This window comes from Phaseolus vulgaris, chromosome 5, assembly GCF_000499845.2.
Source record: "Phaseolus vulgaris cultivar G19833 chromosome 5, P. vulgaris v2.0, whole genome shotgun sequence".
Taxonomy (NCBI): domain Eukaryota; kingdom Viridiplantae; phylum Streptophyta; class Magnoliopsida; order Fabales; family Fabaceae; genus Phaseolus; species Phaseolus vulgaris.
In genome coordinates, this window is record NC_023755.2 from 4,907,239 (window position 1) to 4,979,327 (window position 72,089).

The 72,089-nt window shown below is 32.5% G+C and overlaps 4 protein-coding genes across 9 annotated transcripts in view; 2 read left to right on the plus strand and 2 right to left on the minus strand.

Moving 5' to 3' along the window:
- LOC137834955 (YTH domain-containing protein ECT2-like) overlaps positions 1-744 on the plus strand; it is a 4,762-nt gene extending 4,018 nt beyond the window's left edge. For all 4 annotated transcript variants that reach the window (XM_068643222.1, XM_068643220.1, XM_068643223.1 and 1 more), the window contains exon 9: positions 296-744. In XM_068643222.1, the coding sequence (XP_068499323.1) occupies positions 296-391 (96 nt within the window). In that variant the 3' untranslated portion in view covers positions 392-744. The remainder of the gene's footprint in view (positions 1-295) is intronic.
- A 4,774-nt stretch (positions 745-5,518) lies between these two features.
- Positions 5,519-36,393, minus strand: LOC137834956 (nuclear-pore anchor). 3 transcript variants are annotated; one of them, XM_068643225.1, is made up of 48 exons: positions 35,969-36,393; positions 35,715-35,861; positions 35,366-35,464; positions 34,901-35,029; positions 34,701-34,793; positions 34,547-34,612; positions 32,448-32,537; positions 32,273-32,350; positions 31,884-31,993; positions 30,691-30,811; positions 30,500-30,592; positions 29,934-29,982; positions 29,302-29,405; positions 29,154-29,222; positions 27,818-27,958; positions 27,630-27,734; positions 27,434-27,547; positions 26,997-27,075; positions 21,342-21,394; positions 21,078-21,151; positions 20,402-20,504; positions 20,182-20,316; positions 19,978-20,076; positions 19,873-19,914; positions 19,735-19,788; positions 19,465-19,644; positions 19,330-19,377; positions 18,849-18,899; positions 18,419-18,502; positions 18,269-18,343; positions 17,993-18,177; positions 17,813-17,915; positions 17,098-17,214; positions 14,127-14,219; positions 13,381-13,539; positions 13,247-13,300; positions 12,720-12,833; positions 12,505-12,582; positions 12,143-12,292; positions 11,974-12,045; positions 9,597-9,752; positions 9,464-9,517; positions 9,277-9,361; positions 9,099-9,166; positions 8,865-8,993; positions 7,649-7,753; positions 7,285-7,459; positions 5,519-7,138 (listed from the first exon to the last, which is right to left on the minus strand). In XM_068643225.1, the coding sequence occupies exons 1-48, from the start codon at positions 36,272-36,274 to the stop codon at positions 5,775-5,777; spliced, it is 6,252 nt and encodes a 2,083-aa protein (XP_068499326.1). In that variant the 5' UTR covers positions 36,275-36,393; the 3' UTR covers positions 5,519-5,774. The 3 variants fall into 3 exon arrangements, with proteins under 3 accessions (XP_068499326.1, XP_068499325.1, XP_068499327.1); XM_068643224.1 differs by having other exon boundaries at positions 9,277-9,364; XM_068643226.1 differs by having other exon boundaries at positions 9,277-9,364; positions 21,342-21,385; positions 35,969-36,392.
- Positions 36,394-39,861: 3,468 nt separating this feature from the next.
- Positions 39,862-41,464, plus strand: LOC137834957 (aspartic proteinase CDR1-like). The gene has a single exon (XM_068643227.1). The coding sequence runs from the start codon at positions 39,934-39,936 to the stop codon at positions 41,314-41,316; it is 1,383 nt and encodes a 460-aa protein (XP_068499328.1). The 5' UTR covers positions 39,862-39,933; the 3' UTR covers positions 41,317-41,464.
- A 21,010-nt stretch (positions 41,465-62,474) lies between these two features.
- Positions 62,475-65,415, minus strand: LOC137834958 (uncharacterized). The gene is made up of 5 exons (XM_068643228.1): positions 64,506-65,415; positions 64,203-64,260; positions 64,009-64,092; positions 63,786-63,921; positions 62,475-63,348 (listed from the first exon to the last, which is right to left on the minus strand). The coding sequence occupies exons 1-5, from the start codon at positions 65,155-65,157 to the stop codon at positions 63,061-63,063; spliced, it is 1,218 nt and encodes a 405-aa protein (XP_068499329.1). The 5' UTR covers positions 65,158-65,415; the 3' UTR covers positions 62,475-63,060.
- Positions 65,416-72,089: the final 6,674 nt, after the last annotated feature.

Below are 72,089 nucleotides of genomic sequence, written 5' to 3' on the forward strand. Positions count from 1 at the left end.
AATGATGATTTCTGACAATACAAAAACTCTTACATTGGCACAATACAGATAAGTTTGTTCATTTTTATAATAACCATCTTAAAAGTCAATTAAGATATACAGATTAGTTGACAGTATAAAATCTTTCACACTGAGTAATGTCTGTTAAAAGTTTTATTTTATTGAACTGATAAATTTGTTGACTTCTGTATTACTATTTAGAAAGTCATTTTAACAATGATTTGTGATTGATTGAAAGGCTAAAAACATATATTTGAGTGCATGTTTATTGAAGTATTTGTTATATATTTGGCAGCATGTAGATGAATTAACCACAACACTAGGGTCAGTAGAGCTATCATCATATGTGAAGAACAATGATCCCAAGGTGGTTGAGAAAGTGAAGGACTGAAGAACACATAGGCTGAGACTATTCCCGGGGACCTGCCATGTCAGCATGGTGCATTGTGGGACTGCCACGTGGGCCACAGAGTAAGAAAAGCTAATGAGTTCAAAGTTGAAGTTCTAAACAAAAAAAAGTTCTTGCTGATGATGCTTTAGAAAGGGAAAAAAGAAAAGAAAAAAAATAAATTTTGTCGGGCAAATGTTGACTTGATTCCTAATTGTACAAAACTACAAAGGAAGAAAGTCTTGGAAGATGATGGACCCGGTGATATAGGTGTTACAGGGTGCTTTGAAAAGCACTTTTCATTTACTCTTTTTTATCTTTGTTTGCACATAATAAGCTGAGTTTGGTTCTTCTTTGTTCTTGGTGTTTTCACATTTTATTCCTTCTACTTCTAGTTGCCGATTTTAACAACATAACAAATGCCACGATTGGGACATGTCACCAGCAATAATGTGTTGAAAATAATGATGCTAATTATTGGACTTGGGAACTTTCTCACACCATTCATTCTTTCCTTCTTTCAATTCTCAATATATTATTACATTCCCTCGGAATTCGCGCATTACTTTGTCATCAAATTCACTCTTCATCTCTCTTTGCACCATCAAGAATTGAGATTAAAAAAAATATGTATATCATGTTAAGAGAAGGTTTCACACAAGATAAATAATATAAAGTTTTATAAATTTATCATTTTATAATGTTGGGTTAGAGATAGTGTTTTATATTTTATATATTTAATAATAAAAACCACATTATTAATAATCTTTTAATTTTTAAATTAATATTTAATTTAATCAATATATTAATTAATTATTTTTTATTTCTAAATTTGATTACTATTTAATAATTTTATTATAGTATTGTTTATTAAATAACCATTGTGACTGACTTTTCTTATGACATAATTGCTTTTTTTTCTTAAATAAGATTTTGGTCGATTTTTTTTAATAAATCTGAATAAATTTTCTTTCAAGTAAATTAGATAGATAATTGTCAAATTATATTATACCCTAGATTTTAAAAAAATAGTCACCTAATCAATTGATGTGGAATCAACAGTCCAAAAACAGGAATCAATAACATTGAATGTACTCTTACTTTCATGGTAAAGTATACAATACACAAAACTTAGTCATTGATTCAATTATTGTTCTCAAGTAATTAAGTCCTCCTTAAAAGCTTTTAAACAAGGCATCAAAAAATACAAAATAAACAAATAATAAAACTTTAGTCTTCATCCTTTAAATTTAATTTTAATAACAATGAGAGCTACTAACAATGACAATTCTTATCAAGATAACAAAAATAAAACTCTCAATAACTATGACAGATACTAACAATCACATTGATAACATTCTTATCATCTATATATATAATAAAAAATCTATAAAAAAATAAAAATGCATTAAAATGAATAAAATAAATTTGAAGATACCCCGAAAGCATTCAATCTATATTTATAAAAAAAAAACTATAGAAAAATAAAAATATATTAAAATGAATAAAAAAATTAAAGATACTTTTTAACTACTATGAAAATATTAAGAATATGTTTTATTCTAGTAGTATATATACTATTTATAACATCACCTCTGGTACAATATGCAAGGAACTAAGCATATTCTGCATTTATGCTTTTAAAAAATATTATAGGCAAATTTTTTTTATTAATCCAGTATCATATTAAATGAAGTTTATCTTTTAGTGTTATTTGTTTGAATTTCTTTAAACTAGATTTATAACACGTGTAGGAACGGAACAATTGCATTACAAAGTTGTATGCCATCTATGCTTTCATTTTCAATAAAAATATTAATGTTTATATTTTTTTTTATTGAAACTTATGATAGGGGTCACTATAAATTTTAATATTTTAGTTAGACTAACAACTCAACCTCCACCAATCATATTATTTTACATGTCATAACAAATTTTAAAAAAAAAGAAAAAAAAATACAAAACATGGAAGGGGAGGACCAAATCAAAGTTCTGGTAAAAAAACACAACTTAAACATGAAATAATGGACAAAATTCAAATTAAGACAAGAAGACATATTAAAGTATTGAAATAAATGTATTTATTACTAACTCTCAGTTAATTTATTCACATAATTTTTATCCTCATAAAAATATAAAAAACTTTGAAACTTATATTAACATATCGAGGCATACACTGTTTTCACCTCTCTCTAAGAGTTCAAGAAATCACATTAATAAAATAACTTTATGAACCTGGGAGTGTAAGCATGTTCAATGAAGGAACAAACTCATAATCTCAACCTACAAGACATTCTAATTCTCCAGAAAAGAAAAAAAAATCACTAATATTTTTCATAATTCCCTCTGAAGATACTTGTATAAGCGATAGAGTCTGAATCCTGGAGCAATACTATCAATGTTTACTTTAATCCAACTTACAAAAGAGAAGTCTCAATACACTTGTATAAAAATAAAGATCTTATCAAACTTGGTGCTATCACAAAAAAATTTCAAGAAAGAAAAATCAACAATCTGATTATATATTTAATTTTAGACATATTAAATGCAATCCTTAACCATGTGAATGACATATACCATATTGATGCACGATTAAAATCTAATATGATTTTTTGTAATTTGTATAAGAGAGAAAAGATCATAGAAACAAGTTTAATGTGTTTAATAATAAAACTACTAAAAAACTTGAAAAAATAATCAAACTAAAACATGAAAAATTATTAATTTTAGAAAAAATATTCTAAAATCAAGATCAAATAAAATAAACAAAAGAACAATTGAAAAATAAATGGTCAATACTCTCCTTTTACTCAATGCACAAAGAGCACACAGATGATAAACCAATATCTCTTTTCTGAATCTCATTATCAATAAAAAGCCTTTTATTAAGGACCTTCAAAAGCACTAAAGATTTAATAAGAAAAATGAAACTAACCAATTTAACTTCCCCAGTCACAAGAGAAAGAAGAAAAGAAAAAAAATCGTAACAGTTTTTTTTAATAAAAACCACATTATCCTCCTTCCTTCAATTGGGAACATCGACCAAATTCGAGAGTATCAAATGATTAATAAAATGAAATTACAAATATCTAAAAAAAAAATACCAACAGAGTTATTTCAATCATCAACAATAATAGAAACAAGACTAATTCTTTCAACACCACACTAATAAAGTAATGATTTAGAAAAATATCATAAATCATTTAAAAATTAATTTGATCACCCCTCCTAGTAGTGCAGAAAGTGTTATCTAAAATAATATTATAATATTCATTGATGTTAGGCCAACTAGAAGAAGAATGATAATAAGGATATTTCAGATACCTAAATTTTAGAAATTTGGCATACATGATAATAGACCAAGACATAATACTGCAGGTAAAATCCCAAGCTAAACCAAGGGAGACAAACTTACTCAGAACTGCAAACAAATGTAAGATTAACCAAACTATCCTTATTAACATCCCTAGTCTAAAAGAAATTTCTAATCCACCTATTAACCTCTTTTAAAAGAATAAAAGATCATTTACAATATAAGCCATAATACTAGAAATAACAGAGTTAACTAGTGGGATCATTCTTATTATATTTAAACATTTTATCTTCCTAAGTGACTAATTTATTTTTAACCTTATCAACTAAAGGTTGAAAATAACAAAACTTAGGAGCATCAAAAAAATGGGAACACCATTAAAAAGAAATAAAGCTCCTATTACACCCAAAATATTTTTTATTTTATCATTGAAAGATGAGAGTTATCAGTAGTGAAGAAAAGACTTTTAGAAACATTCATGCATTGGTCAAAAGAGGAACTATATGTTTGTAAAACATATGTACGTTTGGTCAAAAAAAATTTGTTAGCCCTGCATAAAAAATATCATATGCATAAATAACAGTGAAGGAAAAAAAAACAACTTTAGGACTAGCCATAACAAGAATCTAATGCTTAAGAACAATTGAGATAAACTTTTGCTACCTCTTCAACCAAACAAAAGAGCAGAAGAGATAAAGTATCACCCTACCTAACACCCCAGCTACAAGAAACAAATTGTCATGATTTTTATAGAAAGAAAAGAAAATTTAAGAATGATATGAATTTATTTGATAAAGACAGGGTGAAATCCAACTGCTGAAGAACCTGCAACAAGAAACTCCAGCTAAGAGTATCAAAAGTTTTGAAAATATCAATTTTAATAGCAGCATTACCTTCCTTTACTTTTTTTTAACAAATTAATGACTTTAGAAGTAATAAAATATAATCTTCAATATTCAACCCTTTAAAGAAACCATTTTGGTTAGGAGACATGATCCTACTACAAACATTGACAAGTTTTCTAGTGAGGATTTCAGAAATCATTTTAAATATGAAATAGCAATAGCAATAGGCTTGAAATCTTTTATAGAATCAACCCTGAACCTTGGTAATAAGGGAAGCAATATTGAAATTCATCTTAGGAAGGATCCAACTTTGAATAAAAGATTCTTAACAACAGCACAACCATCAACATCAATAATATCCAAACAACCTTGAAGGAGATATTATGAGAAGGATTACCCTCTTTAAATTCCTCAGCAGAAAGGACGGCACTGAAGTCTCCAATTTTGGATAATGCAAACCAAATGACTCGCCTCCTAATATAATAAGTGGGTGCATATATACCAACTAAATTCAAGGATATATCTTGCAAGATAACATATATAGCAATACAATGGGTAACACGGTCATGTTTCAAGTAAGCATTATCAAAACACCAAAGCTTAGCGACTGACAGAATTAGCGAAAAAATATCACTCCAAATTAACCGAAAAATATAGTGTAAGCATAATATTTTACATTCTTTATAATTTGAAAATGTCAATGTTAATCTTTTATATTCCTCCCAGTTTTAATACTAGTCTTTCAAGTAAGCAGGTCTATCAATACGACAATCAGTATTATCCATGCTTTCATGAAACAAAATAAGTCATTATTCCCCAACTATATATTATATAACTCTAATATGTGTATATATGTGTGTAGAAAATCTATTGAACTCAACGACATCTTGTAGATTAATTATTTCTTTGAAAGACATATTCCATGCTCATTCACGATTCTATGAGATGAGTTAAGGCAACACCATTATTCAATTTATTCCTAACATGAGATCTGATGAAATGAATATTATAATAAGATCACCATTCTCGAATAACAAAGTCATTAGAGGCAAAATTAGATAGAAAGGAGTGAAACCAGTTAAGCAAAATTGTATTTACATGACAAGAACAAATCGCCAATTTACACCTAATAAGTGGTCTATAATGTAATTGTCGGACTAGGGGAGAAGTTTACAACCCCAAGTCAAAAATTTGATAAGCCGTCAATCCCAGACAGTGGATTTGCTGTTCATGGGTCACCACCGGATGATGGAGGAGGTCGGCGTACTACTGTCCGACCGCGAGCCCGCCCTCGGGGAGCACCTCTTCCACGACCTCTAGTAACATTAGGGGTAGAAACCAAACCAGCTTGTCTCATTTGAGCCCTTTCTCGTGCTCGCTCTGACAAATTTATGGTAGTTGAGGTACTACCAATAGGTGATGCCTGCTTTGTTGTCTCTTCTGTTTCGGAGGGGGCGGGGGCACTGGGGGTTCCTTGCCTTGGAACAGGTAAGTTCACCTTAGAGGAACTACTTTCTGTAACACTACTTGTCAAAGTAGCACCATCACTCACAACAGGTGTCGGGTCAGCTACCTGATCACTCTCAACTGATATTGGCTCATTAACATCAATTAACTTGTCAGAACCATCAGCAGCCTCCTCAACCAAGTCAATCTCATCATTCTTATCATCGCTTGAAAGCTCAGGAGAGTTAATCTCACCAGCCTCTAGAGCATCATCATCCCCTCGTGCTGGGGAACGTTCAGGGGTTGCAGCAGACTCAGATTGACCTTCCCGAGATTCTTGATTTTCGACAATATTAGACAAATCACTACCACCCTCAATATCTCCAGCATCTGGCAACAATTCTCCCTCTTCTCTCTCACCACTGGTTGCCAATGTTGAGTGCTGGTTGTCTGGGTCAGTGTGATCCCTCTGCATCTCATCAGGTTGATCCGGATTCTCTTCTAAAATTCCAGTTTTGTCCCCTTGTAATTCCTCTTGACTTGTACCATCTAAGTGTTGAGGGTCTTTGGATTCCTCGTCATTCCCAACAGCAATTTCACCATCTTCATTTTGGGCTTCACCTTCCTCATTTTGGCCTTGTGGCAACTCACTGCTATCAAATAATTCTTCACTTGCTGGTTGACTGCCAGTAAATTCCAGATTAGCAGCAGGTTGTTCTTCTGTACTCTCTTCTGGGGACTCCGACCCTTTTGACTTCTTCAACGCAGGTGCAACTACATCAGAGCTCTTCTCTCCAGATGCAACTGATTCTTCACGTAATTCAGAATTGGACGTAGGAGCAACACGTTTACGAGCCAATGGTTGAGATGATTGAGCAAAATTACTTGTTTCTGTGTCACTAGACGGCCCAGGCTTGCCCACTGGTCCTTCGGCATCAGACATTTCTGTGTCACCTTGTGGCTCATCAGGTCTTACGAGTCTAGGCCTGACCAATTTTCTACCTGTTCGACGAGTCTCAACACTAGCTTTGGGTAATGTTAATGCAAGTCTTTTCTCACTTTCTCCAGTGGCTTTAGGTGGTAAACTGCTAGCTCCAGGAACAGCCAGAGATGGGATGCTTTGGGATTGAACTTGGACAAGAGAACCTGCCATACATATAGTATATCCATTAATATAGCTACAGGTACAAGGTTAACTACAACCAACAAGAGTAATAACTGAAAACTGCATTCTTTCTAAAATAAAATCATTATTCAAAAAACTTGATCTGGCACATTATAAATGAAACAACCTGTAGCAGCTGTTGAACCATCTGTAATTGTAGCTGCATCTCCAAGATTACCGCGACCTCCAAGCTCACGAAATATTGAATGAGCTTCCTTTTCAAAACTTTCAACAGCAGATATGTAAGAAGCAGCAAAGTCGTCAACATTGGATCCAGATAGAAGTTGAACCACATTCAAACCCTAAAAAAAATATACAAAAAGAAGATTAAGTTCTGCTTAAAAACAATTGACTCAAATATAATAAAAGCAAGTAATGAGGGATCAGAGTATAGTCACAAAATTAACATAAAAACTTTACGAAGGCTAAATCATGTCTACGTGTTCAACATTAGTTAGATTTCACAATAAACCACTGTTTTAAAATATTACCTCGGGAAGATTGCCAATAACTATCTTAAGCTTTTCGACCTCATCAGATAACTTTTTCAGAGACTCCTTGTGCTTCTCAATTTGATTGACAAATTTTGTTTTCTCCTGAAAGTAAATAAATCATAAAAAGACTGACCAAAATACCAACATATTATGGTGGAAGAACTGGACAGTAAACTACAGAAAAATGAGATTTCTAACATTTACTCAACCAAAGTAATATCGGTACATTATCACCAACAGTGAGCCAGAAATATATATTTCTGTAAGTATGCAGGTCTGTGTGTGCATTGACAAATACAAAACCTCCTACTTTGATGGACTAGTACTTTAAACCAGAACTTAACAGAAACTTCGTCACTCCTTTCAGCTTTTATATCAAGTCTCTCAACTCACAATGATAACGTAACTAAAAGGAAATCCTCGAAGAGCATAGTAACAAGCAAAAAAACAAAAGCTGCATTCTTCAAATGCTATTTTAAAGAACATTGAAGGTGCTTAAACATGAATAACACTATATATATATATATATATATATGACAATTTAAGGTTTGAGACGAGTATAAAAAGGAAAAAAAAACACCATTGAATTAACCTCACTTTACAAGCTGGTTATGAAATTGAATTAGGTTTAAAAAATACTTTTTAAGATGATATCAAAGCAAGCCCTGCAGTACCATCCGATATCCAGCTGGTGTTGAACCACTCAAATATCTATGCTTCTATTACTATTAAACCACACATAAATCTATTCAGAGTCAAGATGTCAAGTCCTTTGACACGAGGGAGTGTGTTAAAGATCCCTCATATACTAGAAATATGACTAAATTATAAGTGCGTGTAAATCTCATCTTATAAATAAGTTTTGTAGGGTTATGTAAGACCTAAATCCACTTTTAAAAAAAGTGAATGCTAGTCAGACCTCTAGATGTTTCGTCCTTGGCACAAGGTGGTATGATCGAGATCTAACTTCATTTAAAGATATGGTTAACCATATTTTTAAATGAAGTGAGCGCAAATTTCACCTTACAAGGAAGTTTTGTACGGATGATTTGTAAGGATGAGTTTTTCCACATATTAATATGTACAGGAAAGTGAGGGTATAAATTTTTCACTAATTATATGAGCATATTAATATGTACAGGAAACTAAAGCAAACAAGTTACTGAAATGTACTAGACGCAAAAGACAATTGGAGGTGGTTGAGGGGAGGAACCTGCTCAACATTGTTGTAAGAGTCCTTTATGGCCTTTTCAGTCTTTAGTCGTCTTCCTCTCTCTAGGCGACTTTCTTCCTTCTCCTTCTTTAATTCATCTCTAAGTCTCTCCAGATGTTTCTCCAGAATCTAGCAATCAGAAATAACAAGTAAAATTAAGAGAAATTGGGTTGCTCAACACAAAAAGGTAAAATACAGCAATGAGGAAAAACAAAACTACTGTTCCAAATGAACCTGTATTCTTGTGTCCTTTTCTTCCTTCATCGCTTGTTCACCAGTTGTATCAGAAGTTGACCTTTTCCCTAATATACACCATGAAATTTTAAAACAAATTCCAACAGTAATAGCAGTTTAGAAACAAATATAAACACAGACAGCAAGGGAATAGAGATTGGAAAAATAATTTTATCACCTTGTTTAATTTCATCTAGTTGCCTAGAAAGTTGCTGGTTCTCTTTACCTATGTCTTCCTTTTCCCTTAACAAAATATCAATCCTCTTCTGGAAAAGGATGGCAAAAAAAAAGTAAAGTGAAAATATTAAAAATTGGAACATCCAAAGAGAACACTATCCACTTATTAAAATAAGAACTTTCCCCACCTTAAACTGAGCCAGCAGTTTCCTATGCTTCTCCGAATCAACTTTTAGGTTAGCCTGGTAAAATTATAACACAACAAATGTTAATAAAGAAAACAAATCTCCAAACATCAAATATAGAGAATATCCCACAGACCTCATTATGCAGAATGTCATTAATTCTCTTTTCTCTCTCTACAAGCTCCATTCGGCAGTTTGCAAGATCTTTCTCTAGACGTGAAATAGAATCCTGCTTCTCTGATAGACTTTTACTCATTTCCTCAATCCGAGCATCCCTATCTCTTAGTTTATCCTGATGAGATAAAATAAAAGATAATGATATCTCCCTTAAAATAGAGAAAACTACATATAAATCTAACAATAGCCTGTGTGTGTACCTAGACGTATAAACAAAAACTAGAAGTTTCTTGCTCACTTTAAAACTGCTCTATCTGGTATTTTGGAATTTTAAGTTCTCTTCCAATGTTGTCAAACTCAAGGCTCATAAGAGGTTTGGAAAGGGGATAAAAAATCGTAACTTGAGGATCATAACCCAATTGGTAAGAGTTACGAGTATATAAAATTTATATTCACAGACATGTGCATGCATTAAAATAATATAGATAATAAAAGTAACTCATAATAATAAGTATTAAGAAAGCTCATGTATAAGGAACACAAATATGTATGAAATAATCATTTGTGCTAGACAACTATAAGGTTGAATGATGCCTAATGGAGTCATGCTACAGTGATGGAAGTGAGATCTACTGCTAAGATTTCTTTATTGCTAAGGCAAGGGGGGTATAGGAGGAGATTTTTTTCGGTTGAGGTGTGAAGATTTCCAAATTCAATATCCAATATTCATTAAAGAATCTATATGAGATATTGAGTCCAAAAATTAAAGGAAACTTTCCAAATGTAAATATGCCAGAGATGTTATTGCTTTATCCAATTTGTAGAGAAATGATCTCATTTTCTCTATTTCATCTTTATTGAATTGAATCAATTCCCCTTTGTTTTCTTCATTAGTGTCAGCAGCTATGTGTTTCTGTCATCCCTTCCTTGTCGTGTCTCCTTTTTTCTCCCACTCCTTGTCATGGTCCAGGGGACCCAATCATTGCTACGTGGCTTACCATACAACTTCTAGAATTTTTCACAAGTGGCACAAGGCTTGTTGCAGTAGGTAGACCACACTCTTTCATCTTTGTTCTCAACGTTGGTTATTTCCACCTTTTTCTAGTTTACCATCTTGGTCGAGGCCTCACAGGCTATCATGGCTAAGTTTTCTACAAATGAAGTTTCTAGAATTAATCCCCTTCTACTTTCTTCGCTTCTGACAATAGCCACTACATTAAATCCTAGAACTTACTTTTCCAAGGATCTAAACTCTCACCTAATCAAAATTAGAGTTAAGCCCAACCAAAAAATCGTAAACTCTATCTTGCTCAATATATTGCATTGCTGAATGTGCTAAGCACTTGGCTTTTATAACCCTATAATGGTCTAACTCCATCCACACAATGATTTCAGTAGATTAGCATACTTTGCAACAGTCCTGTTTCCTTGTTTGGCTGCCTCAGTCTTCACGGTCACCTCATATTTGGGCAAGCATCTTTAGCTTTGGAGTATGCCTCCTATATACCATATCTTCATTGCAGAATTAAGAAACATGCAAATATCACTAATTTCTGAGACCATTGAGTTCCAAAGCCATGACATGATCATAGAGTCCTTTTCTTCGCATTTTGTAAATTTGGGATCTTCCTCATCAAGGGCATCATCACTCAAGTGGCTAGCTTTCCCTTCAATCTGTATGCAGTGTTAAGATTGTGAAGTTCTCCATGAGTTTTAGATTTATTATCCCCTATTTCAGTTATTGTGCCAACATCCACCATGTTGCATTGCAGCAAGACGAAGTGCAAGAATGAAAAGATAAATCACGTTAGGCTGCATCTAAAGAAATGATCGACAACAATGAAAGTTGTCATCTAGGGTTTTGGATTATTGACAGGAATGAAAGTTGACCTCTAGCATTTTTGGGATGCACAGTCAGAGGCTGCTCTCATACCATCTCAAATATTAGGCTACAATAGAATGATTTTATAGCTAAGTACTAAGAATACATCAGACATATGTACAGGAGTGGAAGACTAATTTGGCAAATACAATAACAGCACTTATAGAATCAGGTCCCTTTGATTCAGCACTTGTATAATTAGATCCCTGTGATTCAGGGATATAAACGCTAGATTCAGGGATATTTTCCCTTATACATTTCAATTATAATTTGATAAAAACAGAAGTAAAAAAAATGTGATTGCTGACAAAACAGATTTCATATCAGTTTTTAAATAGGCAGACCAAGCTTGACCCCCAGTTATCCAAAATTATTAAAAGCACCAACTTTAGATAACAGTATTCATATATAAGGAACACAAAACATGTATCAAATAATCAAGTGTCATACAACTGCAAGGTTGAAAGGTGCCTGAATACTCATTTAAATGAACAATTTATGCTAATAAAACAACCTGAAGTTCTCTAGCAAGTTTCTTCACTCGATCATAATCCTCAACATCAACATGTTTACTCCTTTCAAGCAACTGAAGAAAAAACGGAAAAAGAAATTAGAAAAAAACTGTAGAACAAGGACAGTAATACATAGTACTAATTTATTTTCAATGTTTCAAAAGGATATACCTCCAAAACCTTGTTATTGAGATTATCTTTTTCCAATTTTAGCGTTTCAATTTCCTTTTTACAGCCTTCAAGCTCAATTTCTCTTTCCCTAAGGACATTCTCAAGGTTATCTGTCTCGGTTCTAGCCTTTTGTGCTACTTCGCGCAATTTCTAAGAAACCGAAAGCAGCAAGTGTCAGTAAGAGGAAAACACTACACAGTACAACAGATATTACCAAAATACATTTCAACTAACATAAACTGCATTTTGCTATTACGACAATGGACAGAACTTTTTTTCCTAGCCTCTCAGAAAGCATAGAATTACGAACTTCATGAGTTGGAGTAACAAAATAAGACAATGTAATTGACGTAGCTGCATACCTGACACTCCTCAAAATTGTGTTTATTTTCTTCCCTTAGCTGCATGTTACTCTCACGAAGTAAGTTCATTTCTCTGACCTGCAAGAACAATTATTTGATTGATTGAACAATAACACCATTAGGAAACACTTAAGTTGAAACTATAAACATATTATGTCATCAAGAAACAAGCCAAAGATAATAGAAAAGTAGATTTTGATGATAGGATCCTCAACCTGAAGCTGCAGCGATTTGAACTCTTCTTCGGAAAACAAAAATGATTTTGATTTTGCACGCTCAGATTCTAGTGTTGCATGTGCAGACTCCGCTGCCTTCAAGGCACTCTCAAGCTACACAGAACCATGAGATGCCAGAAGATTATATCATTAATTACACAAAATATCAATAACAAAATCCCCAACCCCATCCCAAATCCTTACAAAACCAAGCACGATTATCACCAGTTCAAATTAGCAAGAAGTGTTTGGATGATAATTAATTGAGTTGCAGATATCAATAGAGATAATTATATGAAGATTGAAAGATAGAAGGTATTGCTGGTGTTAAACAATTGATGCAATTTTGAATAATATTAGGTAACAACCAATAATATGAATATAAGAATAGTGAAGTACTATTTTGATTACTTGATGAATAATTTGTGCTTCATCTTGTAATATGAAGTTAAGATGAGTATTTACTCAAATAACCCTGATGACCACACATCATGCAAGAAACATAAGAAATAAGAACATAATTTTACCTGTGACTGTAACCGCAGCTTCTCTTGTTTTAACAATGAAACTTCTGTTTCTGCCTGTAAAAGTTCAAAAACATTATTAAATACCAGGAAATGAACATACAAATGAAAATATTTAGCAAAGCACGGATATTTACTATTTCTTTTGATCGTCTGAGATAATTAATGACATTTTGAAGGCCACCGTCACCAAAGGCATCTGCAGTACTACTTCCAGATGAAATACCAGCAGCATTACGCTCCTTCTCAGCCCACCGAATATGAAAAGCCTCAAGTTGACTGTGTAATATTTTATTCTGAAAAATGTAAAAAGATTGTGTGGTGAGAATGATGACATTAGTATGTAAAATATAAGTAGAAAATCACTGTAAGCAAACACTATGTTATACAGAGTTCAGACTTCTACACAATAAAAATCCTCAATGCATTTCCCACCATGGAAAATAGAATAAAATTATGTACCTACTTCACCGAAACAAATGCAATTGAAAAGATTTATAAAAGTATAATTGGGTCAAGGGAAATCAAGAAATTGATAAGAAATCATACTTACATAAAAAAGGGTGGGGTGAATTAAAAAGAAGACAAAAAGGGAGAAACACTGTCCAATCCCAGAGAAACTGAAACAATATTTATACTAGTTGCTTATTAAGAATAACATAACAATATTAATAACCCATTTTCCAGATGAATCAAATTAGATACCAAAAGAATTAGACAGTAAGGAAACAATCATGCACCATCATTCAATACTTTAGTAACATAATAAAGCTATGCATATAAATTTGATATGTAAGCATCTAAAAATCACGATCAACAGTTTGCTGCAAATGGTTTCCTTTTGTACTGAAGCACAAAATAGTCCAGAAATATTCTCAATCACCTGTTCATTGATTTCATTGTATTTCTTTTCAGCATCATTCCTAGACTTCTCTAATTGTGCCTTGTCCTCTTCCCACCTAGCCTTCAGTTCATTCTGCCCAACATAGGAATTAATTTAAGAGTTGCCAGATTTATATTCATAATATGAAAAGCAACCATAAAAAATTATACAGAGACAAAATAATCGGTAAAAATCCCAAAGTATAACATAAAGAACTAGGGAAAACAGGTAAAATAGCAAGTACTCAACGTTGAAGGGGGAAGTAACATGGAGCAACTATGGCATCTTTCCAACACTCCCCTTCACACCTAGGCGAAAACAACTGCCAAACAATAGATGATCTAGGGGATAGGGTCTATTATCTTAGAATTTGTGCCGTGATCTAATTCAACAGAAAAATAGTGGGATGTGTGTGTGGTGAGGACTAACCTACCCAAGCATCCAAAGCTCTATTAAACCATATATCAAGTTGATGCAGAACTAAACTACCACCCTGAGAAAAGGAAGCTACAAAATATGCAAGCTACAAGTGACTGCAATTAATGCAACTTTCCAATAACATTGATTACAACTTATCATTTGAATCATTTTTCCATCAGTATGTAAAACTAGAAAAACTCAGGAAAGGATCATAGTGACACACCGTTCTCCATAAGATGTGCTTTAAATTTCATTGTCATGTTTGTTAAAATATGGACTTGTTATGTTTTCTGTGTATTTTCCCGTTGATACCAAGTTCTCAATTATGTTTAGATCTCTAACATCTCTTAGAATTTGGGCATAGGGTTTAATGCAATTGTACAAATCCAATTAGTCAAGTGTGGACTACCCAAGCTTAAGTTCTTGTTATAATTATAGAAATAAGGAATAACTCATACAATGAGGAATGTCTAAATTTTGTATGCAATATTAGGAATTTTTTTATTTATTCTTGTATCATACCTTTATTATCAGAGGATATCAAATCTCCTTTATTCATTGTATTGATTCTGTTTTCTTAATAGAGGATATCAAATCTCCTTTACATATTATACTTATTCTGTTTTCTCATTACAAATAAAGCATTTGTACTGTATCAGAAACACTAGTTTGAGCTCAGGATCTCTCTCTTTCCAATAGTTTAACTGTTTTATTCAAGTCATATCCCCAATCCACATGTAACTACAACCATCCTTGAGGCTACAACTAATGCAGTCCCCGAAGAGGCCACAACTAATACAAGCTAGGGGTGACTGCAATTATGTAGGCTTTTCCAACACTCTTCTTTGCTCTTGCAGCAACTAGCCTGAAGCATAGCAAATAAAACTATCCCCAATTTGATCTAGGAAGAGCTCTAATACAATCTTAGAATGAGTAACTCTAATGCAAAAGTGAGACTAGCCAAGCATTATAGTCTTTAGTCATTAATTCAAGGCTGCCATTATTCCAGACCATAGAGAGGCCACAACAAAGGTCGGCTAGGGGTAACCTCAATTAATGTAGATTTAACAATATCAGTTTAGTAATTATTTATTTAGTCGTTTTTGTCCCTGGTATGACTTTGACAATGTATCACAGCAACACCATTCTCCATGACCTGAGGTATATTTCATTGCCACAATCCTAATAATATGAAGTTCTGCTTTCAGTAATTATTCCCCTAATTACAAGATGGCCCCGTTGTGATGTATCCCGATTCCACCAGTTTAGATCTCCCTTTTTTGTCAGGACTGTTGATACTCAGTCTCTTTGCTGCACATATGCCTATCTTTGTCTAGATCTGTGCTGAAACCCCAATTTCTGACATTTTGTTGATTCCTCCAGCAATTTAGTCTTTGTTTCACTCTAAAACATCCACTGCCTCACACATTTTTTTATGTTCGCCATGTTAAACTTTACTATTTTTTGGTTATCAGTGATCAGTGTTGACCTATTTTCCCCTTTGAACTTCTCTTTCAAAATTTGTGACAGCTGCCTCATATCATGCGTCACTGTAGCAACTACCCTTGCTTTCCTGTGCCTCTCAAATTACCTGGTAGTTGTGCTCAATTAAATTGTTCTCACCCTTACATATGCATAAGGTTTTTTTATTAATATATAAGAAAAACGTTTATTTGTAATAAACTTAAAGCTTGGTAAGTTTAACTTAAAGGAGTGTTAGAATATATGAAAATATATTATCTTATCTTAGGGATTAATTTTCCTATTTCCTCTTTATCTTATCATGATTTGTTTCCCTAATTATCTAGGACTATTAGTACAGATAAGGGTTAGTACAACAGGTTACACACATATAGCAAATGAAACAATAAATTTTAATGTCTTAGTCAATATCAATTCAGTGTTTCGCTATCTTTTATCTCTTTCTCCACCAATATCTAAAACAAGATAATTTCAACGATAAGAAATACATAAGAACATCAAACCATTTGTTTCATACAGTTGCACCATAATACTAATTCCGTAGTGCTTCATTTTAGAACATGGTCACTCCTTATGAAATAACCAACTAATCTTCCATTTTTGGGTACATGTCTGCTACCTCAAATAACAATGAATAAACAACTCATGGGAAAAATCACTAAGATAAAAGATACTGAATCCTTTTAAGACTTCATGACAGTCAAAAAACAAAGCAGCAGCATAAACCAACAAAGTTATTATATGTTAATCTGATGACAATCCATAAATCAAACAAACAAAGGTTTCATAGGTCTACATACACCTTAGTAACGAAAACTATAAGCAGAAAGAAAAAATGAAACGTATTGTAGCTTAAGTATATTGTATCTTTTTTTTTCTGTTTTATGTTATCTTTCATGTGATGGCATATGATAGTTGGAACCTACTAGAGTGTCAGCCTAGAGGAGATGTCATTGTGATGCCTAACATGAGTTTTATAAAAGAAAAGTATATTATGGATTGAATATGAAGTATTGAAAAAGAAATATATGATAAAACTAAATTGTGGATTGAATAGGAAGAAGTTTACATTTTCAACTTTCTGAGTATTGGTTAGTTTCCGTAATTCAGATGCCTCCTCCTGCAGCAAGGATAGTGCTTCAGATGTTTTAGTCAACTCCTGAATCGTTTCAGACTGGAGAACAACCTGAAATATAAGAAACATCTATAGATTAAAACCAATGAAATGAAATAAAAATAGTGTTCTCTCCAACAGTTTCTAAAATTGTTTAGAATATATATACTCACATCCTCAAAGATTAACAATTCTAGCAAAAAAGAAAAACATTCAGAATAAGACTTGCACTTCCATAAGCACAATAAGCAGAGAGTTTATTTGAAAGAAGAAAATTTAGCTGAGAAAGAAAAGGTGATAGGAAGAGAAAAGGTCCAAGGATATGCTTAACAAAGACAAAACAATAAGATTTAATGCCAGATCAGAGAGGAAATCGACCAATCCCGAAAATGGAATGACAGAACGGCCACTACTTTAATTTTATTATAAATAAAATAAATTTTATATTCTTTCTTATTATTATTATATATTTCATTTCAACTAAAACAATTGGTGGTCAATGCACATTAAAGAAAACAACACTAAAAACCAACATCAACATAAATATTTTGCAGCTAGTTGAGTCTAAAATTGCAATATCAATGAAATTAAAATGGTGCAATCAAATTGCTCAAAAATCAGACAGACTGGCGAAATCATCAAGCAAACCAAGTAAACATTTTTAATGTACCTGTCTTTCATAATTAGTTTGAGCAGCCCGCCACTTCTGATGCTCCATGTCCAGGTTTTCCTTTAAACCCGATAGCTGAATTTCCAATGCTGAAATTTGAGAACTACACAGGAAAAAAGTAAGGAATGTGAAACCAAACTAACATTATATTAAACAATGCTGCATTATGATATAACTTACGATTTGGTTAAAATTTCTTCTTTAAGATTTGTGATTTCAGCCATAGCAGATGTAAGAGCCTCTTCCTTTCCCACAGTTTCAGAAGCAACTTCTTCATACTTCAAACTAGATTCATTTTCAATCTCTAACATCTTCTCTCTAAGTGAATTAAGTTCAGATTCTAGAACTTTCTTTGAATCTTCAGCCTATTTGTTATCAAGAAGACAAACAATATACAGTAAGTACAATATCTAATTGACTGGAAAAAATATGTCAAGATTTAATATGCATAATTACCTCTGTTTTAAACTTCTCATGTGCCATTTCTATCTGTTTCAATGCATCTTCATTCACCTCCGCAATGCTCTTATACTTCAGGTATAGTATAAACACAGGTCTTAGTTTAATTACAAATTAAATATAATTTGTTCAGAAAATAATAATAACCTGAAGCATGTGAACTTTGTTGGCATGTGCTTCCTCTTTAAACTTTTCTATTTCCTCCTTTGCCTTTTCCAATTCAGTAACAACCTAGATTAAGTACGGGGTAGATTTGTCAAGCACAATCACAAGAACAGTTAGAAAAAAATATAATTATTGCAGAATAAATGAAACAAAAAACAAAGTAGATTTTCTTGCACAACTTGTTGAGGCTGTTAGTTGTAGCTAAGAACATTGTTTAGGTTCTTTCTCTCGTAAATAGTGATCACCATTGCACAGTCCCCACACAAGGTCTTGCTTTACCCATACTGTGATTACTGAACTGAATACTATGCACTATACACTATTCAATAATCTTAATCATATTTTTCATAACATATTGCGCAAGAAATGCCTACAAATATGGTGAAATTGATGTATATTAAACTGTGCCCACCTCATCACTTGACAAAGTGGAAGGTCCACTCTCTCCACCCATTGAGACAAGCTACATCAAATAATACAATAAGTTAGAATTAAAAGATTAATATTGTGATTGCACGACTTTTGAATGACAAACAATTTAAAATCCCAGAGGTTATATGATACATCATGAATCCATAAGTAATTAACAAGATTCTTGGCCAAGAAGAGTGGCATGCATATACTTTTGCTACAGTGTAAACTTTCCTCTAATTTTGCTCCTGCACCTCCCATATTCTTAGTCATTCATCATTTCTATCACATCTAAGAAATTTCTTCTTTCAAGAAGAAAAAGCCCTTAAAAACTTACAGTGCCGAAAAAAAAATTTAATTTGGAAGTTAGAAACGATCTTCATTGAAAAATTCTATAAACTAAACCATAAGGAGGGTAAACCATAAAACAAACCATCAGCAACACAATTCATAAATTAATAAAACAAATCAAAGAAACAAACCTTGTCATCTGTGGAACCCAGTTTTCTTTGCAGACTGGAGAGTTTTGCCTGTGCATAAAACTTGAAGTTAATCTCTACAATTTGTGAAGACTTTAAGAATAAAGTGTATAAAAGAGAGCAGAGAAAAACTCATACCTCAGCAACAGCAGCCCTCGATTCAGCAGATGCAACTGCACGCAATGCATTAGCTAACTCTTTGTTCATATCCTCAACCTGTCTCAGAGAATTTTTTATGGTCTGGTCCCGATCTAGTGTGAATCTCCGCACACTTTCTCGCTCTTCATTTAGCTCTTGCTTGGCTTCAGCCCATTCCTTCTGAAGTGTGAACATTTTGAAAAATCACCAAACATGCATTTTTTAAGGTTATAATTAACCAATTAATATGAAGGAAACAAGAGAACAAACCTCCAATTTCCTTATATATTCTTCTTGCTTAACCCTCTCTGCAGCCCTTGCTTCCTATGTTTTACAAATAGAAAAGATCATATTGATAGAAAGTTTATAGAAACATGAAAGTAACACTTGTCGATGATTATAACCTACCTCTCGAACTTCCTCGGTACTTTGTATGGTACCCAAACTAGCCTGCAAAAGCAAGTGTAAGAATATGCAGATTTAAGAAATATAAGAAATAAAAACTATGCATACCTGCAGACGCTGCACTCTTTCAGACAAGCTGCGAACCTCATCAGAAGCTCTTTTTTCAGCATTTGATATTATTTCCTTTTCTTGTTTTAAAACTGACATCTAAAATGATGTTATAGAATGTATCCACGAAACAAAGGTAAATCTCAGTTCAAAAGTTCATAAATTTTAAAATAGCCCAATATTTAGTCTGAATAAGATATTGACCTCCATAGTAAGTTTCCTGGCAAGCTCCTCAGCAGCAATCAATGACTCAGAGCTTTCACGCAACTTTCGTTGGTAGTCAACAACCAGCTGAGAAAACTCTATGTTTCTTTCTAAAATGGCTTTTGCTTCAGCTTTCTAAAGTGTCATTCAAAAATCCATTAATAAGTAACAACACATACATTCAAGAACAATATGCTTAACATTATGGACAAGTACATGCCTGATGCTCAAATTCTTTCATAAAGCTATCAAGTCTTTCTCTAGAAAAATTCGCTTCAAGTGCCATCTTTTCACGTTCTGATTGTAATAAAATAATCTTACTCCTGAAAGACACAATTTCAGATTTTGAAACCATACATACGATATAAAGAAAACACATAGGAATCTGTATGCAAAACATGTACTTATCTATATACTGTTTCTCTAATCAGCATTAAGATTACTTGGTTATAATTGCTTTAAAATAAAACTAAAAAATTAAAAAGGCAACTATAGTTGTGACTAAGCAAAAACGTTAATTGTTACAAAAATTGAGAATAAATATCCTGAAATTAGAAAAATCATTATTGCATAAATTTAAACTTTTGAGAGAGTTCCGAGAACTAAATTTAAATAGGACCCTTTCTAGACCCTGTATACCATGCTGCATTTTAGTGGTCTACAAACCCTTTACTGCTATAGTCAGTAGCATATAATTAGGTAGACCATTCTAATCTTCTCATTTCAGCCAATTAGACATACTAAATTAATACAAAGGCAGATTAGAAAAGGCAGAGTAGTACTATTTAACCAGAAATCCAGAACCACTGAAAGCAATCATGTTTTTCAAAAAAAAAATTATGATTTTCTATGCCATATTTTCTGGAAATAATGCTATAGCAAATTTGCAACCTTACCTTGACTTTGCTAAATCATCCTCAAGGCATCTCACACGCTCAGCAGATTTTTCCAAGGACTTCTTTGCAGCCTCCTGTGATAATGCAAACACCCCAAAATACAAGTGTTAATTTTAGAACTTTTCATGACAATTCACCAAATAACTAATGCGTATTGAAGAATTAGTTATTTACATGATGTCAGAGCAGATAAAAAATAATGGGCCACAACTCAACAATATCAAGTAGATCCTTAAGAGGATGTATGAGATTAGAGCTAATCACCTGAGAACTTTCAATTGAAGTCTTGAGGGTGTTTCTTCCAACTTCTGCAAAAGCTGAAAAATCACAATCAATAAAATACAAGAGGCCACCACTATATAGGCAGACATGTACCTGACAATAATCAAACAACGACCAAAAGCAAAGCTAGAATAGCTTATAAAGATACAAAAGTTTCATTAAGAAATCCTTATTTTAAGGCTTTTTTACAATTAAACAAAAATACTTACACAAGTACAACCACTGAACAACAATACCCTTGTCCCATTGGGTAAGTTCCTACATGAACTACACAACCCACTTAGCATTAGACTCAGTTAAAAAAAATTCTAACCCCATCAGCAGTCCATAGTAAATAGTGCACATTCGAAAATGGGGTAACACCCCCTGCACCAAAAGGTTGTGTTGAGTCACACCTTGGGTTGCAGCCATTCGTGACAAAATCTCAACAGAATTGTGGGATCCAGACAAGGAGAATTTGATGGTGTCCAAGGAAAATCTATACAGATACAAGATTGGGTTGTGGGTTATTTTTAGGTTGGGTTTGGGAATTTTTGGACAGATTGGGGATTTTTGGGCAGATTGGAGATTTTTGGCAGATTGATTTTTTTTTTGGCATATTGATTAGTTTTTATTAGATTTTTGGCAAATTGTAATATTTTTTTTGTTAAATTTTTTACATGAAGTAGACTCTTACGAGTTTACAAGTCGGGTTTACGAGCCTCCCACGAGTCTAATAACCTTGGTTGTAATATCCCTTTACTATATATAAATGCCCATGTATCCTTTCACTAAAACATTATTACTACATCAGGTAGGAGATCTTCAGGACCGGACAACTTTTACAAGACATCTTTTTCTCTTGTTCTGTTGTATGTGTATTCCCTTCATTTCATGGACCTTCATAAGTATTCAATACCTATGGTGAATTTAAGCTAGTATCCTCTATATAACATGATCTGCCAATATTTTTTCTGCTTAAGAATTCTATCTATCCTCTGATCTTGTATCTACTAATATCCTCAAATACTTTTTTTTTAATTATTTAAATAAAAATACTTACAGAAAGTGTCCATACCATATCCATGATAGAGTGATCACAAGGTAGTTTTTCTTTTTTTTTATTTGTATTCTTTTATACCCTACAAATCTAAATTCCGGATGTATGTTTTCTCATGCCTTACAAGGAAAAGGAATTCATTGAACTGTTTTATGATTGCATAAGGTAGAGCGGCACTACGCTCCTTTCTCAAACTCTTATACTAATTAAACACATGTTTAACGTCTAAGGAACCTCAAGTGGGATGACCAAGCAATTTGTCACTATTTCTTAATTTACAACATACTTTTACCAAGATTTTCTATGCTGCCCAAATCTAACTTCTACCAGAGACAAGATAAAAAATAACCAACACTCAAAGCCTTGCCGATCCTTTTCTTCTACCAACTTTCCTTAAAACACATCAAACACAAAACCCTAGGTACATTCACAGACTAAAAACACAAGCAATTGACCACTTAAGCTTTCTGCTAACCCTGCAAAGGCAGCTGCATTTTCCCATTGAACACCTGTATTGTTTGCTTCATTCTATTCATAATAAAACCCTAGTCCTTACCCATTAAAATTTGTAACATTTTGTTCCACATCACAATGCCTTCACCCGAGAATGGAAGTACGAAAAAATTTCTAGTTCAGCTTGATTATCTTAGTAAATTCATTTATATGTGGTTTTTGTATTTTACTCATGCGTTAGTAGTTAGTATCTTACGATTCACGATACGTATCGTACGAAACGATACGGTTTCACCCTCCCACGATACGAATCGTGTGAAGAATCTTTTTCGTCCCTGAATCTTAGTTGTATCATGCGATTCGCACAAAGAATCGCTGAATCGTGAAACAAAACGATTCAGTATTGTGTGAATCAGTGTGGATTTTAAAAAATGAGTAAGTAAAAAAAGATAGACATAATTTGTTTAATAACATGTATGCACCATAGAGGTTGTTTTGGTGAAATTGTGTGGTATATATATACATATATATAATTTATTGTATCTTGCATGTCTACATATCTTATATATTTAAGTATATATTAAATTTTTTAATGTTTATGAATCTTACGATTCACGATACGAAACGATTTACAATTCATAATATCAGCTCTCCGATGCACTACTTGTATCTCGATTCTACTACCATACGTTAATATACTCTAACAAGTTAACACCTTCCCATAAGTTAAGCAATTCTTATACTCCCCCCAAGTTGTAGCATATACCGAGTATGTACCAAGCTTGGAACCAATAAATTGAATTGGACGTCCTCCCAAAGACTTGTCAAAATATTTGCCAGTTGATCATTAGAGTTGACATATTTCATACAAATTTACTTGGACAACAACTTCTCCCAAACAAAATAACAGTCAATCTCTACATGTTTGGTTCTCTCATGAAATACAAGATTGGAAGAGATGTGAATAGTTGTTTGGTTGTCATGGTACATGCACATTTGTTTTATCCACAAAAGTGAGCAATGCAATTGCTTTATACTTAGCTTCGACACTAGATCGAGCAATCACATTGTTTTTCTTGCATTTCAAAGAAATAAAATTCTCCAATGAAGACACAAATTTACATTGTCGATCATCATTCTATAAGACATCCTACCCAATTAGCATCACAATACCAAATTATTTAATTATTTCCATTATCATCATAGAGCAATACTTGTCCTAAAGCCTCTTGAAGTATCTAAGAATGTGAATGACAGCAGTCCAATGATAAAGACAAGGAACCTCCATAAATTAAGTAACCACTCCAACAACAAAAGATAAGTCAAGTCTAGTAATAGTAAGATAAATAAGTTTCCCATCAAGTTTTTATATCTTTTTGGGTCTAAGAATGACTTACTCATGTAGTGTCAATTGAATATCCATAGGTCAACAACCAACCATAAATGTTTCTTTTAGATTATCTAAGGCATATTTTCTCTCAAAAGACAACAATAACTTTTTTTACTGCGCTATTTCAACCTAGAAAATATTTATGACATCCAAGATCTTTAATTCGAAAATGATTGCACAAATGCTTCTTCAATTCAAAAAATTTAGCAATACCATTCCTTGTAATGATTATATCATCAACATACATAATTAAGTAAACACATTTCTCTAAAGAGGTATGACGATAAAAGGTTGCATGATTTGCTTTACTACATTTCAACCACTAGTCCATACAATGTGGCTGAATTTTCCAAACCAAGCATGTGGAGATTGTTTAAGACAACGGGTAGATGGATACATTTTACAAGAGTCTACATTTCAACAACCATGAGTTGTAGCCATCCAAGATAATCAAGGGTTTCTCAGACATTTTTAGGAATAGTAATAGATGAAACAAATTGGACAAAGAAGATAAAAGGAGACAACTTATGATAAGTACAAAAATTGTAAATAGGATGAGGATTTTGTGTAGAGTGAGTACCTTTCGAAAATGATATGAGCCAACCGAGATCATCATTATCGAGATATGGTATGGGTCGATAATGGTAAAGGAATAGAAGAAAGGATCAATTACTATAAAGGAAAAGAAGAAAAGGACTCATTAATGGATTAGTCTTTTAAGTTCTTAAGTGATTAGAGGAGGTGAAGGCTCAAGTAGAGTTGGAGGAGTTAAGGGACTTCAAAGAAGTGGTTTGATTTGAAGTGGAATGAGTAGAGGATGATAGTGATCCAACAAATGGATCCGGCAAGACTTGTACAAAACTGAAATTGTGATTAAAGAAGGAAAGAAAAAGGTCTCCTAAAGAAGGAGACACTAGGAGACATGTAGAGTACTTTTTGGAGAATAACATCAATACCTTTCAAGGAAATCAGAATATTCATCAATAAATGTAACAAAATACTTAAACCCAAAAGATGTGACTCGATTAACTCTACCCGAATGTCAAAATGAATTATAAAAAAGATAGTTACATTTTGTTACAAATCTTTTTGTAAAGAAAGATCTAACATGTTTCCATAGTTGACATGACTCACTCTATGAATTATAAAAAAGATAGTTACATTTTGTTACAAATCTTTTTGTAAAGAAAGATCTAACATGTTTCCATAGTTGACATGACTCACTCTAGGACTTGATGTTAGTCACAAGCACTAAGTATCATTTGCAAAAAATAATTTTAATCTTCTTCCAAAAGGAGTTACCATTTTTAAATGCTCTATGAATTCCCCAAAATATTGAGCTCCATAGATTACAACAAGGCACAAAGCTGAAAATCCATCTCCCATTGTTCAAGTGAGCATGGAAGCTTTGGCCAAGAAACCAAAACTCAATTAACGCAGACCAAGATAAGTAATTTTAGTCATTAAGCTTCTCTTAAGTAATCATGGGACCCAAAATAAGAGTGGAAAGGTTTAGAAGCAGTCATTTAGACCTGGAAAAAAAAAAAGCAAACAAGGGTAGAAAAGGAAACCCGCAAGGTGTTAAAGGACAATTGTACTCAAACCAATTGTGCAATAAGGAAAAGAGGGTTGGAACATGGACAAGAAGAGGTCAATGACAGCAACAAAGGTGGTGCAAAGTCGTTCTGATGGCCAAAAGGCAGCACATTGACAGTACATGTCTAGGTGTGTTGACTTCAAAAGTTCCATATGGTGGCAGGTAGAGAGCAGTCAGACTCTAAGAACTCTTGGGTTCTTCGTCGCCTAGAAGACATTGTAGATCTAATGCTTTCCAGAGAAAACTATGATGGGAAAGGATGATTGTATTGATGATTAGGTTCAGCATTGTTTGACGAGATGAATGCAACCAAGTGTTCGTTAAGACTTAAAGACAACAATGACTGACAACCAGTTATAGTGGACAGTAGTGGATGACAGTGAATGTAGGTGAACGCACCCAAAAATGACAAACAACATGATCGCCCCACTTTGACACTAACTTAAGAATGGAAATAAGAAAACATGAGAGCTTAGTTATCTCTTAACATATCCATTCATTTATATGGGTTCTTAAAACCGTAAAATACAAAAGATCTTATGATCTAAACATTCATGTCAAATAGGTAAGATAGAAGATGAGTTAATGTATTCTAACAAGGTAGCCCCTTCACACAAGTTATGCTAAATCGATACCTTCAAAAAACAAACAAGTTACACTCCAAGATAGGTCAACCAAGGACCCATGTGCAAAACCTTAGACAATAGAATACTAATTGATATTTAAGACGGTTAATGTGCATGCATACGACAACTTTAGCAAAGACTAGTGGATCACAAGAGCAACCAATATTAATTAAGTACAATTAGGGAAGAGTGGAATATATCAAAAAGGATCACCCTTTCAAAATAGCAAAGCAAACAAAATGCATTTTTTATTAAGTTTGGTTTTCATTAAGATATTATGCTTGTTCAAACATTGAGGACTATGAAAAAGCCTCAACCGCTGAAATCTGTAAACAGATCAGGTAAAATAATTCTATCTTTTCCCAGCACTTTTATGCCCAGTTCAGCTTTGATTTGTAGCTTATGATGATACACCTAAATACATAGATGTGGCCTGTCTCAACCTCATAAAGCAGCTGTTTTCATTCAAAACTGATTGCACAAAAAGGGGAAACATTAAAAGGAAATGCCAACAAATAAATATTTATGAAACCTGCACGTGTTTCTGAAGAATGGCTTTGAGATAAATGAAGATTATGCTCCTCCTCATACAACCTTTTGTACATGGAGACCTACAAGAAGTAGACATCACAGGTATAAACTTAAGAGGCCTGAATAGTGTAGTAACAAGGTATTAACTGTTAGAAATTTTCAACACATAAAATTAAACAAAGAATACAACTTCTCATAAGAACAAAAATCAAGGTAAAAAGTATGACAATTATCGAAGAGCTGGAACATTACAAGTGAGCAATCTGACCAACAGTTATAACTTCAGCCATTACAGTTAGCATTCTATTTATAGTGGTTTAATCCCACTGGGAACTATAAGGCTACTTCCTCATATCTAAAACAAAACATTCCATCCCCATCCCCTCCTCCCCAGGTCACAGATTATGAACTATAAAAGTAAACATAATATAGCCTTACAGATGCATGAAGCGCCTCAATCATTTGCCCTTGCTCCTCTGCTCTCTGCAGAACAGCTGCAACTTTAGAAGCAGCTTCTTCAGTATGTTTTTTGAGTTCCATTTCAAGCTTCTCCTACAAGAACAACCAAATATTGTGGTTGAGGGCCTTTGCAGGAACAGTATAAGGATAGCAAAAGATTTATTTTTCAACTAACCTTGAATTCCACCTCCTGATTTTCAATCTGGCCAGAAAGACTACGTACAAGGCTTCTAAGTTGGACATTCTGCTCAACTAGTCCATTAATGTCCTTAAAAGTCAACTGCATCCCAAATTTCAGTTGAACAAGTGTAACAATGAAACAGACAAGTTCAAGAAGAGACATTAAATCCAAAGGCAGCTTACGAGGTGCTCTGATATGACATGCTCAGCTTCAGTCTCTGTACTTGTCCTTGAAGCAATATTTGAAGAATCATCCACATTATCATACCCCATTGAGCCACAACGAAGTTGAATGTCTCGACATTCCTTTAAAAGTACTGTCACCTGCAAAGAATCAATTATCAAATTATAATCTATAATGCAAGGAACCATGATCAAGGCCATGAAAAAACAATCATGACTTGATGATTATAATGAAGTAAGACAAAATAGGTCCAAATGAGATGTTTTTGCAAAAACTATTGCTTCTTAACAACCTAAAAGGTGTGAGCTTCAAAGCCCAAAAATATCACTTGCTTGAGGCATTTTAGAGTTATAAACAGCACAGCATACTTCTGTTAACACAAGATGTTAAGCTTTGTTGTTTCTGTTATATAATTTATGTTATTGCGATATACCTGTTAGTTGCAGTCAGAGTTAGTTTGTAACATAACAGCTTAGCCTGTAATCAGTTCGATAAATACCACTCATTTTCCCTCAATTTCTAATAAAGATTAAACTATTTGCATTGCACAATAACAATACAAACTAATCTCAACAAATAACTTGACGAAATACATATTTCATATTACAATCATACATATAAATCAAACACAATGACAGCACAATTGCACCGCAGTGAAGCAAAGTAGCACCCTGCTGCTCCTCCAAGAGTAGTTGTACCACACCCAGCAATCATGGCAGAAACCTCACAATTTGCAGCAAAAATCACAGCAAATAGTGGCCTATACAGGTGCTACGTTGAGTATACACCAAAAGACAATTTTGCCCCTGAAACCAGGTTGCAATTGGAGGCAAATTTGTAAAAGCCCATTTCAAATAAATCTGATGCATTTTGAGTTCATTCTAACTTAATTCTTGTCTCGCACCTCTGCATTCCCCCTGTAGCACCTTTAACTTCCTATGTTCTGCAACTTCTCCACACCTCTTCTATTATATTTTAATCTGCTTCAGCCTTCTTCCAGTGAGTTTTCTAACATTCAGAGGTTGGCTCTTCATTTACAGAACTAACCCATAACTTTAATTCAAGTTCAAAAGTGCATCTCTGCTTATTCCTTGTTTGTCTCAGAAATATAATGATTTTAGCAACTTCTTTTATTTTTTAACGTATATATGTTATGTAATAAAAACCTACTCAATGTTCAAATAGCAATCATCCACTATCTGCTATCCCACTTTAGAATTTTTGTGCGTGGCCACTGCATGTAGCTATCTGCTATTGACTACTATGATTCCCATTACAATGTTACATTAATAAATATAGTATGCAGCTAGAAAAAAGAAATGTGTTCTTTGTTACCTGTTTCCGAAGGTCGTCAGTTTCTTTCAGGACAAGATTATAATCACGTTCATGCCTTTTTAGATCAGCCTGCACGAGATACACCTAAGCAAATCCACATGTAAAAAAAATATATAGATAGATAAAACTGTATGTTATGTTTTAAAACCTTCAGTTCCTGAATGGTTTTCTCATAGTTGGAATTTTCATTCAGGGAGTTTTGCAACTTTTGGCTCATCGAGGAGTATGCATCAGCCATCTTTTCATGTTCCTCTGAAATCACACCATTATATCTATTTCAGTGAAAAACTACAGCATCAATGATAAACAGATATAAACAATGACATGCTAGCATATGCATAGCTCTTCCCCCACAGTGAAATCAGGCACAAATGATTCCTGCTAGATAAATTACCATTATGAAACATGAAAATTCACCAGCCAGTTAAAATTCAAAATGAATAATCAAATCCTTGTGTACTAAACCCTAAAATTCAAAATGAATAATCAAATCCTTGGGTAGTTTCCCACGCAGTGTACAATGAAATCTTTATGAGCAAACAAGACCACCACCACCATCAAAATGATAATAAAAAGGAGGAAGCACAAAAAGTAGAAACCACTGAATTTTATTGGTACATTCATAATTTCATATTAGACATCTAATCAGAGAAAGAATGCAGTAAAATTGAGATGCAGGTCTACATTTTTCTGTTTTCTAGTTTAACTTTTTCTATCGATCAACAAGGAGAGCAATGTAGGATTGGGATTTTACACATTTAATCCAACAGAAAAACATACCTCTTTCATCAATAATTGCTTCTGCTTTCTCCTCTAACTCATAGAGAACCTGAAAAGGTTAATAAAATAGCTTTGCATCATATTTAACATAAAAAGACACAGAAAACAAGGAAGAGTATTGAAAATATTGCAGTTAGTGATTTTGCAATAGTATAAACAAATGCCTTGAAAATCTTCTTATTAAAATGAATATAATTTATCATTTATAAAACATAACCTTTGAACTTGGCATACCAGAACATAGTTATGTTGTAGAGTAGAGTAGAGTTGTAGTAAATCAAATTTCGAATTCAAATCAGATTAAATGCACCTCAAAGCAGATAAATGCCGAGGACAAAATTATACTCTTGGAATCTCAAACATTCATCAAAACATTTTTAGCCAACCAAAAATAAATAAATAATGGTTAGTTGACACCATCTCAGTCCTCCAAAAACTCAAGTATCATTACTCATTAGCTTGGTCCTCCACAGATAAATAAATACACAAAAATGGTCATTTCATGCCAATTCTTTTCATCAAATTTTGAGGTTATAAATAAAAAAGAGGCACCACATCAATCATACCCGTTGGAGTACTGCCTCTGACTCCTTCCTTCCCAATTGTTCATGCCTCAATGCATCAACCGCCTCTTGGTATTTTGAATACATTTTGGCTAACTTCAAGAAATATATGTATATTGTATGGTAAGAAGGTATAATTGTGTAATTCAAATGAAAATAGGACCAGCATTAAAAGTAAAATTTTAATAACTCACACTCCAGCCATCTCGAAGAAGTGAAGCAGCCAATGCAGTTCCAGAAACTCCAACAGGAATTTTTGGAACTACTAAACTATTTTCCTCCACCATGCTATCGGCTTCAATTGATTCAATCCACCTTTAAGAACAAAACAACTAACTAAGAAAAAGAATTATGGGAGCAAATAATGGGCCTTATGTTATCCCTTATAAAAAAACACACATACAGGCAAATAAGAAAAAGAAATTTAATACTGCATAGAAACTATAAAATGTCTTTTAAAAAGGACCATCAATCATTTCTAAAAGATGCCATATAATAAGTACAGGAGTGAGTATTAGTTTTGATATCCTTGGAAGTTGAACCCTTGTAATATCTCTATCATTTAAAAGTAAGGAATTTATGAGTTGAGTTTCATATCACAATTTTAATTTGCCAATATGGTCATCTTTTGGTCTTATTCATTCCTAACCCTAATCATACTATACTCCTATCTCAAAGTTCAATACTCACTTTGGAGAGTGAGACTCTAACTCTTCCCACTCTCTCAAATTCAAATTAACACATTTTTATATTCTCTCTTCCCTCATTAATTCATTGAAAGAATATAATAAAGTGATTCCATTTATATAACTAAAGTTTCGTATATAAATAAATATTCAGGTTGTGCATTTTTGCAAGGTTAAAATGATAATTCTTAACAAAAACACTTAAACTTCTGTAATTCTATTCATCACATCCCCCAAAAAACCAAAAAGCAATTCCCTTCCACATAAAGATAACAAAAGATGCAACAATAAACTAATATGATTTTGACTCTTCCATCCAACTCCAACACCTCAGCCCAATCACATGCCAACACTATGAAGTACAAATAAAGTCTGACCACACTCATTGCTCAATGTTATTAATAGTGGATCCCATGACAACAATTTAGTTACACATAATACATCCGTGGCCAAGTAACTTATATTAGGTAGTATAACATATATAAAGTGTAAAAGACAGATTTTGCATATTTTAGCCCTTTTCAACAATCATTCTAATGGCTACTAGATTTTAGGTACAAAAGACAGGCATATAACAATGCTGCATCTTGGGGCTTTACATTTTCAACAACTTATACCATGAGAAGGACAAAAGTAGAACACTGAATTTTTGGGTAAAATCAAAATTCAAAAGAGCGAAAAAAAAAGAGTAAAGAACATACGATTCAGTAGTGAAACTGCTAAGAGGAAGATTGTTCAGTTCATTTGTCTTCTTCCTTGCCTCACTTTCAGCTTCACACTTCTCAAGCTTTTCTTTTAAATCAGTGACCTCCTACAAGCACCCAAATAGACATATATGGCTATTAGTACATTCAAGCACACATAATCTATTTCGAATAAATATCCACCCTCAAACAAAATGAAACCACTGGAAACCCAATGTCACCCAAGTAGTTATCAACTTCAGGCATTACATGTGGTAACCTAAAACATTTAGCAGTTTAAAGACCCATACTACTTCAACTTTTTTCAGTACCATGCTTATTATTCGTGTCAGAAGGGAAAGCAAACAAACACTGAAGATTAACACAACTTGGGTACGAAAAAATACCTTTTCAACCTGTTTTCTGGCAGATAATTCCTTCTCAAGTTTCCCTTTATAATGATCCTCAACTTGCTTTAAGTCTGACTGTTTTTTACACGCAAGTAATATTTATAAATACCATGTATTATAATTTATAATTTGTCCAAACATAAAAAATAGAGCAATAGCAAACAAAATTAACCTCCAACGCTTTTATCACACCCTCTAGGTCTGTTGTCTTTTTTGACAATTCCTTGGAACTCTCTTTATATAGCTCATTAAGCTTATTAACCTGAAAAGGTACATTTCAAGTTAAAAATGCATAATAGAAGACACAAATAAAAAATTGTTGCTTGGAATCTTGAAGAAAACATCATTGTTCATGAAGTGTCAACACAATTTAACTTTCCACAAGAAATACATCTGCTCCACAAAATACAAATTGCTAGAGTTAATTTTTCACCTATCTTTTAGGTACTTTCAAATATGCAAGATAATTGACAGCATTATTCCATTCCAAGTATTTTCAAGCACTCAACTGTCTCCCCTAGGTATATTTTATAGTATTGAAGGACCACTTGTCCTCGTCATAGCTTTATACCATCCCTCTCGTCTCAAATTATTTTTCTATCAACATATATTATAGATCATAAAATATTAAGCATAGTTCAAATACAATGCGCCCAAAAAATAGACAATACTTGGGTTATGAGATGTTCATTCAATTCCACATGTCTAAACATGTAAACAACATGTTCATACAATTCCCTTTCAAACGATCTAACACTCCAAGGCTCATTCAGTCCCTCATTAATCATCCGCACAGCAAATTTGCCCTAAAACAATTTAAAGATTTGGACAATTTCCTTGGTATTGAAGCAAAGCACTTTAGTGATGGGTCTTTGCTCCAAACCAAGTTCAAATACACTAGAGAAGGCTAATTTGGTGAACACCAAGCATATTTTGTTGATTTCAGGAGAAGGAGAAATTCGTCAAGGTATTTACAATAATAATGGGTTAGTTAGTTTGTTTGTTACTTTGTTAGTTGGAAGGATAGTTAGATATAAATAGGAGAAATAGGAGAGCAGTCTCAACTCCAACGGTTTCCCCTTCACAATGGGTTTCTCTTTTAACCAAGAGCCAAAGCTCAATTTACAGTAACCAATCTCAGTTTCACCTATTATTCTTCCCCTATTTGTATCTAACTACACTTCAAACAAACTAACTAACCCATTAATTTCTCCTTTTCCTCATATCCTACACATTTCCTCTCCCATGGTTGGAAGCTTAAAGCTGTCAAGACAGAAGGCATACTAATTATTGTACATCAGACCCTTGCTCAGCCAGATCCAGCTTTAGGTGGGGGGTTGGGGAGGGGGGTGTATATTACAGTGTTTGCACAAGGTATTATTCTGGGCACAATTGTATCATATAGTTTTCAGCTATAGTTAGTTAGGACTGTTGGAATTCAGTTACAACTAAACCCTCAATATATCTCATATAAATCAGTTGTATCCTATCAGATCAATCAATTGTATACTATAATACAATCACTATTTTCATTCGCAAAACCCTATTAATATTTTCTGAATCTTAAGAAGGGAAGTTGGATTTATGAATGCCTCAAATGCTACTTATTCTGTGATTGTGACTGGTGAACCAATGTGTAGGTTTCAAGGACAGGTGGAGAAGGGCAGGGAAAACAGCATTGCCTTTACTGTGACTTTAGATTTAGTTGTTGCAAACCCGAGAGTTAATGGCAGAAAACATAATGAAACAGCTAAACCTCAAAAGCACTGTACTAGAATAATGAGACCTTCAGAATTTACTGAGTTAGAATATATTTGTGCTTGGCTTCCCCTCCTTAAGGATTATATTCGCTATAGCATATGATTATGGAAAGATACATTTTAGCCACGTGCTAAAAGTATTATGAGCATGTTGGTTTCCAGTTAAAATGGCCAAACGTATATCCTCACATAAACAAGAAATTGCTGTCTCTCATGAACTAAAGCTTTCGAATTCATTTTCTCTGTTCAAACTGATACAAAAAAAAAACACACTATGTTTCACTCTATCATTATAATGTAAACACCTATTTAAATCTAATCAAAAGTTCCTTTCTTTCCATCAATTTCTCATTTCCAATTGATTCCACTAATATGCCACAAGAGTAAAGTCAAGATCAATGAACTTATATTTGATGCCTAATGTATCTAAGCCATGTCAAGAAAGAGAGTATGGAATGTTTTTGGTAGGAGAGCATGGATCATGCATGCCAAAAGTCATCATAAAACTCACAGTGGAGAGTTCAGCAGATAATTGTTCTTCATTGACTGCTGCAGCATCTTTAGCTGAAATTAATTCCTAAAAAGGTAAAATAAAATCAATCAAGCACGATTCCCCATAAAATAAGTCCAATAATAACATTTCGAGATAATGCTCCATGTTCAACCTCTTGCACAGATTTAAGCTTCATTTCAAGCTCCCTCACTCTATCCTTATTCCACTGTAGAGATTGAGAACATTGGTTGAATTGTCTCTCCATCTGAAAGCATTGACAACAACCCGAATATCATTAATGCAAAGAGAATAAACCAAATTCAAAATGAAAAGAAAAGTCATTTTTTCAACTACACTGTCAAACTAGCTTACATCTGCAAGCTTGGAAGATATATCAGCTTCCAAATCTGCGTTCTTTCTGCGTAGCTCAAAAACACTGTTAACTTTACCATTCAACTCCTCGTTCAGCCAAGAATTCTGTTTCTCAATAATCTCCTTCTCCTGCTTACACACATTACATAGTTATCGTGAAAGAAACATTCAAGTTTTAACACCGGATAAAACAAGAAAAAGTCTAGTTCATCGTAAGGGCAATAAATATTCAAACACATTTTGCTGTTTTGGAAACAGTAAAACAGAGCAGCACAATCTAAAATTTCCAAGTTGTTTTCCATTATACATAATAAGCCAGACTATGTTTAATTCATAAATGAGTCATTTAAAACAGTCAGACGGTGAAGGAATCCAGTACCACCAATAATCTGCTCATGTAAAAGTAGAAAGGAAAATCAAAGGAAACAAATTACGATAAATAACAGCAAGCACTGAAGACAAAACCTGTTCAAGGCGACTGCAAGCAGCCCGGCACCGCGCTAATTCTGCCTCAACTTCACTCAATCGAGCCTCCTTATGAGCAGCATTTTCACTTAAATGGACCTTCAAAACCAACATTGAAACACACAAAACACATCAACGCCGTTACAAGAAAACACATCACGTAAGCAACCAAACCACCCAAGGTTTTAAATCACAGTTACATAACGGTTTTGCCATGATCCTTAGTATTTATGCGGCTGATATGGCCACGATTGAGGTGGCAGGCACTCAAAAACCTCGACATTGCAACCGCAAATGGCGAACTGCTTTTAGAAACTAGCACCAGAAACCAAAAGGCAGAGAAACTCACAATCTTATCAAGATAACTCTTCATGGTTGCATTCTTCTCACTAAGCTCCAAATCCTTCTGCTCGTTCAACTCAATCAACTGCCTCTTTGACTTGTGCAACTCCCCCACCTCCATCCTCAACCGCTCTATCTCCCTATTTTTCTCAACCTAATAAACCCAAAAAAGCATCAAATCACAGAGAGTACAACAACAACGATAACAAGTTAACAATAACAAAAAAGCGGAGGAATGTTTCGTTTTGGAACGATTCGAACCGATTGCAATTGAATTTGGTGGTTCTGCGATTGCGTCTCGGCGAGTTCGCGGAGGCGCTGATCAAGGGAAGATTGGAGGTCAGCGACGTTGGACTCCAACTTGGAGAACTCGGCGGCGAGGGAAAGGTATTTCTGCTCGATGAGGGAACAGTTCTGCTCGGCGTTGATGTCAGCGGCGTCGGCCTTGGCACGGACGGTGTCGAGCTCGTGTAGGAGGCCGCGGATAAAAGCGTCGGCCTTCGCGGCCACGGCGGCGCCGTCACCGGAGCACCGCGAGAACTCCTCATCGGAGAGGAAGAGAGGCATCGCGTGTGCCCTAATCGGAGAGTTCGAAAGCGACAGTGGAAATTGGAGAAAACGAAAGAAAGACAGTAAAGGGGGAAAGGGAAAAGAAAAGAAAAGAGGGAAGTGATAAATTTGAAGAGGAAACGAGGAGATTGGTACAAGTTTAAGAGAAAAGTGACTTCGGAACTTTACGGGCTTTTACTTCCCGCACCCTCTATTTTGAACCTGCACCTGATAAAGACTGTTTCTTCCGCACCTCCATATCTTCTTCTGCCACCTCCATGCACAACATGAAAATACATTTTTGTCCTTCTTGTGTTACCCCATAGAGTAGTTTCTGGATTATGTAATTCGGAAACTCATTTGAAAAAACACTTCCGGATTACATAATCTGAAAGTTAAATAAGACTTCCGGATTATGTAGTCCGGAGAATAATCATGCATCTGAAAAATGGCTTCCTTATTATGTAATCCGGTAGCTAATTACAAATTTGAAAAATGACTTCCAGATTATATAATCCAGAATATTATAAAGGGACATTTTTTTAAATTTGAAAACTTATGGAGGTGAGAGAAAAATGTATGGAGGTGCAGGAAGAAACAGTCCCTAATAAACTCGCAGGTCAACGCAGTTAAGTTGGGTTTTCGTTTTAACCCAAAATGATGTCATTCTGAAGGCAGTTTCTTCCTGCACCCCTACATTTTTCTTCCTGCACCCCCACAATGTAATGCAAAGACAAAAATATTCCTATTATTTTTTAAATACCCCAAAATACACATAAGACCCACACTACTCTTTCTTCTTCCGGACAAGGCAATTCGGTAATTTTACCGAATGGGAAATCCGCATTTATTTTTTTGCATTCTGGATTGGGAAATCCATAAATCTTCCAGATTGGTGAATCTGGTAATCTTCTGGATTCATCAATCCGTAACAAAAATTAGACTTCCAGATTCAACAATCCGAAAATCAACAAGTTACTTTTGAAACACCCCTTTATTTGAAAAAAACACGAATCACTTCCGGATTGATAAATTCGTAGCACACACTCTCGGATCCCAATATCCGGTAACCTAAAAAACTATAGTTTTTTCAAATAAAAGGTGAAGGTTAGTTTTGAGATTTATAAAATTGTGGGGTGCATGAAGAAAAACATAGAGATGCAGGAAGAAGAAACCCATTCTGAATGGGGAATCAACTCACTTTAGGGTTTAGGGTTTAGGGTTGCGTTTTGGTTTCAATCACATTCATTGCGTCTTATTAGGGGTAATTTCTTCTTGTACTATATCATTTAAGACATGCACCCAACAAAAAATTTAAAACCCAATATTGTCATTGACTTCATTTTTGCTTACGGATGCAGAAATTTGGAAGTGATTGTTGTATACTCCGGATGAAGATCATTTTCATACTTCATTTAAGCTTTTGGATGGTCATATTCGAAAGTGAGTTATGAGTTCTGGATTTTCATATCCAAAATTGTGTGTTATAAATGGTGTTGAGATTCGAGATCTGAAACTTATTTATGTTTGCTTACGGATCTTGATATCGAGAAGTCATTTATGTTGCCCAGATAAAATTTCTGGATGGCAAAATCCGAAAGTGACATATTAGTTCTGGATTTGTATATCTAGAATTTTATGATTTGACTTACAAATATAAATATTAAAAGATAAAAAAATTTAAATTATTAATGACAAATCAAATATTACATATAAGTGTGTTGGGTATGGGTTTGAATTGATATGGTATAGGGAGAATCAGCACTTATTGGCTGCAAAATACAAGATGGGCTCCAAATTGGATTATTTTTTATTTAATTGAGGTGTAGTTTTTTAGGGAATGCTCTCTGTTTTTTTTCTAATTGAGAAAATTTTATGCAAATTTTATTTTGTTTTTCCAGAATTTGAATTTAGAGTAGTGTATTTTTTAAATCAATCTAAGTAAATCTTCTATTTTTTAATAAATTAGATATTAAATAAAAGCATGGGATAAATAGTAATAAATATAATTAGAGGACTGAGAAACTTGATATTTGTCCATTTTTAATTATTTAATTTTTCTGATTTAACAATTTAATATATTTGTAGTTGATTTATTTCTTTTAACTATTTTAAAAGTAATTATATTATTAAAAAAAATTCATAATTTTCTCACTCTTCTCACCTCTACTGTTACCGTGCGGTTAGAAAAAGAAAAAAAATCTCATTTCAAAAGTTTGTTACAGAAAATATATTCAAAAGATATTATATACAGTTTCAAAAGTTTGTTAAGTTGGTAGAAATTAGATACCAACTATTTATTAATAACAAAAAAAATTAATTTAAATATTAATATTTTTTTTTAATTTTTAAAATAATATTTAATTTAATCAATATAATAATTATTTTTTATTTTATTTTTAAAATTAGTTTTTATTTAATAATTTTTAAAATAATATTTAATTTATTTATATATTATATATTTAAAATTGTCACCGCCATTGGAAAAAAAAAATATTTTCAACAAGTAATGAATCTTGTATACTAGTGACTCTCACCTAGCTTCCCCAAGAGTGGTTGCTTCTATTTGTGCCTTTAGTTTATACTTAAAAGCGATGAAGTTGCAAATGCCCCTTTTTTTAAGGACAAGAAAGTGGCCTTTCACTTCTACTTACTCATTTTTATTATATAGAAAATTTGGATATTAAGTTTTCATGTGACAAGTGGCCACTTTGACTCTAAATTATTTATTTTTAAACCAAGGATTCGTTTAGCAAGTTATATAGCAGAAGATAGAATATATAAGATGAGTTTACCTTATATCTTTAGCCAAAGTATAAAGTTTTAAAAACCAGTCTAGTCACTGATTCAGTTGAAATATTCACTTCAAAGTTTGTTGATTTTTTGGTAGACGTTTAAAAGTAAAAATATATTATTTATGTCTAATATAATATATATTTATTTTTAAAATCCTTTTAGTAAGTTGTATACTTTAAAGTAACCATCATTTTCCTAATTAATGCGAAAAGATTACGTAATCTAGAAAAAAAAATATATAAAACATTGAAACATGAATTTATATATTATATAATTATGAATTATATAAATTAACAATAAAGGTTTATGTATAAAAGTATATTCTAGATTATATTTTGAGATGGAACCATGTTCTTTTATAACTGATTTAAAATGATTTGTTTTTTACTTTTATAATCATAATAAAAATTTATATAATAAACTTAAATTTTTAAAAAATTAATGTATATTTTTTTAAAAAAAATTGTGTTAGAACCGAATTAAAATTTTTCAAAAGTTTTTAAATTGAACACTTCTATGACAACAAGTATAATACACTTGTAAGTGTCCCATATAAGTATATTCTCCTACCTAGAGGTGATTTAAACAAAAATCTCATACTAAACCGAAATCGAAGAATCTTACCGCACGGTGCCGTCCACACAAGGAGACAAGAACAAGATACAGTAGTGAATACAATTAAAAACTCACCGTAAAATGTAACTAACAGTATTACACCAATCAAAATTTTCTTTCATTTCACTGTAAAACTATCTCTTCACTCAAGGAAAAAACTAAAAAACTCTCTAACTACAACTAAAAAACAGTATTAATAGAAGCACTTGAAGCTACTCTTCTCCATCACCCATTTACAATCCTTTTCCTCTTTCAATTTCCCAAACATGCATCATTTTGTGCTCACATTGTTGATCTTCTCATTCTGTAGTGTGTTGTTGGTTGATGGTAGTAAAACCCTAATGGGGTTTAGCATTGATCTCATCCCACGCCACTCTCCCATGTCCCCTTTCTACAGCTCTGAAATGACCCAAACCGAGCAAGTGAAAAGTGCTGCCATGCGATCCATTGCTCGATCCAAACTACTCTTCATAGGTCAAAATGAATCATCACCACCTTTACCATCATCATCACCATCACCTTCACCTTCACCTTCACCTTCACCTTCACCTTCACCATCACCATCATCGGCTGAAAGTGTGATAACTCCTGTTCCTGACCATGGTGAATACCTCATGAGATTCTCCTTAGGCACCCCAGAAGTTGAAAGGTTTGCAATTTTTGACACTGGTAATGATCTCTCTTGGCTGCAATGTTCCCCTTGTAAAACATGTTACCCCCAAGATGCTCCTTTGTATGATCCAACCCAATCTTCCACGTACGTGGATGTTGCATGTGATTCACAGCCATGCACACTAATTCCTCAAAACCAACGTGATTGTGGAAATTCTAGGCAATGCATTTACCTTCAACAGTATGGTGAGAGTTCAATCACCATTGGGAAATTGGGCTCTGACACCTTTACTTTTGAGCCAATGGGCATGGGCCAAGGTGCAAAATTTCCCCAATCCATTTTTGGATGTGCCTTTTACAGCAATTTCACCTTTGAGATAAGCAGCAAGGCCGATGGCATTGTGGGCCTAGGCCCGGGCCCATTTTCACTTCCCTCACAACTTGGTGACCAAATTGGCCACAAATTCTCCTATTGCATGGTTCCTTTTAGTTCAACCTCCACTGGGAAATTGAAACTGGGGAACCATTCAAGTGAAGAAGCACCAAGAAATGGGGTTGTGTCCACTCCCTTCATGATCAACCCTTCTTTACCCTCTTATTATCTCCTGAACCTGGAGGGTATATCAATTGGTCAAAAAAAGGTGTTGACTGGTCAAACTGGTGGCAACATAATCATTGATTCAGTGCCAATACTGACACATCTTGAACAAAGAATTTATGCCAGTTTCATAAGTTCTGTTAAGGAAGCATTTAATGTGGAGGCTGCAGAAGATGCTCCAACTCCATTTGAGTTCTGTGTTAGAAACCCTTCTAACATGAATTTCCCTGAATTTGTATTCCATTTCACAGGGGGTGATGTTGTGCTAAACCCTAGCAACATGTTCATTGCCTTAGACAACAACTTGATTTGCATGACAGTGGTACCCTCCACTGGAATTTCTATATTTGGAAATTGGGCACAGGTGAATTTTGAAGTGGAGTATGACCTTGGGGAGAAAAAAGTTTCTTTTGCTCCTACCAATTGCAGCAGCTATTAATGGGCTTAGTTACACTGTTTTCTTAATCTAGATTTCATTTCGGTTAGAGAAAGGTTATGTGTTACTCAAGTAGTTAGGGTAAAATATGTGATGGTTCTACTTATGTCTACTATATAGTCTGAATTGAATTTTGTGTTAAATTTTGAAATGTTTTTATTTATCAGCTCCTATGAATCAACTACTTCTACACATTCAAAATAATTTGTTAATAATTAATATAGGACTTATTGTATAACAGTTAATTTTTAGAATGCAACTTCATACACACAAATTCAGAAACTGTTGGGATCAATGAAACAGAGATAACATGTAAACACCTTTTTTTTTCTGTTGGCTATAATTAATTAAAAATATGTAATCGCCTTTTTTTTTCCTGTTGGCCAATTCATTGAAATATGTATTCAATTAAAATTTAAAAGTCCAAAATAACTGATAATTCTACTTCTTGGTTTTTAAACCTTTTGTTTCACAATTTTTATAAATGATATTGGTATTATTATTAATTATTGAAAATAATAATTAACATCGTTAGAAACCTTTAACTCATTTCTTTACCAGCACATTTAACTTATCTAATGTAAATATATTTTTCTCCTAAAATGGTTTATCTCATATTCAAAGTATTTTTCCACATTTTAAATCACATAAAAGACTAATAAGCATTGCAATTGCTTCATATATATGACATGGAGAAAATCTCATAAAAAAAAGCGTTTACTTTTTTTCTTATATTTTCATTTTCCTCTAGATTCCAATATCCAAGTCTAAATTACAAATATACAGTTAAATTTGCATATATTGTTAGTGTACATACTTTTACAATATTAACTAAAAAAAGTATATAATTTTCAAAATTATTACTATAAAAATAAATAGATTCATTCGTATGCTCTCACTAATAGAAACAAAACATAAAATGAAGAAAAAGTATTGTTCAACGTTTGGATGTTACATTTTTTATCAATAAAAAATAAATTTTATTTAAATTTGATACTGTTCCAAGCCTTATATAGTAAAACCAACCCCTCCACAAATTTTAATCAAGATCTATTGTTGCATAATTATGCAACAAACCTTAAAAAAAGTGGCACCAAAGTACCCTAGACTACAGGCTAAAGTAGCGAATCTGCATCTCCCTTTTCTAATTGTTCCTTTGACCAGTAATCACCTGTATACTTACACAATTTAGACTTCAAAAGCTGTTGCCATAACTGCTAACATGATCATCTTCTTCTTGCTAAAACTCGACATACAAAAAAGTTAGGCTGCACTTGCATCTACTTTGGATGCTTCTGGTATAGTTGTATAAAGGACAACCTCCTATAAGAAACACATTAGCTAAAAACCAAACCTCTCATGCCAGACCTGAAAAAAATTCAGCACCCATTTTATCTGATTGGGCTTCAGAAGAGTTGTTAAATTCCCCTGCATTGACTTAAGCATTGCTTGTAAAACGAAGTTTTTGGCCTTAGAGCACCTTTAGCCTACAAACCAACATCCAACATCCAACACCAGCTTCCACATCAAACCAACAACCTCACCAAGTCATCATATCATACGATGTTGGTTTGTCTCCTGCATACCATCCCAAACCATCATCCACACCAAACTAACATTTCCCAATTCAGTTTTACCTCCTATAACATCAAGAGCACTAGTCCTTATACATACCAATTCAATTTTATATACAAAAGTTACCTCCTTACACCACTTCTATTACTTCACCAGGTGTATTTTAAATTGCAAAAGACTATAGCTATGAAGAGCTTCCCAAAAACCACTACCACTACCTTGGAAACAACCATTACCAAAAACCAGTAACACTACCAGTAGCTCATTGCCACAGGATGTTGCACAAACTAACTAGCCTTTGCACCAGATGCAAATGGTATGCTCCATCCAAATGAACTGAAAGCATAATTAATTATGCTTAATCAGACCCTCCAAACTAGCATCATGGACAGCAGAAGGATTGTTCTACTTCACATCACTGCAAATATTAACCTTGCACCCTTTTCTTAAATCTCCAGAATATTATACCTTTGTGCACCCAACATTAGACCCTATCTGGATGTTATATTTCCTGGCCATTGGGAGAGTAACAACAATGACTTTATTGTAGAAATTGTTGTAAAACAGAAAGTAGACATTGCAAAGAAATAGAAAAGCGGTTTGTGAACCCATGGTGCCTGGTCTTGAGGAAGCTTTTGGAGAACGTTGATAGAAGAAAATGTCAAATGCAGTTCTGAAGGTGCAACAACAAAATAAATTGAAGGTGCAACAACAAATTGAAATTATTTATTAAGATGGAAAAAAGTTTTGATTCCTTTCTCTATATAAAGAGAGGTTCTATCCTTTTCATACACACATCTCCATTGCCTCTTCCGCATATCACTTTCTTCTTCCTATTACCTTTTCACTTTTCTCTTCCTCTCTCATCATTTACTATTATTATATTTTTGGGTTTTATTGGGTATTACTTTTTAAGAGTAACTTGCTAGTTCTCGAGAAGCTTCTGTTATATTCTGGGAGACTTGCACAATACGGATAAGTCCTAATGGATAGTGTCATGGCTCGGGAAACTAATTTTTATTTGTTTTAAAGCCTCATTTACTACCGAAAAAAAGATTTGAAAAGACTTGTGGTTCAACAGGCTGCTCAATCAGAGTAAGTTTAACTTATTAATTAAACCAAGTTAACTCTTACGAATAGATATTTAACTATACTACAACTTTTTTTTTATAATTATTACGACTATTATTATCATGATTATTATTAGATTATAATATTATTATTATTAATGTTATTATTACTACTACCATTAACATTAATATCAATATTATTATTACTAATAATAATCTTATAAAGAATATATTATTTGGTGTTGGACAATTTTACCTTTTAATAAATAAAAATAATTTATTTATTTAATAAAATAAATAATTAAATAACTTTTTTTATTTTAAAAATTAAATAACTTTAAAAAAAATATATATAATTTTTAATATTATTTTGTACTAAAATTATATATTTTAAAATGTATTACTTTTCAATTAATTATTTATAAAAATAATAAAATAATATATATTTTAATCTAATAAAAATCGTGCATGTTTTTTACTAGTACTAATAATAATAATAAAAATATTAATAACGTTAATAATAATATATTACAAATATATAGTTGAACATATTATTATATTAATAGTGTGCATACTTTTTCAATACTAAGCAAGACTAAGACTAAGACTAAGAGTTCAAAATTAGTTTAAATTTATCTTCAAATAAAAAAAGCATAAATTTACACCTTGGAGCATTATAAAAAAAGAAATTATAGCAATACTCATTCAAAACAAACATGTGCCAAAGATAAAAATTTCAAACATGTAAAAAATAATCCAGTATGATTATCATGAAATAAAGTTTAATTTCATAAGACATGATTTTTTGAAATAATGGATTAACACCACTCCTAATAAATTATTATAGATAAAAAATTAATTTCAAGAAATATAATACTAATACTTTGAAAATGAAGAATTTCAAATGTTTTTTTGAATTAAATGGTATACACAACAATTCTCTTCACCGAAAACACGTCAATAAAACAAGATTGTAAAAAGTAAGAACAACATTCTCCAAAGAGATACCTAAAAACCATGCTATGTGAAAAGTCTCTACCAAAGCACTTATGGGCAAAAGTTGTTAACATTGCTTGTTGTGTACAAAACAAAATACAAATACATAAGACTTATTTTGGTAATGAATCCTTATGAACTTTGGAGAAATTGGAGACCGACGTCAATTATTTTCACGCTTTTGGTTATACATGTTATATCCTTAACACTAAGGATCAAATTGAAAAATTTGATTCCAAGGTTGATAAAGGTACATTATTACTATGAAAAATCAAAGGCATACAAAATGTACAACTTGCACACTTTGATTGTAGAAGAAACCATAAATGCTAGATTTGACAATAGGAAATTATCAGATTTTGAAAATGATCTTACAGATATGTAGATATATAAACCCAAAGAAATTAGGATACTCAAAGATTTATTTGTTAATGCCATGAAAGATTCAGATGAAGACAAAGCATCAGATGAAGTTGAACCATAAGAGGCATGACAATATGAACCCAATAAACCAAATCAGACGATTCAAGAGGAATGAAGATAAGTCTCTTTTCACCTACAAGATTAGATCATGGGGGAAAAGAATGATGACGTAAGAACCAAATCCTCTTTGAAAAATGGAGCGGCCATGGTTATATTATCTCATATAGAGCCAAAAAATATAGATGAAGCTTTAAAAGATAAAGATTGGATTTTGAAAATGGAAGAAGACTAAACCAATTCACAAGAAATGATGTATGGTCTCTAGTATTGATGTGAGTTTATATTAGATATGATACTTTACTTAGGATTGGGATTTTTATCAATTATATGGTGAGAACCCAAAGAAGATCCTCATTGGACATGAACTTAACCAAGTGGTTAAGTAAATGTGAAGGTTCACTTCTAGAGGGCAAAGGAAAAATACAAGTATATGGTGATTGATGATGAAGGGCGGAAATTAAATGAACATGGAAGGAAACATAAAAGCATGATGAAAACCGAATTGACAATGGAGGAAAATAAGAACATAAGAACACAAAGATAAATGGAGTAATGGAAAAATGGAAGAGATGAAGGAATGAAAATGCTTATGTGATGGATTGAGAATGGATCACGCCACTTGGAGTGTGGTTTTCCTCTAAGATAAGTGTTGATGACCGCCTCTTGAGAACTCTCAAATCACTCGAGATGAGACCTAATGCTAAGAGGAAACAAGCCTCACAAACATCTCACACAAATTGTGCAGAGTAACTTTTCTATTCAATTTCAACATGAAAATACAAGGAGGAAGACACCCTATTTATAGGAGATGGGCCTTGGAAAACAAGAAGTAAGGGTAGGATGGTAAATGTGTGAAGGGGGCTGCCTTTAGAGTTTGACTAAGACAAAACCACACCTTAGGTCACTTCTTCAAGAAACTAGGTAAAAAACAAGCTAAAATGATAACTACACTCCCTATTATGCTAAAGGCACCCTATTCTACTAAAATTAAAAACAAAGACACTAGTTGATGCTCAGCTCCCAACGCATGTGCTTTTCTCCTCTTGATCCTCTGTGGAAGGCTAGGTGTTGGGGCATTGAATACTGGATATTGACCTAGCCCTGTGTCTTGAGTCATACTCTTAATCATCCACCTGGAGGGCTGGGCTTGGTCACTCTCTCCTAGGTTCTCATCAAGTATCCACTTTGTTTGACCATAGTGTAATAGCTACAACATGGATTTTCATAAATAAGTGGGATAAAAATGGTAATGTGGTAAGAAATAAGGCTAGATTGGTAGCACAAGGCTACAATTAGCAGGAAGGTATTGATTATGTTGAAACCTTTTCCTTTTTTGCACATTTAGAGGTAATAAGAATCTTGTTACCCTTTGCCGCTTTCAAAAATATAAAACTTTATCAAAATAACATTAAAAGTGTATTTCTAAATGGATTGATAAAAGAGGAAGTGTTTATCAAAACAACCTCCCAAATTTTGAAGATATTTATAAGCCTAGCCATGTTTGTAAACTTAAAAAGATCTTTGTGGTCTTAAACAAGCTTTAAGAGCTTGGTATGACAAGTTGAACAACTTTCTTTTAGAAAAAAAAATTGGAAGGGGCAAGGTAGACATAACCTTATTCTAAAAAGAGCACAAGAAACATTTTATCATTGTTCAAGTTTATGGAGATGACATCATATTTGGAGCTACTAATAAATCCTTGTGCAAGGAGTTTTTTGAGTTAATGAAGGGAGAATATGAGATGAGTGAGATGGGTGAGCTCAACTTCTTTCACGGACTTCAAATCAGACTAGAAGAGAAAGACATCATAATTCATAAACAAATACATCAAGAAAATGTTGAAATAGTTCAATATGTCAGGCATAAAGCCCATGAAAACTGCAACACATACTTTTGAAGCTCTTATAAAGAATGAAAATTGTAAGAAAGTATATTAGACGATCTACTGAGGTATAATTGGTTCCCTACTTTATCTTATTTCTAGCATACCTGATATTATACATAACATCTATTTTTGTGCAATGTTTCAATTAGATCCAAAAGAGTCTCACTTGAGAGTTGTTAAAAGGATCTTTTGGTACCTTATGGGGTCCATTAATTTGTGTTTGTATTTCAAGAAAAATGATAGTTTCATATTAGAAGGATTTTTCGACGCCCACTATAATAGAGATGAAGTTGAAAGAAAGAGCACTTGTGTAGGATTCCTATTCATTGGACCATGTTCTATCCACCACTAAAGCAGAATACATGTCAGTTGTAGGTTGCTGCTCTCAACTCCCGTGAGTTAAGTATCAACTCAAATGTTACTCTAGTTTTTAAAATAGTATACCTATATATTGTGATAACACTAATGCAATCAATTTATTTAAGAACCCTATCGAGCACTCAAAGTCTAAGCATATAAAAGTGAGATATCACTTCATTCGTGATTATGTCCTGAAAAATGTTTATGAATTAAAATTTAAGACAAATCACCAATGAGTTGATATTTTCACCAAGGCATTGCCTATTGAATGATTTAATTTTATTAAATATAATTTGAATTTAATGGAATTCAAGATAATTAATTGGTCAGACGATGTATCGTCTGTGTAGTACTAACTATTTTGTGTGAGACTCTGCAAGATTAGTATAAATTTTCTTTCATCTGACTTGACTTTGGAAAAAATTATATTGATAATTAAATTTCTTTTACAAGATAGGTACATATGCTTGCTTAAACAATCAAAGAGGCACCATTTAATTGAGAAACATGACAAAAACAACAATATGCTAACTAACGATGACTCGATCTTCCTAAAAGAAAGGAGTGTAAAATGAAAGTGGAATTTTAATGGTCCTTAAAAAGAGTGTTTCTCTACTTTTCTTTCAAAATTCAAGAAATGAATGGAACTCAAATGAAAAAAAAGGAGGTTTCAAATGAAGATTACAAAACCCGTGGCTTAGAAAGTCCAAAACCAACAACCTCTAAACCATGTTAAAGAGTGAGATAGTCTATCTTCTCTAACATTGTTCATTGATGAAGCTTGCTTGTACTGAAGTACTAGGGATGAAGGTATCTTTTGAAGAAGATAACCACTTAGAAGTCCATTCTCTAGATACGTATATCAACAGAGAGCCATACTTCAGAGTGTTTGCACCTTGTCCAAACATCATTTTGCACCACACCAATCTTGTCATGCTACACTTGGCTTCAGATAGAACTGAGTTTCTAGAATGTGATGATGTGTATGAACAAAAAACAATTCCTTTTAGAGATCTTCCATTTGGATCCCTTCTATGTCTGACTTAGCACTACAAGAAAATCATGAAATAGAAACCAATTTGTAGAAACCAAAATAATTAGTTTCAATAATAACTAAATTAGAGACCATTTTAGAAACTAAAAAGAAATTTGGTTTCTAAATTAGTTTCTATTATTTTCTATTATTGTTAAATAGTTTCTAAATTGGTATCTAATTAGCAACCAAAGTTTTTGCTACCAAATTTAGAAACTAAATAATTGGTAGTTAAAACCTTAGTTGCTAATTAGATACCAATTTAGAAACTATTTAACAATAATAGAAAATAATAGAAACTAATTTAGAAACCAATATTTTTTTTAGTTTCTAAAATGGTCTCTATTTTAGTTCCTATTGTAACTAATTATTTTGATATCTAAAAATTGGTTTCTATTTCATGATTTTCTTGTAGTGTAGATTATTGCCTTATCTCTTTTGATTTAGTTCACCACGCCATAGACCATTTGAGGGTTATTCCTATCAACCCTTAAAATTGGATAGGGAGTGAATATTTTAACGAATGAGAAGAATATGAAGATGTGTGCACCATACATATGATATGACATCAAATGTACGAAGAAGGGCTCATAAAACAAGTCTTACAAAAAAATCAACATCATATGAAAAGAAACTATTTTACTTTTGGCTCATTGCATTGTTGCATCACTCCATCCACCTCTTACATGCTTGTAGTAGATCGCTTTCAGACATAAGTACCCTTCTATCTCTACAAGGGTAAAAAGGTTTTGTTAGACAAAGACAAATATTCTTATTGTCTACCAAGGAACACACAACATGTTGACATCTCTCATGGAGAAAGAACCCTGACTTAGGACATCTCATTACTTGTTTTTGTTTGACAAATCCATGTTTAGTGCGTGTTATACAAGTGGTCTTGAATCGGAAGAGAAACCTCTCTAATATGTCAATATCCTTTCTGTTATACCTTTTATTGACATAAATTTTTCTCCCTCCAGTGCTCAAATATGCATAATGCTAACAAAATACTGATATCCTTTGCTCACAACAATGACCTTCTTAGTTATACTACCCACTTATTGTATGATGTTCTACCCTCAAGACACAATCCCTTTATTGATGATGCTTAGAAAGAGAGAGAAATATGAGGAAAATTGTCTTAAGAAGAAAAGGTAGATGGAGAAAGAGCAAAGAGAACCCATGATCAAAAGAAGAAAGGCATCATGAGACAATTCCCATATAAGGGGGAGCCTCCAAATATAAAGTAAAAAGAATGAGAAAGGTTTTAAGAAGAAAGGAGAATTGAGACCTAGAGAAACAAAGTAAAGGACTAAGATCAGGTGGAGATCTGAACTAGAAAGAAGACACACAAGTTAAAGGGAAACACCTTGCGTCTATGATATGTTGAAAGGATGAATACCTGATGACTTTTTATGGCAAGTGCACTGCGTTTTCAGAAGTAATAATGTGTCCCCAAGGACGAATATCGAACCCACAAGGAACAATTGAATAATCAAGTAAAATATTCACTAAATATAAAACATAATAACAAAATTTTGTTGGAATTTGTTTTCATGGCAATGATTAACAAGAAAATTAGGCAAAAAGTTGTTGCTTCAATTGGAAAAATAGGGATTTGGTTTCATCATTCCCACTCTTATGTATTTTGATTAACATGGTAACATTATGTCCTTTGATTGATATTGATGTTCGTATAAAATTCATTTATATCAATTCCTTGCTTATAAAATTACTAAGAAGCTTCCTAAAAATCGATTCCTCGCATATTAATAAAAACAACTTAGAATCCAGCTCAAACGTTGATAGTAATTAACATTTCAAGTCTATTCTTAACACTCAAATATGTTAAGTATTATTATTTAGGTCAGAACCATAAAAATACTTTCCAGTTAGATTTAAGATTCTAGATCAAGAATTAAAAACAAAACAATAATACCAATAATCAATCAAAAACAAAATATTATGTTCAAAGATCACCTCAATGCATAAGAGTTTGAACAAATTATTCTCAATCTTAAAGGGTAGAATTAGCCACACATTTTTAACACCTTCTATTCTCTCAATTGGGTTACAAGTTACTCAATGGTGTTTTCCTCTCAATCTTCCACACTAGGGTTGAGCCTCTAACCTCGTATTTAACCTAATTTGCTAGGGTTAAATGTCTTTTTGTGTGGCACTGAAGGGCTCGTTTGGGCAAATAAAACATAAAAAGGCCCAATGTTTATGACGCTATCTCGCTTGAGCAAGCAAAGCGTTGATTTTGTCCAATGCTTCTAGAGCATTCTCGCTCAAGTGAGAATGGGCTCGCTTGAACGAGATGCTCTAATGCTGATTTGAGCTTTATTTGCACTTGTGCGTTCTAGGGTCTTCCAGTTTTCTCCTTTTAACTTATATTATTTTTCTTTTGCCCAATCATCTTCATTCTTCCCTGAAAACCTGAAATTAACACCAAATTTGTGAATAAAATGATCTTATTCAAATAAAGATCATAAAATATGTAAAAATGTATAAATTCATAAATTAGGGATTATTTTATATTTATTTTAGCAATTAATACTCATAAGTGTATAAAATTTAATATGAAATATTACTAAATTTAGACACTTATCAATACCTCATGCCAACTCTTATTGTTTTAAGCACCATAAAAAGGTTGTAGAGCAAAAGTCCAACACCTTACATTTTTTATTAAGTGTTTAAACCAACAAGGCATGACATTGCATCTGATAAGACAAAGATTCATTCTTACAAGTGCATTATCTATTAGGAATAAGAGCTCCATGTTGACCATCCACAACATCTGATAGTTGAAAATTGAAGATCAGACGATAAGTACAATCAATGTCTTCTACATCTATCCCCAAAGAGATCTGCACCAAATAATAATGTTTAAATATATATTGGGAGTATAACAATACAACATTCACCAACTCTCCTGACACAAGCTATTTTCAACTATGGTCCAACTATCTGTCCTATACAATGTGCACTTTTAACCATCGTTTGATGTAAAAGGTTATGATATTGAGGATTATAAGTATTTTCGACTATTAGAGAGATTGCATGAAGAAAAGAGAGAAATTAATGTTGCATCTCATGCATTTAATGTTTTTGAACGTAAAAGCTCATTAGACGATAGCAGCAGAAGAAGAAGATAATCACGAAAGTTCAAAGCTACTAAACAACTAGAAAAAGGAATGAAATAACTATTTTTTTCCAAGCTTATATAAAGATATGCTTCATAGAGAAAAACAAGAAGAAGAGTCGTAGTTTGCAAGTGGTAAAACTCTGCTAAAATTTTCTTATGCCCCAAAACCTTTGTAAGAACATAATTTATGTTCGTTCCTGCAAACTAGTAGTTAAATCTTAAACCGTGTATAGGTCGAAAGACTCTACCCTCTCTAGTGAGCAAAAACAATGATATATTGATCACTCAAATACTATAATTGTCTTGAGTCAAGAGTGGCTTGTGAAAGAATACTTAGTGGTCAACAAGGAGTTTGCTTGAGTATAGAATACTTGACTAGGGTTAGTTAAGAATGGTTATGAGTCCAAAGAATACTTAGTATTCTCCAAAAGTGACTTGATCAAATAATACTCATTTGTACTTTGCTTAGTGGAATTTAATTTATTGGTCAAGAGCTAAATGAAGTTTGTTGCGACAAATTAACCAATATAAAAATATTGTGCAAACTCTCTCCTTCATCTCTTTTGTATATTGCTTGTTATTTCCATAACTAACTTAAAAAGGGTGAACTGTTAAAACACAAGTTACGAAAATTAAAATTCTTTCATTTTTAAATACTGAATATATCATATAACTATGAAACATGAGAGGAATAACAAAGTAATTTTTAAAACACATTTCAACACTCCTTTCTAATGTTTTTATTGTCTTTTTGTACATCATTGGTACTCATCTTACATCATTATGAATATATCGTACTTCTGGATCAAGGTCTTCTTCCTTGCTATTTACACCTCTTCTGATCCTTCATGAGTGATGTCAAATATAAGGTGCATATAAGATTAGATGAAACACACATAAAACATATGATGATATGCATATAAACTAACCTAACCTCATACATCAACAAATATTTATATGCTTATTCTAAGTTGCAGGGAATGTTCATACGCTAAATAAATTCCTTAAAAACATAAGCTAAAGTCAACATCCTAAGATCTCTTGGAGTTCAAGCTAAAACTACTTTTTTGCAATTCCCAATTATTGAGCATTGATAACTGTAAAAAAGATATCTGCCTCCATATGATTATTCACAAATAGACAAAATAAACAAGGTACACAACCCAAAAAAAGACAACTTGATCCAACTATAAAAAATAAGAGAACATTTAATGTTATACGAAGTGCATTTAATGTGTTCTAGTCAAGCCAACTTATTGGACGAAATAAGTACACACAAAAGAACTAAAGTTGATTCAACGGGAAAAAATGAATTCACAACTGTCATTTTCTTGAGAGCTTATATAAAGCATCTTAAGGAGAAGAAGAAAAAAAAAGACATGTTATGGAGTGATAAAACACTGCTCTATTTTTTATGAACATATAAAGCTTCATAGAAGAAAACTATTGGTTTTCAATCAGTTAACTGAGAGAGAGAGAGTGATCAAATTATAGATACATTTTTAGACGATTATTCTCTCTAGTGAGCTTCAATGTGATCAGTTGATCACTATGTATTCATGTTCTTCATCTTAGCCACGAGTGATTGTTTGGCAAAAAATACCTAGTTAAATTAAGAGTGACTTGTGTAAAAAATACTCAAGGAGTTAGGCAAAAGTGACCATGAGCTCAAAGAATAGTGAGTTAAGTTAGGATTGAATACGAGCCTAAAGAGTACTCAATTAACTGACTTGTGTTAATAATACTCAAGGGTTTAGCCATGAGTAGCTATATGCTAAAAAATATTCAACATGAACTTTACAACAATAGTCTATTTATTGGAACTCAATTAGTTGATTGAGAACTCAATGTAATCGGTTTGATCAAACGAACCAATATAAAGATTACAATGTGTATTCTCCCTTTTTTCCATCTTTCTACTTTACCAATTATTGTTATTTGTACTAATAAAGAAGGTGAGTCATTGCAACATTGCATATAGGCAAAAGATTTTTTATATAAGTAAGTTTGGTAAGTTAAATAGCTTTGTCTGATATACTACATCAGATATAATTACCATAAATCGATTAACCAATTTATAAAACTACCATATGAGTATTACCTATCAATGATATATGTGAAAAGTGCACAAAAGTTTTCAATAACACAATTGAACCCTCCCTTTTTGTGTTTTTTTTTCTATTTTAACAGATTCAGAGGCCACTGACATCCCTACAAACTCAAAGTTATCAGATGTGACCACAACATCAACAAATTTCTTATTGAAATTAGATTTCTTCCCTTTCTTGTTTCCCTCCTTCTTGGGATAATTTGACCTGAAGTGACCCTTCTTATGACAATTATAACACTCAACTTTTGTCCTATCATTGGAGTAATACTTGTTGAACATAGGCTTTGATGTCTCCAAATTCAAGTGGATTGCTTGAAGACTTTGTTGCTGCTTGTGTGTGTGTGTGTTTTGTGTAGTTTGAATTTGTTAATCCACTCATAGTTATGATCCAAGGTTGCTTGATTCAAGTTCTTTTGAAAACTATATGTTTTCTAAACAAAGTAGAAAATCAACCTGTTGAATTGCTGTTTCAACCGGTTGTTTTACACTTAGTGTTTTTGAAAAGAATTTGAAAAAACTTGAAATTAGTTGACATTGTTGTCAAGTCAATTCAACCGATTGTTTCGTGTTTTCAATCGATTGATTTTTGAAAATCCTTAACAGAATTCAGTTAAATTGTTTCAATCTGTTTTAATTGTTTTAAAACTGATTTGACTCTTGCATTAAATGTTATAACAACTGATTGGAGTTTAAATAATTTGTTTTATGCTCTTGGTTGTTAGTGATTCATATTATCTCTTTCAAATTAGTTTTTCCAAGATTGCTTCAAACTTGGATTCTTTCTAAGAGTGGAATATGATTGCTTTGTATTTTTCATTCTCAATCTGTGATTGAACCAGGTGTTATCATTCCTCTTCTCTCTTAACTATTGTATTTTTGTAAGAACTGGTGTTGTGCCGATCCAAAGGCTGTTTTGTGATCTGTGGTGTTGTTTGCCAAAGGTGGTGTGTGTGTTCTTGAAGGGTTAAAGATCACCACTTTGGTGTGTGTTGTGTAATCAAGGTGTTTGATTGCTTAGTGCAATTCTTAGAGGTTTATGAGGACTAGATGTAGCTCTTGGTAAAGAGTAAACCAGTATAAAACTTTTTGTGTTGATCTTTCTATCCCTTATCTCATTTAAATATGTTTTGCTTTGATTTTAATAACTGCTGATAAAAACAATCGATTGTTTTGCAAAAACAACCTGTTGATTTTCTAGAATCATATTAAAAACATATTTGTTTTTGGCTGAACTAATTTCTCCTTCATTGATTTCTCATTGGCTTTCAATCTACCTTCTACCTTCAACATTTGCGAAATTCTTTCATAAATAATTCACCCCCTCTTGTTTAAGGCCTACAATTCTAACAATACTTTGATTGCTTCTTCCTTTTTCACTCATTCTTTTATTTACTCGTTAACTTCAAAACATTTAGACTCAACCGACCATCCTCTACTTCAGACTCTTCAAGCTTCTGTCGCTCCCTAGTTCTAATTGAGGTTCACACCTCCTCAAATATAATGGTTTGTTCCTTCTTGGATAGCAAAGCTTCATTTGAAATGTTTAAATGTTTAAATGTCTTCGGCAAGGTGTTAATAAGCATTGTCTTTGTCTTCCAACTTCACTTTTATATTCTACAAATCATCCAAAATGTTGTTGAAATCCACTAGCTGCTTGACCATTGATCTTGACTTAGTCATTATGAATGAATACAATTGTTGCTTTAAATAGAGTCTATGCGCCAAAGACTTTGTCATATACAATTAATCAAGTCCACATTGACACAAAAATATTCTCCTTAGCAACTTTCCTCAATGTCTTATCACCAAGACACAAAATTATGGCGCTTCTGGTTGTTAATCATGTTAGTATTCTCCGTCTAAGACATATACGTTGGCATGTTTGCTCCACCCCGTAAAGCATCAATAGAACCTTGCTATATCAATATAACCTCCATATTGATTCTTCATAATGCAAAGTTATTCTCCCCAGAAAGCTTCTTGATGTCAAACTTAGGATTCATGTTTTCAACTTCTTAACTTTCTTTTTCTTTTTTCAATAAAAAAACATCAATTGTTGGGTTTGTAGCAACAATAACAAAAAAAATTCAAGAACAAGAACAAAAAGAAAGAAACTTGTATTAAAAATAGAAGGTTCTATATACAAAGAACACAATGTATAACACATATACAATAGCATGTTTCTATATATTGGTTACTGACTAAGTTAAATATTATTTTATAAACTAAAAATTTATTGGTATCTAAAATAGTTTCTATTATTAATAAAAAAATTGTAAACTAGTTTTTAAATTGTTATCTAACATTAATTATTAAAATCGATTTTATGATTGTATAAAAAAAGTGCTACTTATTAATTAGTTACAGAAACTCAGGAAGAAAGACAAACATAGAGGAAATCATATTGCAAACTCCTAGGATGAGTTAAAAATTAATTTATAAATTTTTATTAATAATATAATTCACTTTAAATATCAATATTTTTTTAGTTTATAAAATAATATTTAACTTAATCAATATAATAAATAATTACTCTTATTTTTTAAAATTAATTTGTATTTAATAATTTCTTATAATGGAACTATAATAAAAGCTGGACGATCCAACTAATTTTAATACTATTATAGTACTCTCTTTAGTAGACATTTTTAATTCTCGTCACGGTGAGACTAATACTCCACAATCCAACTAATTTTTAATTCTAATAAATTATCTAACATAATTTAGAGCCAATCATAAATAATTAACTAAACATGGAACGACATAATATTATTAGCTATGGCAATTTGCTCATAGTTGAAACGTTTACTAAATTCTTGCTACGGCGCAGCGCAATTCATGGACAATGCTTTTGAAGAAACTTTGAACACTATCTTTAAAAATTATCATTATAATATTACTGATATAATATTGCCTTCGTCAAATCATTCAGCAGCACATTCAAAGCAACATGAAAAAAATAGAAAAATAACTAAACAAGTTCTTCTCATGTTCTTTTTGAGTTTCGATGCACTATATGGTTTAATATACAAACTTGTGTTGTAGTTGCTATAAAATTGGCCATTGCTTGAGCACGAAGATTGGGAATTCATGAATTGTGGAAACATCATTTATTGAATAGAAGTTGTGTTTTTTAATGGAAAACGTTAATTCTGTTAGTTCATAAAGATAAATTCATTTTGACCAAGTTACTTACATTATCTGTATCTTAATTTATATGAAAATAATATGGGTAATTTGTTTACTGGATAGTCTTATTTAATTAAAGTCGTTAGAATAATAATTCTAATGCAAGTTGGGACAAGACATTAAGTGCATGACTTAGTCATAAGATTCTATTGATTGATTAATAGAATATTAATAGAATATTGTTTTAAATATGTGCCTAAAGTAATCATTACATTTTGAGTTATGGATACGATATACGTTGGGAAGTCTTCATACACGTATGTGTGATTATGTACAAGAGTCTTTCATAATGGTTGTTATAAGTACTTTTTTTAAGTGATTATAGTATTGTGGTGATAAACATTTTGCTTGTGAGAGGAAGATGATATGTATTTTTCTAATTGATCTTATCCGAGAGTCTCTTGAATGACATTCAAGATTAAAAGATGAGATTCAAGATTAAAAGATTGTCTGGTGCATGATATTTTGTTAATATACTTGAGAGACTCTTTATTTAGGTTTGAGATTGAAGGATTGTGTGGTAGTAGACATTTTACTAATTTATTTGGTAGTCTAATCACTTAAGTTTCAAACTGGGGGCATGTGATGGTTGGTATTTTGGCAGTGTCTTCAATTAGACGTTCAAGAGTGGGGATTGTGTGCTGGTATACCTTTTACTTACCTTTGTGACCACCCATAAACTCTTAAAGAAAATAACAAACATTTTGTAATTTGAATTTAAAGATATTGATGTTTCCTTCCATAATCGAGGGTTGAATTGTGTATTAAATTTTTTGATAGATTTTTCACAATAATGCATCGATAGAGTATGGTCAAACGTAACTTTGAACTCATACATGACCTGCCAAAATCTTATTTTTTTTACTAGCTTGGTCAAGTTTCATTAAGCAAATTAACACGCTGCAAAGATATAATTGAGTATTATTTGGATCTTAGTTACTCTCGGATAAAAGAACCCAAATATTATTTGAACACGCAATCATTCTTGATTAAAATTCCAAGTATTATTTGAAACACAACCACTTTGAAGGTTGAAATGATCTTGATCAACCAAGAAGGTCTAAGAAACTCAAAATCTATGGAAGTACATGTTTCAAACAGCTCTGCATCTACTACTGTGCCATAATCCTTACACAACATAACGAAACAAACCCAAATATGTCCCTAAAAAAATTCCATGACACCCATTCCTATGTTTCCCTATTAACAACCAGGCTAGGTAGCACAACATTATAGAAACTACTGTGCCACACTGCATAATTATGCATAATTCCTTTACAAAATTGTGCAGCAAACTAGATTTGCCCGTGGGTGATATTATGGCATAACTGCTAACAACAATTTGTTCTACATACATACCTTCACATAAAGTTCACTTACCACATACCAACACCAAACTATATTGATGCTCACTAGCCTTCACAGAAGTTACATGACAACAACACAGATCTTGCAGCATGTGGACATTCTTCCTTCCTCAAGAACATCCTCATCCTTCCACATAGAAGCCTAAAGGATGTTTTTTCTTTCTAACTTCTCACCTACGAGTCATGCACTCCAACACTCCTTGTCTCCTACAAAATGTTCATTCACTCCCTCTTTATTGCATACTATTGCATCAATATTAAAAGGGTAGATCTTCAATATGGCTTCTCAACACTAAAAGAACATTGCATGCCAACATAGTTGACCCTGCCCCCACATAGTTAAATCCAACCCAACAACGCAACCAACACATGAAAAAAGCCTCATGACAATGCACCGTAAATGAAAATCATGTAAATACCCAACAATCACTCTGTTCCACCTTTACCTTATTTCTCGATTACCAATACCATGTAAAAAAGTATTCACAAGTTGTTTCAAGAACTACAACCCTTTGGTATAACAATTGTATAACCGATTGATTTTACTCCCCTACTCTAGTTCATATTAGTCTCTATTGCTCACCCCCGCACTTCTTCCCCTTTAAGAACAACTTTTAATACACAATATTGGGTTTAAAATCCAATCTGGGAGGGAGACATAAAGGACTTCATCCTATACTTTAGACATAACCAAGTTTTGAGTTGTGCCAAATGAAAGATTTCCTCGACACCAACTTTACCCTACTTAAATACTATTCTATTTCTTTGTTCCCATATGCTCCAAACTATGGTCGCCCATACTCCTTTCCATACAAGATTTTGTTTAGAGTTGACATGGTCTAAAAAGAAGCTCTCAAAGTGACTTCTTAGGTCTTTGTGTTGAACAAAAAGGATTCCAATCGACCTATAACAATTGCTCCATACCATATGTGCATACTTACATTCCAAGAATAGATGTTGGGATGAATCTGCCCAGTCTTGACATAGGGCACACGATAAAGTGTTTACCAGAACACCCCTCCTAGATAAATTCTCTCTTGTTGGCAATCTATTCAGTAAGGTCCTCCAAGTTGCAGTTAGAACATTCGGGAAGGCTTTAGCCATCCAAAGTTGCTTAAAGGGCAAATTCACACAATTGTTGTCACAAGTACTATTTAAGACACAATCATATGCAAATTTGATTGAGAAATCCTCACCCTCCCACACCAATTTTCCTTCTCATTCCTATTTAACTTAATACAATACAAAGATGTTAGCATTTCTCCCTGTAAAGCCTTTTCCTATTTGAAGCCATCTCCACCTTAAATTCCAATGCCATACTGAACCAACCCACTCTCCAACCTCTCCCACTTTTAACCTTTGATTTAGCAACATTAAATATAATCTGGGATATTGATTTTAGATTGTTATTATTAAATCATGAGTCTTCCCAGAATCTTGCTTTGTCTCCAGCTCCAATTTTCCACCGATTGCTTTTTGAAACCATCATGTCATACCTTCATCGCTACACACCTTTAGCAAATCTTTCCACCACCTAGATTGATGTTTTATAAGGATGTGTGTTTGCCCAAACTCATATCTATACTTAGAGTTTAAAACTTCTTTCCACTTCCTCTTAAAGAGTTATTGAGTACTAAACTATTAAATTCATTTTTAATAAGCCTAATAATGAAAATACTGAGTTTATTGGATTATTTAAAGGTGGACAAGTACAATGTTTTAATAGGTTTATAAATATAATAAATCAAAATAATTTTTTAAATATATTATTACATTTAATATATTAAAATAATAATTTAAGGTATAAATTAAGTGATGGTTTTGTAGGTTAGGATGACTATTCTCCTCTCAAGTTTCCTTGTATATCCATTAAATGTTCTAATATTTTCTTTTATTTTTTTCTGAAAAAAAGAAATGATTTTATATATTTATATATTACTGTAAATTTTACATTATATTTATGTGTAATATATTTCTCATAGCGAAAAGGACTTTTGACAATATTTTTTTCTTAAAGGTAGTTAACAACGTAAAATTGTGCGTCATATATATCGTGACAGAAAATGACATGTAGAATAGGTTTAGTTAACCCTTTTGTTTCTATCTAGTGTGGTAGCTTTTTCCTTTTATTCCCTATACCAAAATATCGTTGGATTAGGTGTTTATATAAGCAAACTTTTAGTTTTTGTTGTTAGTTTACTAACAATGTAAGCCTCCCACAAAAATAGACTAGTAAGGATTAAAACATAAAATAGTTAATTGTGTAATGATTAAACCATAGAATCTTTAGCTATAGGAAAGAAATAAAAAGTTGATACAAATTACGAATGTCAAACGCATTTACTCATTAAAAAACGGATTAGATTGAAGTTGTTTGTTTACAAGATTGAAAATCTTAACCTAATCTTTAGTAAAATTAGGTAATCTTTTGTATTAACAATAAAGAAAGAATCACTAAAATTTTGTGTTTTACTTTTACATTAAATTAATTTTTTATTAGTTCAAATTTTAAATCTTTTGAATACTTATATTAAGAAAATTATTGAAATAAATTCTTCTCAATTTTTTTTATAAATAATTTTTAATATAAATTAAAGTCTTAAAATATTTCATGCTGAAAGAATGTTGTAATATTGTAATATAATTCACATATTAAATTCGTTTATTACGTAAAGAAAATATTAATAAAATCCATTTCAATAATTTTTTTATTATAAATATTTAGGAGAAATAAATTTTGAACTAAAAACAATCTATTTGGCATTATAAGATGGAGAAAAACATATTTAACCATTATAAGATGGACAAAAACATATTTAACACAATTAGGTAATAGTTAGAGTGTTCTTCTTTCATTTACATCAATTATCCTATTACACTTTTTTTTTGTGCCTATTCCTCTCTCTCTATTCTTTTTCTACAAAAATGATTTACAATTTTTTTGTAAGCAAAATGATTTACATATTAATGCCAATTTCTTCATGAAATTGGATTTACTTTGAGTTATTTTTCTAAATTATTGATACTCCTTATGGATTATTGATGCACAACAACATTTGCCTATTATCTAGTATGAACTCTTTTTTACTGTCACAGGAGCCAAGTAGCCTGAAACTCTATACAAAGCTGAAAGTGCTTGATTTTTTGTTACAATAACTTCACCTGGGAGTTGGAAAAAGGGCAGAAAGAACAATGAAGATCAGCAACACTTCTGAAAAATACAGAGAATGTTGAGGGCATGGGTCTATAATTTTATGCAGAATCTGCATATCATCCTAGCATAGCGCATGGCCTAGAAAACAATGAGGCAAAACCTATCTGCATTTGGATTGATGAAATGCATGAATAGTATATTTCTTAATTTGTTCTTAATGTATCTGTCATGAAGATAGAGAGATAATAGTAATCCATTTATTTACGCTTATTGACTACTGAAAATTAATTAGTTGGTACAATGTTCGTTGGCATGGTTCAAGAAGTTGCTTACACCTTGCAATAAAGGGATACTTGCTGAATACTTTAGTGGATTCTTCTTGTTTTACAGTTTTTGGTATTGTCAACTACCTCACATTAATTGGCCATTTATTCTTTATTCAATGCTCTTTTGTCCATTATACTAGCCTTGATGTTAGGACCAATCTCTTAATTAACACGCTACTAATAATAACACTCTCATGCATTTGCCAAGTTCTTACATGCATGTGTACCATGTTAAATGCTGCTACAGTGATGGTGGTAGCAATGAGTTTCACTATCTCTGAAGTACTACCAAATAGGAGAGAATGAAAGCAACAAAAAGAGGAGAGAAGAACATAGAAGGTGAGTGAGCACATGGGGGAGATAGTAAGATACTTATCTTATTTGGTTAACGTTTTGAAAAGTATATTAGTGATGAAATAGTACAGAAGCACATGGGAAATGTATTGAAGGCCACTCAAAACATCCACACCAACTCCAAAATATATTGGGGTATAATTTATATCAACCAAGCCAAAAAGTTAGAGAATACAGTAAAGATAACAACCCCATAAACAAAGCAAGAGAAGAAAAAGGGAAGGGAGGGTGGTCCTACACTCCCCTCTTACATGTATCACACACAGGCTGTTAAAGGGAACTAAATAATGCAAAGTCTGATGGGTCACATGGTCTAGAAAGCAAACTGACACCACACATGCCCTTGCCTCCCAATTGCACATGCACATGGTGACTGTTCCCTAAGCCTCCTCCCACTACTAAATAACACCATCCTAAACCTTTTTTCTTCTTTCTTATAATCACTTTTTTCCCATTAATTATGCAAAGAAAAGCACACCCAAACTATCATTAAAAGTTCTCACAACATCTCGCAAATCAGAAAACCTTGTTGTCCTATCTAATATTATACACAAGATTAACCGAAAAGTAAACTATTGTTAGCCACATTATTATATATGCACGATCTTCAGCATACACAATAACTCTTAATTTGTGTCTTGAGCTCTTCAGGGTCAATCTCTTTTTCATTATTTCTCATCAGTTGAAATTGGCTCTATTGGGAGGACTCTATGGTATGGGGGCGAGCTGCCAATAGGGTGCACTGCAAGTGCCTGTGGCATGTAATTAAGTGGTCATTGGTTAAGCCAGCTGCCTGCATGAATGAATGAACCACTGTCGGACCAACGAACCTGTAGCCCCTCCTCACCATGTCTTTGCTTATGCTCTCTGATTTTGAGGTCTTCACTGGGATCTTATGGCCAAACTTGTATTGAGTGGAGATGGGTTTATGATTCACAAACCCCCAAATGTACTTGTCAAATGATCCAAAGTCTTTCTTAATCTGCAACACCCAATTTGAAAGAAGCAAATATTAACAAATAGTTAACTAGATATAATTAATGCAGCATTGATATTATTACCAGCTAAATGAACAGTAAACAGTAATTATCAGCTAGTGTTAACTAACATCAACTAAAATTTTGTAATTTATGAAAAGATTGATGGGGAAAGCATTGTGTGAATAAACTAGGGTGGGGCCAGTATTAAAACTTGTAATCTATTGGAAATTTCTTGTCATTAGGTACATTATAGAGAAAATATTAAGATGTAGCTAAAGAAGTCACCTCACCATTAATACTCTTTAACTATTCTGTTGTTTCATAATAGAATATTCAGTTAAGCCAATTCAAACTACAATTTTGGGGGACATGAGATGAAAAGAAGAGAGACTAAGTTAAAAAGAGAGATGAAAAGGGTACAGCTTTTGAGTTTGCTTACCTCTAAAATTTGGTTAGCATTATCAACAACTCCTCGGACTCTGCTTATGTCAATGCCATATTCAGAACTAATAGACATCATTTGCTTATCAGTCAAGTTGGCCACAGTTTCTGCGTCAAAGTCTGAAAATGCAGCTCTGTACATAATTTAAAAATATTAGTTTCCTCCACCTCAAAAAAGTTCATAAAATTATGAATATGAGTGACTTTTAACAGAATTCAACCTGAAATCTTGGCGTTTCTTCAAGGTTGAGGTCCAATCAGATCCAACTTGAGCACCGCTTAAGACTAAAAGTTCAAATAACATCCTGGATGGAGAATAGTGATTTTGTCAGTCATCATTGACAGTTTCTGAATATTTGTGTTTGGTGTGACACTGATGTGTTTGAGGCAGAAAAAGAAAGAAGTGGTGGCTTACTTGTCATCATGAACTGGAACTCCCCATTCCTCGTCGTGATAAGCAATATAGATGGGATCTGTTCATCAAAACAAACATTGAGATAAAGCAAAAAAATTTGCTTTTTAAGGTAAAGCACATTCATTCAGTAGTATGAATTTGCATTAAAATATGGAGAAAAAACTTAAATATGCCTTTCAACTATGATTAGAGTTGTTTCCCAGTAACTTTTGTTAATATTTGATATAAACTTTTTTATAAAAATCCAATTCTAATCAAGAACAATATTAAAAATATGCAATTAAAATATTCACTACTAATTACCAGAATTGGCTGTGATAAAGCTGCATCTCTTCTCCTCTTCAGTTGGCTTTGATGTAAGAGTAGTGGTTGAAGGATCAAGAGGAACAACTCTTTCAAACTTAGCAGACTTTGATCTTCCATAATGAGCAATCTTCATTTTCCTTTGCGCCTGCTGCAGTGCCATCTGTTCCCTCCTCACAGCAGCTATGCTCCCTGGGGAGTCAGTGATCAAAGAGGAGGCGTAGCTGAATGAAGCCTCTGTAGAGGCTGGCGCACAGGACCCTTCCTTGAAGCTCTTGGACTTCTTTCTCTCCAAAGTTGGAGCTTTAGAGGAGCTTTTTGGGATGGCAATCTTTTCATAACTGGTGTTCAGTCCATTGTTGTCATTGCCTCTCTTCACTGCAGGAAGCCTTGGGGACTTTGACTTTGGAGACACTGGGGGTGTCAATGAGGTCTTGCTAGAAAGAGGTGGTGATGGTGGAGAAAGTGACTTTGGTGGTTGCACTTTCTTGATTGAATTCCTCCTTTCAAGGTTTGGAACACGGTTGCAAGTTGGTTGAAGGACTGGCCTTCCATTGATTCTAGCCACTGAAGGCATGACAGTACTGGTGGTAGTAGCAGCAGCAACAACACCCTCTATGCCTACAGTCACTTTGGCCTTAGAGCTGCACATTTTGGTGCCTTGTTATGATATGAGTTCAAACTGGAAAAAGGGTTGTGCTGAAGAACAAAGAAGAGAAACTAGTAAAGGTGCAATGGCAATGACAATGGCACAATAAGAGGAAATGAAGGGTGTGATGAGGAAGTGAATTAGGAGAAGGAAGGGAGGGTTATGGGGTTTTATAAAATGTGGGGAAGGTAGGGACAAGTTGAGGGAAGTTGTAACATGGGGAGGTGGGGATCTGCCATACAACCTCTTGTGAGGGGCATTACTTTTTGCAAACTAAACCACGAGGGATGAATGTGACACGCGCTTCTAACTTTTGCCACTTGGCAATGTCTCAAGCTAATAATATGTTATTATTGATATTACTGTATCAAAACTATAACTTATATATATAAGGTTTTAATTGGGAGAGAATCAAGGAAGCTTGTTGGAGGATTTGTTGGGTGGGATATTGTGCTTTGCCTGAATCATATCATGTATATGTATCAACCATGTTAAAAAAATTCTTACATCTAATTAACTTTACTTCCCCATGCAATGTTGTATATATTATGCAGTATATGTGTGCCTTCCTAAGGCTCTTTTTATCAGTGTTGGAGTGCTGCATAAGAAAGGCCAAAATGCAAGGAAAAAGGCCAATCATTGGGCCCATTATTCCTTTTATCTGTATGGAATCTGTCTTTTTTTTTTGTTTATGTTTATCTCCCTATGAGTGTGTGTGAGAATGAGAGAGTGCAAACGGATTGTGTTAGAAAAAGTACATAAGTGAGATCCTTTGTAAGCAACATTAGAAAGTGAGCAATGAGAGCAAGAAAGATTGTGGTGGGATTGAATATAATGGTGGTGTTGTAGCACAAATATGAGAGATATATTGAGGGCATGTGTGAAACTCTTTTGTGAGACTTTTGTTATGACACTCAAGTGAAATCGTTGTTCTATTTGTTGTTCTTGTATTCATGTCCACCTTCTTATTAAAGGATTTTTTCGGGTAAACTTAGTTTCATATGCTTTTCGCGAAAGTGGGATAATTATAACTATTTGAAGTGCTACAAATCATACATGAAATAAATCCACTAATGGCGATCAGGTGTTAATTACAAGCTTCAATGGACAAATTACAAGTATATACTTACATCGATTAATAAAAGTCGATGTTTAAAAAAAATGTGATAGTTATACAATTTTTTCACACATTTTACATCTATTAAAAAAAGTAAGCTATCTAAATTGTATAGAAGCACGTTGTTTACTACAGCAATTATTTAATAATTGATGTAATATGCTTGGTAGTATGAATGTCTATTAATTGTTTTTTGATTTACTAAGTCAGACTATCGTTGGAGGAACAATTGGGGATTAATTTTAAGTACCCGAAGCCAAGTTTATTGAGTGACAAAAAACTTTAACCACTATACTAGACAAGTTCTTTTAACATATTATGATTTTTATTATACTCATTATTATTATTATTAATTTAAATATTATTAAATATTATTAATATCATTTATATTATTAATATTATTCATAATATTAATATTATTAAATATTGTTAATATTATTAAATATTTTAAACATTATTAATATTGTTAACATTATTAATATTGTTAATATTATTAAATATCATTAATATTATTAAATATCATTAATATTATTAAATATTATAAACATTATTAGTATTATTAAATATTATTAATATTAATATTAATAGTAATATTATATTTATTATTATTAATATTAATATTATCATTAATATTAATATTATTATTATTAATATTATCATTAATATTAATATTATTATTATTAATATTAATTAAAATATTAATATCAATATTATTATTATTACAATTATTAAAAATATTTTGTATGTAATATTTTATATACAAATACAATCCGTATGTAATTATGTCCGCTTCATGGCGCCAAAATTGCATATTAATTAAATCGTATGTAATCATTTTTTACTTACATACGGAAAAATTCGTATGTAACGTCTATTTACATACTGAATTAAACTCGTATGTAAATATCCGTATGTAATAACTTTTGGCTTATATACGAAAAAATCCATATGTAATCACTTTTATTCTTACATACAGAAAAATTTGTATGTAATGTCTATTTACATACTAATTAAATTCGTATGTAAATATTCGTATGTAATGTTCACTTTACATACGAATTCGAATCCGTATGTAATAATCGGTATGTAATGCTACTTTACATACAGATTCAGATCTGTATGTAATAATCGGTATGTAAATGGACAATTTCTGGTAGAGAATGTTTTTCCGTCTTCTGTCTAACACATCTCAATATCACAATCTCTTGGGATCAAAAGCTAAAGTTGTTTTGTTTCAACAACTAATATGATACAAGCTTATGTCAATTATAGTCCAACTATTTGTTACGTAAAATCTTAGCTTTTACTTCATTTTTTAGTAATAATCTCTTTGGCCTAGTGGTGATAAGTACTACCAATTATCAGGATATTGCTTGAAGAGAAGATTAGTAGTTAATGTTGCATGAAATACATTTAATGTATCTTTACGATCAAGCTCGTCAGACTAGAAGACGTATTTCCTAAGTTCAAAGCTCTCGACAACCATAAAAGGGTTTTAAAGTGGCTCTTTCCTCCAAGATTTATATAATGCTATCCTTTGTAGAAGAAGCAAAGAAAAGAGAACATTTTCTAAGTGCTGAAATGTTCTAAAAATCTTTCTTTGCTCATAAAAGTTTTGTAAAGAAAATTATTGTGTTTATTTTAGTAAACTAGAAAAGAGTTTATTCTTTGTGATTGACGTAAGACATTAATCCTCTATAGTGAGTGAACCCTTTGATTATTTAAATCTCATATTTACACAAATACCTTTTATTTAGCCAGGAGTAACCGTTTTCCAAACAAAACATGGTTTTAGCCAAAAGTAATTGTTGTCCAAATAATACTTGAGTTGTTTAGCCAAGAGTGTCCGAATTCCAAAAAATACATGGGTTTTTAATCAGGAGTGATTGAGTTTCAAACAATACTTTTTAGTCACAATTATTTAAGTTCCAAATAATACTCAGTTTGTAACTTGCAGTAGCAGTCTACATACTGAAACTCAATCAATTGATTGAGAAATAGATGTAATCTACATTATTAGGAAAACTAGTACAAAAAATCATATCTTTCTTTCATTTATTTGTGTTCATTGCATATTATCATACTACATTGACTTAGAAACATCATTTCTAAGTTTTGCATTGTAGAGTACAACCAAGGTTGGTTCTCATAGTTCGCATGTTTATTGTAATCAAACTTTAGTATTGTTCTTGTAAAAGTTAATTTGGGGGTTTAGAGATGTAAAATTGTAAAATGCAAATGCAAAATGAAATAGAGATGAGAAACTAAAATTAAGAAGATTAAAATAGATCAATTCACAAATTCAAGAACCAAACAATCATCTTATCACAATTATCTAAAGATTTAGTTCCAAGTTTGAACAATTAACTAATTCAATTTTCAAGTATACTAGTTATACGAATTAAATCTCAATATCATTCAATTCAACTTGTAATCAATTATCAAATTAAGATTCAATAGATTTCTAATTTAAATTCTAAAATTAGTAATTCAAATTTTAATCACAAAGTACAAAATGAAAATTAAAGAAAAAAAACAAACTCAAAGCATTAAACAACTGAAGCAAAACTCAATTCGACTTGTTTGATCTTGATTATGTGAATTGATCCTCGATATTTAGTTCCCCATGAATGAAGAATAATAAACGAATTCCAGAGAGAAAGAGAGGAAAAATCAAAAAGAGAAACTAAGTGAAAGGAAGATTAATAGACAATTCCTAAACTGTGAAATTTAGTAAAATGATGTATGTTAATCTATTTAGGGCATAATTAAATTATATATATATATATACATATATATATATACATATATATATATACATACATATATATATATATAGTAAGTGCCATAATTCAGTAATACTTCAAGCAAAAAGATAGGCACTTATGGACTTTAATCGATAATAGAGTTAAAATTCAACTTCTAATTTAGGAATTTGAACCTTTTTACATATTTTTCAATTATGAGATGAATAAGAATGATTTATTCCCAATTTTGTCCTAATTTCGGGAATTTAAGGAAAGATGGAGAAAAAATGGCTAAAGGAAAATGGACAAATTGAAGACAAGAAGAAAAGAAAAAGTGTAGCATTGAAAACTCGCCCAAGGCTCGCTTAAGCGTGTTCAGTTTAGTGAAGTTGGGTTTTTTCTTGTAAAACTAGCTTAAGCAAGTAATATCTTGCTTAAACGAGATGTCACGTAGCCCAAACCAAATTAGGTTAAATAGAAGGCGTGAGACAAAGAGAAAATGGTGACCAAATGAAGAAAACCCTAAAGGAGACAACCATCAAGGAGAAACACCCTAAATATTCTTTTCTTGATTTCCATGTTTGTAATGGCCACCATGAGTGGCTAATTCTTTCTTTTGGGATTGAGAGTAATCTATTAAAACTCTTATGTATTGAGATGATATTTATTTATAATATACAGTTATTGATTGATGATTGGTATTATCATTTTATTTTAAAGCTTGAAACTTTATTAATGATTTTGATCCTTAGATTTGACTAGAAAATACTTTTGAGTATCTGACCTAAATGATAATGCTTAACATATTTGAATGCTAGGAATAAATTTGAAATATTAATTGCTTTATAACATTTGTTCGTAATGATAAAAAGGTTTTATTAATATGCGAAAAATCGATATTTAGGAGACAATCTTAATAATTATACATGCAAAGAATCTATATGAATGATTTTTATATGTGCATTAATGTCAATCCAGATGGAATGTTATGTGTTTTTATTCATTAAACTACATACAAGTGGGAAGGATTAACCACATTCTCAATTTTCTTAATTGAATTATTTTACTCATTTATTTTGTTTTCATTTAATTTTCATGTAAATGTATGTCAATTTTTTTTTTTCAAATCAAATTATTGTTCATATTCTTATATTCCTGAATGTTATAATTAGAAATTTAAATAATTGTTCCTTGTGAGTTTGATATTCGTCCTTAGGGACAAATTATTACTTCTAACTCAGTACACTTATCATAAATAGGTCAACAAAAGTCTTGATGGAAACGTAGGTTTAAATATGGGCTTTAATTAAGCCCATAAGTCCAATTACAAAAGTGTAAACTAAAATAAGGAAAAGCTAATCCACATGGGTTCTTCAAAAATTATGTGTCAACTTCAAAACATCATAACATATAGGAGAGAACTCTAAATCTAGTAAACCATATGTTCATTTTGAAGCCCTAAAAATGTAGAATCCAATACGTCTAGAAACATGAAACAATAGTATCTATAGAGAAATTTATGGCCAAAATAGTGAGCATAGGTCATATAAGCTAAAATACAAAATTAAGGTAAATATGTACAATAAACCAAATTTATTAATAATGAAAGGAAATGAGTTAAGAATTGAAAATAAAACATGAAAAGTGAAATCATTATACAATAAAGCTATTAATGTGTATAAAATATATGTCATCATAAATTAACAAAAAGAATTTTTACAAACCAAGCTTTAGAAAAGATTTTTTACAGACCGCCATTCAAGTGAAACTATCATTTAACTATGTATCATTAGATGATATATTGTGAAAATTTCAAAAGTTTAAAACCACAATTCAAACCTTCCTTGTATTTTTGGCCTATTTTCACAATGGTTATTAGAGCTCAGCCTCTAAAGGGTTGAGCATAAGAGCCACAGGAGGAAAATATCAACCAATAGTGGCAGGAATCGAGCAACAACTTATCGTTGAAGGAACATCCCTCCTAAGGCCTCCAACCTTTCTTAACAAAGAATTTCCATACTGGAGTGTCAAAGAAAAAATACAACACCTTCAATGTTTTGATATTGCACTTAAATACAACAAGTTGAGAGCTTCAAAAATATGTAGCAGTTGTGTCTAATAGACGTTAATTAGATCATGAATGGATTTGCTTTTTCTGATAGATGATATAGGCATTATGTTTTTGAGGTATTTTTGTCAGTTAAGCCTTGACAGATGTGCTGCTGGACCGTTTCCATGTAACCATTAGACCGTCTAATCCTAATGTCTACTATGGGAAATATTAGAATGTCTACTGTGACTAAAAACACAAGATTAACATAAATAATTGGTTAGGCTCAAATAAACCCAATTTGATGAATCCTAATTAAAAATGTGGATATATGCATGATTATAGTCCAAGGTATCTATGATTAAAACTTTAAAGTATGATTAAAATTATGCTCATCAAATAATCTCACACTTATCTGTTTGCACTCCATGAACTCACAACAAATAAAATGAATATATTACAAACAAATGATAACATCTATAGTAGATCTTAAGAACACATAATAGAAAGCATGATAAAATTTCAAGAAATCAAAGAATCAAGAGAAATGTGAATGAAGATTCCTATATGATGGAGTTATCCTTGGCTCCTTCTAAGTCTTTCAGTTTGGATAAAAAATTGGAGAAGATGTAGCCATCAAAATTGGTTTGAATTGGTGTGATGAACCATGAAGTGTTTGTACGTGAGCAGAATAGAAGCTAAGAAGGGATTTGGCTAACTTCTTGCTAAATCCCTAAGTTAATTCACTATGCAAGTGTTAGCGAGAGAATTAGAGACTTGGAGAGAAAGAACTGGACATATTTTAACATCAATTCAATACTCACAAACAATTCTACAATGTACATGGTGCCTAGGTCTATCTATAGATGGAGAAATCTTGGAGAACAAGTTTCTAACCCTTGCTTGCATGAGAAGCTAGGGTATAAACCCTAACTTGTTGCCCAAGCTACCCAAACCCTAGCTTGGAGTGTAAACTACTCACAGGGTTAGGGTTAGGTGTGATCCTAGTTAGGTTTTAGGG

What these genes read in the sequence shown, in the direction of transcription:
- LOC137834956 (XM_068643224.1), bottom strand. Translation starts at nt 36,274, where the DNA reads ATGCCTCTCTTCCTCTCCGATGAGGAGTTCTCGCGGTGCTCCGGTGAC. An exon ending in AGAGTTATCTTGATAAGATT is followed by an intron (nt 35,465 to 35,714) that starts GTGAGTTTCTCT and finishes TTGGTTTTGAAG; the next exon opens with GTCCATTTAAGTGAAAATGC. An exon ending in TATCTTCCAAGCTTGCAGAT is followed by an intron (nt 34,794 to 34,900) that starts GTAAGCTAGTTT and finishes CAATGCTTTCAG; the next exon opens with ATGGAGAGACAATTCAACCA.
- LOC137834957 (XM_068643227.1), top strand. Translation starts at nt 39,934, where the DNA reads ATGCATCATTTTGTGCTCACATTGTTGATCTTCTCATTCTGTAGTGTG.
- LOC137834958 (XM_068643228.1), bottom strand. Translation starts at nt 65,157, where the DNA reads ATGTGCAGCTCTAAGGCCAAAGTGACTGTAGGCATAGAGGGTGTTGTT. An exon ending in GTTCCAGTTCATGATGACAA is followed by an intron (nt 64,093 to 64,202) that starts GTAAGCCACCAC and finishes TTCTCCATCCAG; the next exon opens with GATGTTATTTGAACTTTTAG. An exon ending in AAGAAACGCCAAGATTTCAG is followed by an intron (nt 63,922 to 64,008) that starts GTTGAATTCTGT and finishes AATTATGTACAG; the next exon opens with AGCTGCATTTTCAGACTTTG.